The 71,071-nt window shown below is 40.3% G+C and overlaps 4 protein-coding genes and 5 non-coding genes across 11 annotated transcripts in view; 3 read left to right on the top strand and 6 right to left on the bottom strand.

The window, feature by feature from the left end:
- itih3a.1 (inter-alpha-trypsin inhibitor heavy chain 3a, tandem duplicate 1) overlaps positions 1-9,093 on the bottom strand; it is a 10,243-nt gene extending 1,150 nt beyond the window's left edge. Inside the window, exons 1-20 of the mRNA XM_028575591.1 lie at positions 8,988-9,093; positions 8,697-8,726; positions 8,427-8,450; positions 7,664-7,818; positions 7,370-7,474; positions 7,055-7,217; positions 6,807-6,917; positions 6,533-6,661; positions 5,692-5,808; positions 5,443-5,611; positions 5,227-5,352; positions 4,946-5,127; positions 4,569-4,754; positions 4,342-4,481; positions 1,993-2,153; positions 1,705-1,731; positions 1,548-1,607; positions 767-880; positions 413-614; positions 116-288 (exon numbers count right to left, since the gene is read on the bottom strand). Of these exons, the coding sequence (XP_028431392.1) occupies positions 116-288; positions 413-614; positions 767-880; positions 1,548-1,607; positions 1,705-1,731; positions 1,993-2,153; positions 4,342-4,481; positions 4,569-4,754; positions 4,946-5,127; positions 5,227-5,352; positions 5,443-5,611; positions 5,692-5,808; positions 6,533-6,661; positions 6,807-6,917; positions 7,055-7,217; positions 7,370-7,474; positions 7,664-7,803 (2,305 nt within the window). The 5' untranslated portion in view covers positions 7,804-7,818; positions 8,427-8,450; positions 8,697-8,726; positions 8,988-9,093. The remainder of the gene's footprint in view (positions 1-115; positions 289-412; positions 615-766; positions 881-1,547; positions 1,608-1,704; positions 1,732-1,992; positions 2,154-4,341; positions 4,482-4,568; positions 4,755-4,945; positions 5,128-5,226; positions 5,353-5,442; positions 5,612-5,691; positions 5,809-6,532; positions 6,662-6,806; positions 6,918-7,054; positions 7,218-7,369; positions 7,475-7,663; positions 7,819-8,426; positions 8,451-8,696; positions 8,727-8,987) is intronic.
- A 1,608-nt stretch (positions 9,094-10,701) lies between these two features.
- trnae-cuc (transfer RNA glutamic acid (anticodon CUC)) lies at positions 10,702-10,773 on the top strand. Its single transcript has one exon. It is a non-coding gene; the product is annotated as a tRNA-Glu (tRNA).
- Positions 10,774-13,663: 2,890 nt separating this feature from the next.
- On the bottom strand, positions 13,664-38,076 carry stimate (STIM activating enhance). Its single transcript, XM_028575788.1, is given in 10 exon segments — positions 13,664-14,176; positions 16,701-16,824; positions 20,993-21,109; positions 28,650-28,793; positions 29,006-29,083; positions 33,003-33,115; positions 33,346-33,467; positions 33,877-33,972; positions 34,076-34,124; positions 37,051-38,076. Coding segments are annotated over 10 exon segments (1,179 nt in total). The 5' UTR covers positions 37,271-38,076; the 3' UTR covers positions 13,664-14,060.
- Positions 25,243-25,315, bottom strand: trnar-acg (transfer RNA arginine (anticodon ACG)). Its single transcript has one exon. It is a non-coding gene; the product is annotated as a tRNA-Arg (tRNA).
- On the bottom strand, positions 27,304-27,376 carry trnar-acg (transfer RNA arginine (anticodon ACG)). The gene has a single exon. It is a non-coding gene; the product is annotated as a tRNA-Arg (tRNA).
- On the top strand, positions 29,682-29,753 carry trnae-cuc (transfer RNA glutamic acid (anticodon CUC)). Its single transcript has one exon. It is a non-coding gene; the product is annotated as a tRNA-Glu (tRNA).
- A 1,095-nt stretch (positions 38,077-39,171) lies between the features above and the next one.
- On the bottom strand, positions 39,172-58,896 carry sfmbt1 (Scm like with four mbt domains 1). Of its 2 annotated transcripts, none has more exons than XM_028575899.1 (21): positions 58,824-58,896; positions 54,342-54,390; positions 54,150-54,244; positions 53,417-53,660; positions 52,664-52,752; positions 51,633-51,885; positions 50,560-50,657; positions 49,658-49,759; positions 49,175-49,328; positions 48,889-48,971; positions 47,889-48,015; positions 46,455-46,568; positions 46,231-46,273; positions 44,102-44,169; positions 43,850-43,989; positions 43,127-43,236; positions 42,540-42,715; positions 41,625-41,803; positions 41,258-41,479; positions 40,648-40,776; positions 39,172-39,899 (listed from the first exon to the last, which is right to left on the bottom strand). In XM_028575899.1, exons 2-21 carry the CDS (start codon positions 54,355-54,357, stop codon positions 39,759-39,761), a joined length of 2,583 nt encoding a protein of 860 aa, XP_028431700.1. In that variant the 5' UTR covers positions 54,358-54,390; positions 58,824-58,896; the 3' UTR covers positions 39,172-39,758. The 2 variants fall into 2 exon arrangements, with proteins under 2 accessions (XP_028431700.1, XP_028431702.1); XM_028575901.1 differs by having other exon boundaries at positions 54,342-54,448; positions 58,824-58,890.
- Positions 58,897-61,942: 3,046 nt separating this feature from the next.
- LOC114553915 (protein kinase C delta type) overlaps positions 61,943-71,071 on the bottom strand; it is a 27,587-nt gene continuing 18,458 nt past the window's right edge. For both annotated transcript variants that reach the window (XM_028575371.1, XM_028575372.1), the window contains exons 2-17: positions 70,473-70,602; positions 69,977-70,249; positions 67,937-68,105; positions 66,364-66,395; positions 66,179-66,264; positions 65,609-65,738; positions 65,402-65,502; positions 65,167-65,251; positions 64,847-64,956; positions 64,051-64,224; positions 63,727-63,818; positions 63,533-63,595; positions 63,238-63,376; positions 62,717-62,905; positions 62,420-62,548; positions 61,943-62,268 (exon numbers count right to left, since the gene is read on the bottom strand). In XM_028575371.1, coding sequence (XP_028431172.1) covers positions 62,110-62,268; positions 62,420-62,548; positions 62,717-62,905; positions 63,238-63,376; positions 63,533-63,595; positions 63,727-63,818; positions 64,051-64,224; positions 64,847-64,956; positions 65,167-65,251; positions 65,402-65,502; positions 65,609-65,738; positions 66,179-66,264; positions 66,364-66,395; positions 67,937-68,105; positions 69,977-70,249; positions 70,473-70,581 — 2,040 coding nt within the window. In that variant the 5' untranslated portion in view covers positions 70,582-70,602 and the 3' untranslated portion in view covers positions 61,943-62,109. The remainder of the gene's footprint in view (positions 62,269-62,419; positions 62,549-62,716; positions 62,906-63,237; positions 63,377-63,532; positions 63,596-63,726; positions 63,819-64,050; positions 64,225-64,846; positions 64,957-65,166; positions 65,252-65,401; positions 65,503-65,608; positions 65,739-66,178; positions 66,265-66,363; positions 66,396-67,936; positions 68,106-69,976; positions 70,250-70,472; positions 70,603-71,071) is intronic.
- trnae-cuc (transfer RNA glutamic acid (anticodon CUC)) lies at positions 69,477-69,548 on the top strand. The gene has a single exon. It is a non-coding gene; the product is annotated as a tRNA-Glu (tRNA).

Here is a 71,071-nt window from a genome sequence, read left to right as displayed (position 1 = left end):
TCTTTATCTTTTGTCTGAGAAACCCCAGAAGAATTTAGAAATGCAATCAATATCACTTGTTTTGACCTGCTGTTAAATTTTAAACCATGCAATCTACGTGTGTGTCATGTTTTACCTAGCAGGCCATGAACAGAAGGGGACAGGAGGTGGCTATCCAGGGTGTAGAAACCCAAGTAGTCCCGGTGGTATGGGTGATTCACCCACACTTTGTGTAGCAGGACAACAAACTTGACAGAATCCTTTAGAGTTACTGTTAGACTACAATCCTTGGTCAAGAGAAGATCCACACTGGTGAAGAAACAGGGGGAGAGAGATGACAATTATTATTAATTATTATTATTATTATTCATCCTGAACTGGATTTTATATTTCATATTGCTCATGTAGAGAGATAGTTCTCTAGGGTCCTTACTTGAGTCCTTTGACAGAAGCTGTATCAGACCACAGCAGTTTGACCCATTTTCCGTCCTGGAGCACCGAGATGTCCTGAGTGCTCACCTCAAGCCTCACCCCCAGAGTCTGGTGGATGATGCCAAAACGCCAAAAGTAGGATTTAATTTTACCATCAGGGGCAATCTTCTTGTCTCCGATGATCTGGCCATTGACCAAAATACCTAAGGAAACAACAAGGGATTCAGTCACTGGCTGTTTAACTGCATGGTATGATATACTGGCACATATATTAGAAGTGTCCAAAATCCTAGTAGTAGTAGTAAAAAGTCAAGGGGTAAGGAAGTCATGATGATAATCAGGACTCAGGGCTGACCTTGTTCTGGGTCTCTGACCAAGCTGAAAATGGTTCCTGGTATGCCGTTGATATTGAAGCACAGTGCGTCGTCTCTTTCAGGGAGCTCTATAATGAAATGAGGATCTCCATCCACTGCGGGTGACATCAAAGTATAATGACAGTAATAAACAAAGATATGATTTTGTTTTTGGTATGGTGTTGGTTCAACGTGCTAAAGACAACATGTTGACAAGACTAAGAGTCTACAGCAATGGTAACAGCTCTCTGAAGCTGTAGACTACCTTTGCACAGTGGTGGTCTTTGAGCCAAACGCTAATGGCTGCATGTTAACATGGTCACAATGACAATGCTAACATGCTGATGTTAAGTAAGTGTAATGTTTTTCATGTTTACCATTTTAGTTTAGCGTGTTAGCATGCTAACATTAGCTAAAAGCTTCTATACACAAAATATAGCTGTAGATGATGTGAAGGGATGTAATTAGTTTTGCAGGTATTTGGTCATAAACCAAAGTATCGGATAAATGAAAGGACCATGGTATCTGTATAAAAGGTATGCCAATCTATCTAGTAGATGTTGATATAGTAGTTGAGATATTTCAATGCAAAGGTAAAGATTTTGACCTAACCACCAAAGTCATGAGAATTCATCCTCTGAGGACCATTAAGGTATGTATTACATGTATTGGCAATGTATCTAATAGTTGTCAGGATGGACTGACAGACCAACTGACCGAAAGACAGACATTGCCATCACCTGAGCCATACAGCTTAGCTACCATAGCTAAAAATGTACTTACCAAAATATGTGGGTTGTGCTGGTTGCCGGTAAGAATAAGAAGGGGCTGTATATTGATGTGCTAGATACAGGAACAATAAAATTCAAGTTAAAAGCAATACAGTTAATTAACCTAATCCCAGAAGTCTTTTTATGCTTTACGGTAAAAAGTGTCTTACACACTCTTTCTGCTTGTTGCCTCTGGTCTGTCAAAAAACAGATGGACAAAACGATTAGTATAATCCACAGTTCAAACTGGAGCACCACCCTCTGCTGGTATAGTTGAGTAAAAATAAATAATATTTATAAAAACAAAATAATAATAATAATATGAATCTAACAGACAGTGCTGCTTGTCAATGTATTACAGTAAGGTTTTGCTTTTTTAGAGAAAAAAGATTGACAGCAGCCGTGTTCAGGAAAGCCTGCCCAGTATCACTTTTCAGAGCCTCTCTTTCCTCCCTTACCCTCAGTCAGTTTGTCAGCAATGAAAGGGCTGTCTGGTCCGTCCTCAGTTTCAGGCTTGACGACCACCATGGAAGTGAGCGGGGTGACAAAGCTATAATGCAGAGACATTTCCAGTGCCTTGGCTGTGGCATTGGCTTTCTCGTCTTCGGTACCCTTCTTGCTGCAAAAAGGAAAATATACTGAAGTTGCCACATATGACTGGCCTTCAGGAAATCACCATGGGATCTATAAATTAATTTTACAAGATTTATCATGGGCTCTCAGACAATGGCCATTGGCCAAAGAGTATAATTAAGAACTATTTTAAAGGTACAATATGTAACAATTCTGCCACCGAACCACAGCCGTCCCATTATAAATCATACAATTTCACGGAAAGACTAATACTCAGTAACCGTAATACAGCTTGCTTTCTGACACACAGCATCATTTTGTCATTGATTACATGCCACTTACAACACAATGATACAGCAGAGACCTTATTTAATACATTTCAATATTGATCGATCCAGCTTAACGTTATGTGCTACATTGACACGTAGCTCATGCTAATGCTTGGTGGGGAAGGTTCAGCATGCTCATGAAGTTATTTAAGGTTTAATTGTTTTGATCAAGGTAAAGTTAACGTTAAACAGCACTGGGCTAACCTACGATTACGTTCGCCATAGATAGAAGAAAAATCTAATGCTAATTTAGCCAGCTATCCCACCCTGTTTTTTCTGCTTCACTCCCCGCTGCTAAGGGACTTCAGTCGGGATAAGAGCAGACAACAGCCCTGAGGACATGACACATCCATTGTTAGCCAGCAGCCTGCCATTATTATTAACTTACATCAATCCGAACCCAGCCAGCACAAACTCCAGCTCCTGGTTAAAACGATGCTAATGGCAGTAACGGTAACAGAAAGTTTCAGGTTTTGTCAGGGAAACCATAAATAACGGAAACCATATCGCCCAGGTGTTCCAGTCTGGCTGGCTATGGTGTTTTGGGTGGTGGGACGTTTGAAAACAATGGAAGTGCCGCTACTCCGACAATTAGACGTCAATGTTGGAGTGGGGGTATGTCGGAATGGATGGCGGAACCCGGTCTTCTTTACAGTTAAGGTGACTAACAAATGGTGGCTGTCTTGCGGACAAAAGGTGAAGGTGGGGAGAGTCCGGCAGCAACACCCGGCAGCCATCCCATTGATGTAGGCCTATCCTTGGCCGTTACCTCAGGGGCCGCTGCTTGGCCCCGAAGATACTCGGTGGCGAGCCCCAGCCACGAAGTAGCTAAGTCTCTCAATGGTGTTGTAACATTACAACAAACCTTTTCCCCCCAGTGTTGAAAACATCCAAAAAGTGACACTGACGTGAAATACATTGTGATATTGTTGTTTTAGCTGAGTGGTTAATGTTAGCTAACTGGTCAACTAACGTTAGCTAGCTACCAATACAAATCAAATCAAGAAAACGTAATTATGTGGGGAAAACTGCTAACCTGACTCCGCCAGATGGATTGCTTCGCATTTGCTCGGCATATCCATCTGGAAACTTTCCGTTTGAGAACTTTTGGGAAGGGGCGGAAATACTGGTTAGCTGATTGGATGAACCATCTGTTTATCACCTATGTTGGTGATGGACGGGCCAAATCAACCAATCATATCCACGAAGCGTATGAAAATACAACCACAAGCCCCTGCTGCTGCAGGCAAAGCATAGCTCGTTAGCTCAGCAAGCAAGCAACATGTCGGTAAAGGAGATTTGCCATTTGTGTAACGAGAATTTAGGAATAAAAGGCACCATTTCAGGTTCCCGGACCATATTCCAAAAGAAGGATCCAAGAGAAAAAAAGCATTAGCGAGCGGCTAACAGAATTAGGGCTACCGCTGTCTGACAATACTGGTTAGCTGATTGGATAAACCATCTGTCTATCACCACCTAACCCGCCTCAAAACCAACGCTGATTGGCCCGGTCGTTTGGCTAACGGCTCCAAATTTTCTCGCCTCAAGATGCCAGACTGATCTGCGAGTGGAAAACTGGAGCTCGCGAGATCAGGACGGTCTCACGAGGCTAGAAAACTGCAGCTATTTTATCAAAATGACATGAATAAACGTAACGTGAATAAAACTGTAATGGAAAAACACAGAACAGACATATTTTAATCAGCAATTGTGTTAAACAATGAAAACTACAACTCCCATAATGCCACTTCACGACGTTGTCGGTGTTTACATCCATTGTTTTGATTGAGAGACCCCTAGCGGCAGAAAATTACATATTGTACGTTTAATGAGACTAATGGGAAATAAAGATTTCCATGCTAAAGCAATTCAGGTCTCAGCTTGAGTGAAATGACTCAAACAGACCTGTTCTCCAGTAGCTGCTGGATGTTGAGGTAGGCCCACAGACGCTCTGTGAAATCCCCAAAGATGTACTCCTCATTTGGGTATATCTCGTCCCAATCCACAGCAGTGGCCTGGCCCTGCACCTTGAAGTCCTCCTCAAGCTATGACAAAAAGAAAAAAAAGAAAAACTGTAATAAACACGTCTTCTCTCCATTGACTCTAAATTTCTGCCATTTCCTTGTCCTTACCCCCTGTCCGAACACTTCCACCATGAAGTTGTCCAGGTCATTGTTCATCACCCTACCGGCCACCACGATCTCTGAGCCTTTAAAAAACTGGCTGTAGTGATTGGTAGTCAGGGAGTCCACTGCATTGTCAGGATAACGCAGGTCCACTTCTGAAAGCAGAGTGCTGGCCACTTCCTCATAGAAACCCTGGAAAAAATGCATCCCACATTATATTACATCTATTTGTCCATACCATGCTACAGTATATATAGTTATCATTATAATGTTAAAAAAGGTATTTGATTAAATACAGTAATTGTGAAAGAATGTGTCATAGCTGGTATTATTTACATTTAACTTCACCAAAATCCAAGTATTAGCTCAAAAATATATTCCACCTGAAGTTGAACAGCTGCATCTGAACCCTCAAAAATTCTGCGGGCCACTCCCTTGTTTTGTTTGCTCATCCCATCCAGGAAGGAATAATCCACATCATTTCCAAATCCAAGACAGAACAGAGACATTTTTCCTCCAATAGCAGAATGAATGTTCTCCTGAATCTTAGGAAGGCGAATCTCTCCTTCAAAGACACAACATGCAGAAATTGAATGCTAAATAAGAAGTGTATGAATGAAATGTACAGTATATTCTACAGTATATACACACTATGCATGCTCACCACTATTTGGCATTCCATCAGTCAGTAAAATAATCATATCGACGCTCCTCTCTGGGAGCTTCTTCTCTTCCCTGTCTTTGACCAGCATGTTGACACCTTTCAACACTGCATCATTGATATTGGTTGCTAGAAGAAAAACACACAACACATTGTAAACTGTGTAGTCTATTGTAGACAGCGTATTTCTATCATTAAGGGAGTTAAGATGACACTTGCATCCCCTGTCTTGTATCATTCTGACATAGTCCATTCCTGCATCCACATTTTCCTTGGTTGCTTTGGTAAGTGATGTTCTCCAAGAATCAATACTGCTATCAAACTGGATAAGGGCAAAGTAGTCTTCCTCGCTGAGGTCTTTTAGGATGGCCAGCAATGCCTCTCGTGTCTAAAGAGTTACAAAGTCAGAGGTCAAAATGTGTGCTTGTGGGCATTCAATAAATTAGAAACACATTAACACTCTCTCACCTGTTCAATCTTTCTTCCTCTCATTGATCCGCTCCTGTCAATCACAAACACCACATTCTTTGGCACAGCGGGCAAGTCAGGGGGAGCAAAGAAGTGCACAAAGTATCCGTTCACAATCTAAAGGGAAGCCAATCAAAGAGCAGTGATATACACGAAAAAATGACAAGGCAACATGAAAATTGCAAGAAAATGTAGTTGATTTATTTCTGTCACGGGAAGACCATCCACTGCACAGTGCCTTTATAAACAGTAGCATGAGCAATGGCTTCTATTGCCAAAATGAAAGGTTCAGGATGTCTTCTGTTCCTGCAGCTGTTAGACTTTTTACTATTTCACTATTTATTCATTCATTGCATGCAGCAATTTCTTATCTTTTAATTGTCTGAATACTTTACATTGGCACATATACACTTTTTGTTTTCATGATCTTGTTTTTGGATCAAACTTTTGATTGCATACTTGGCTTTTTATAACCTCATTGCTGCTATTGAATTATGTACTTCTCGTCAATGACTCTGCCTGGTGTTATCTTTTGTGTAAATAACTTATTGTGTACATTGTGTCACAATGTCTTTGTCAGCGTGCAGCGTATGTCTTTGTCTATGATAGAAAACCAGCTTTTCCCTTTGAGGGTTGATAAAGTTTATCCTATTCTATTCATGTTGTTGGGCAATCTAAATAATTTTATTTTACAAGCAGCCTCCAGACAAAGAACATTAGAGGGAATCTGTATAGTTTGACATGTGAAGCCTGATTTAATTGTGCATTCAGCAGATACTAGTCTCACATTGCCAGACCAATTTTAAGCAGATACTAAGTACAGTATGTGTTGAAAGCTGACCTGAATGTCTCCGAGGCTCGTTGCTCGGTTCACATCGTACTTGATGATAAAATCTCCGTCAATGAGTGTTCCATCACAACCTGGACACTTCCTCTGCTGCTCCATGGTTGGCGAGAAAGAGATGTGTGCCTGACAATGGAATACAATATGAATGGTTTAGCTTACTCTTAATTCTTGGGTCAGTCATTGTATTAAATGTGAAAAGGAAGTGAGACCAAGATCAGTTTGAAGAATTAGAGACAACTTCTTACAAGGCCTGTTGTATTGTGTATACCTTGTTGCCTGTGACACGTTTCTCCACCAGGGGGAGCAGCTCATTGGAGAAGAAGGTGGCGTTGGCATCCACATAAGAAATGCCCTGAGGCTCATAGATGTTTGTCACAATCTGTTTACACACACACACACACACACCCACACACACACACACACACACACACACACACACACACAAATATCATTTGTAAGGTAAACCACTCATTTTGATGATCTGAAATCACCAAGAGACAGGATTTGAACATGAACCTGAAACTCCTGGACAGGTTGTTTGGGTTTAACTCGAGTCAGAATCTCATACTGGCCCAGTTTCCTCTGAAGGAGCTCCTCGTAGGTCATAATAAATGTCACGTTACTTTCAGCTGCGATGTTGACAGACACTGAAAACTTCTCCATTTTTCTTCCAGAAGCCCTGTAATGAAACAGATCATTGACAGCCTCTATGCTAAAACTATCCATTTAGGATCTTTACAGATCCATCAAAATGTAGATACAGTAGAAGCATGTTTCTTTGAACATGTATTTTAAACTGTGTTTATGTATTTTTCATCTTGACTGACTCACTTGACCAGTCCAGCAGTCTGTCCTGAGGAAACAGCCTTCTCATACTGTTTCTTGGCTTTCTCTTTCCCCTTCACCTCCCCAACATACATCTGACCATCAATTTCCCTGTGGGGCACAAAGATGAAGAACGACATGATGCAACTTAAGGAAGGTAAAGTAACTGCATCAGTAAGAAAAATCATCTTTAGAGCACGACTGGTAAAAGAAAGCAGGGATAAATACTGTGACACGCAAATTGTCACAATGCAAGTAGGAATGCGGACAGAGTGGAAATCAGAATGGAGGTAGACTAACATGCTGAAGTTAGTGATGAAGGCGGTCTTGGGCAGCTCCATTTCAAAGAAGACTTCCTTGGAGAAGTTTGCTTTGTTCAGCGCCTTGGAGGTAATGACAGTGTGGGCGAAACGAGACGTCACAGTGCAGTCCACTTTCATACTGTACACCTCCACCTGAGACAGAAAGAGATGGAGGAAAAGATGGAAAGATTGAAACACAATAAATAGTGAATATGGAAAGCCTACAACACAAGCACTTCACATACAGCATTGGTATACAGTGAATTACTGTATTATCTGCCATTCTTATGTTGTTTCAAACTGAATGTCGTTTTGCAGCTGGGTCCAGTCCCAAGGCATTCTGCCCCGATTGGTGCCAAATAAAATTATATCCGCTTGAAAAATTGCTTAGAAAGACATGATGTCACTGATTCCACCCTGGGAGTGTTGTGTGAGACAGATTGGGTGAGGCAACCTGGGTGCTGTATGCTTGAAGCAGGGAATGTGTGGACATTAGAAAAGAAAACTCCTTTTCATTCAGATTCTCAGTCATGTTATTTTTATTAGTCTTCCGTTATGAGAGACCTTTTATTTTATTTGCTGGTTCCACAGCCTGCCAGTAAAGGACAGACATGGTGATTACTGTACTAGAGTTTTTCCTTTCTTCTCCTATCTATTGTGTGTTTCACTGCCCTTACAGAATACATCAAGTTGTATTTATTAATTGAATATTTCCCATCATCATTATCATCAATAGAGAAACAAACTGATTATTTTCTTACCGTGGCCTCATTTGTACTTCTTTTCTGTAATAAAAACAAACACACAAAGAAAAAGGAGATTTGCAATTGGAAAATCTAAATTTACGACAATTTCAACTGCCACTGTTATATAGCTTTTTGCTATTTAAAATATGAATTATCCATGTACAAAATAGCCATATGCATTTTATTTATAAGAATGATAATGTATAAGCAAAAAAATCCAACTTCAGCACATTTTCACCATAATATGAAAGGACTGTCTGTCGGTAAATAGTTTCTGATAAGTACCTGCAGTGATTTGGCAGCTCCTCTTGTCTCCTGAAATACAAATACAGCAGGGTGAACTAACATGGTGCCAAAATATTAGAAAACAAAACCCACTGGCATAACATGATTTACATTCTGTGTCACATATGAAGATTCAAAGAGTAGGAAATAGCAAACTAGTTCCGAAGGAGTGCAGTTTGTAGAAGAAAACAGACTAGGGGCTAAATCAGGAACCACCAGATAACATTACTATCTGTATAATGTGATTTCAAATTACGATCAGAGTACAAAAAGGTCAGTGTGTGAAGTTACCTGCAGAGCTTCATGGTCCCCGGAGATGACCAGAGCGCCCCGGGCCAGGCCGGGCAGCCAGAGGCAGGCGCTGGCCCACAGCAGCAGCAGTCCAACACCCTGCAGTCCAGACATGACCAAACTTCCACTGAACACAGGCTGACTTCACTGCTGAGAAAAAAGCTCTCTGGCCAGGGGGAGGAACAAAAATTCTGTGTGTGTGTGTGTGTGTGTGTGTGTGTGTGTGTCCAGTGAAGTTGCACTTTGCACACCCAGGTGAGGCCCAGGTGAAGGTGGCAGGGGCGGATCTACAGGGGGTAAGGGGGGGCAGGTGCCCCCCCAGCTGCCCCCCTAACTTTGGTGATCCAAAAACTTGTAACAACAAACCGCCACTATGTCCACAAGCTTCTCAAAACATTGAACTAAACAATACATTTACCAAAAGTGAACAATTCAATTTTTTATTTTAAACGTAATCTTAGCCCCCTGCCCCTCAAATACTTAGCTACGTCCTTGATTCAAACGTGCAGAGCGGCGTTCGCTCAGTCTGGCTACAGTGTAATGTAATACAAGGATAACCAGAGGTTTTCACATATTGACTTTTGCAGGCCAGAGTAGCTGAAGAAATTATCTGGCGCCTAAACATGAAAAGGAAGGCTAAAAGTGGGGATATTGCCAGCTTTTTTGCCTACACAGGAGGAAGAGCGTGAGGGAAATGAAGGAGAAGGCAGTAAACTGGAGAGACCAGGAGAAGGAGAAGAGGAAATAAGTGAGGGAAAAGATGAAAGAAGTCAAGCTTTAAACCCATCATCAATGACTTCTTAAAGGAAGAATTGGTTTTGATAGTGGCTGAGGAATATTGCTCTAAAAAGTATTTAAAGTATTTTAAGTTTGTTTGGTTAAAGCCATTCACATATAGGGATTCCCACGTACCGTATACCCATGCCACCCTGCCAAGACCTCTTGCCCCCCCTTTGCCACCCCATGTAAAATGTTCTAGATCCGCCACTGGAAAGTGGACGTCAGAAACCTAAAAGAAGACATCGGCAAACTCCGATCGGCAAGTCTCAGATTGTGGAGTCAGATGGAGAAGATTTTAGTCCTGTCTGTATGATACGTTTTGGATGGCATTGATTTCAGGAAGAAACCGATGAGCGTGTGGTGGAGCTGCAGAACTTAGTGCAGAGTGTGACTCACACTGAGGCTGAGATTCAGCAGATGTAGGCCTACAACCCGCCGCAGGACCTGGAGAGCACCATGAACAACACAGTGGCAGGAGGAGGTATGAACAAGATTCACATTCCTCTTACAATAAGCACCAATCAATAATGGGAGAGACAGAAGGGAGAGAGCATAAAAGCTAAACGGAAACTGATCTTTTTTGTGTCCTGATTGGGGGTACTTAAATAAAAAATACAAATAGAGAGAGTGTGTGTGTGTGTGTGTGTGTGTGTGTGTGTGTGTGTGTGTGTGTTTGTGTGCGTGTGTGTGTGTGTGGTGAATTGATGGTATGACTATGCTTCCTCCGCCCCCACGCAGGTCCCCTAATTACCGTAAGTGATCAAAAGAAATAGGCCTACCTCTTACAGGCATAAAGAAATAATAAAACTATATGATGCGGGCAAGAGTAAACTTGAAGTTTGCTGCTAAATGGTATTTATATCATGTGGGGAAAACACTATTATTATGAAATGACTTAGTTATTATTTGGTTTCTTCGTCTAACTTCGCATCCGTCCCTGGTGGTCTAGTGGTTAGGATTCGGCGCTCTCACCGCCGCGGCCCGGGTTCGATTCCCGGTCAGGGAACGCTTTTATCACATCGGGGTTGTAGGCTAGGCTACTTATTAAAAAATATATATATAGTGAGGTTGGGAAATTAATCTTACTTTTAAATGTAATGTAACATTGTAAAGGACAAATTATTCAGAATACCCTAGTATATTCTGATAGAAATACATTTGGTGAATTTCTGTAAGAGGAGTTATGTTCACAATCAAAATATAAAGCAAATAAGAGTAATATTATGATTGTCAGAAGTAGGGAAGCCAGAAAAGTAGTATTTTCTGATTTCTCCCATGAGGCTAAATACTTACGCCATATAACCGATGAACTAAACAATAAGGACGATTACAGAAATGTTGAAATTTGTATGGACAAGCAAACATGTTGTCTCTTTCCAAATGTGTTCAATGATTGTGAAGACTTTCTTTCTTTTCTTTTTTTTGCAACCTGTGGCGTTGCTACAAAAAATGCTCACAGTGGTTAATGTTGGTGTACCCACCTCCTCTGCTGTAATACAAAATCTTATATATAGATGTAGACTATGTGTAGGTAATCTGATTCTGTAAACTATATTATATTGCTAACTTAACCAACCCTGAATGTCTAGAATGTGGAAACATTGGCGTTCCACTTTGTATGTAAATGTATCTTCACTGTGGAATGTCTTTTGTGGATTTTTATTTATTTCTTTCATTATATTTTTTCCTCTTTTCTTTTCTTTTTTGTCTTTGTGTTTGTATTTTATTGTGCTATGGATCCCCATGCAATATGCCCTTAAAGTCTGAATTGAATTGTAAAAAATAATAATATTGTCTTTATTAAATTACAACAGGAAATATATAAATAAATGTTGAAATTGATACAGAATTGCTTTACTAAATGCCTAATGGCATGAACAAACAAATAAATAAATACATCAATAAATAATTGTTGGTAATCACTATGGAAATAAAAGTCAAAATCTAAATGAATTTCTTCCTGTATTACTAATTAGTTCCAACATTTATTTGTTCATTTAATTATGCATTTAAGGATCTATATTAATTTCAGAAATCTTGGTGTAGTCATGGACTCAGACCTGAATTTTAAAAGTCACATTAAGACAATAAAAAAATCAGCCTATTATCACCTTAAAAATATATCAAGGGTTAAAGGACTTATGTCTCAGCAGGATTTGGAAAAACTTGTCCATGCTTTTATCTTCAGTAGACTTGACTACTGTAACGGTGTCTTTACAGGTCTCCCTAAAAAATCTATCAGACAGCTGCAGCTGATTCAGAACGCTGCTGCTCGAGTCCTCACTAAAACCAAGAAAGTGGATCACATCACTCCAGTACTGAAGTCTCTACGCTGGCTTCCAGTGCCTCAAAGAATTGATTTTAAAATACTTTTTTGCTGGTTTACAAATCACTAAACGGTTTAGGGCCAAAATACATTTCTGGTCTGTTACTACATTATGACCCACCCAGACCTCTCAGGTGGTCTGGGACAGGTCTACTTGTTGTCCCCAGAGTCAGAACTAAACAGGGGGAAGCAGCGTTCAGTTTTTATGCTCCACATATCTGGAACAAACTCCCAGAAACCTGCAGGTCCGCTCCAACTCTCAGTTCTTTTAAATCCAGGCTGAAGACATATCTTTTTAATGTTGCCTTTCTTTAAATAACCTATTTTTAACTGCTCTTTCTTTAAAATTCTTATACTGCACTATACATTTTATTCTTGTCTTTTAATGATCTTAAATTGTTGTTAATTGTTTTAATGCTTTGAAATTGTTTTTAATTGTTTTCTAAGTGTTTTTAATGTTTCATGTTTCATGTAAAGCACTTTGAATTGCCTAGTTGCTGAAATATGCTATACAAATAAAGCTGCCTTGCCTTGCCTTGCCTTGAGTTTATTTATTCTATTTATTTAGCTCCAGTTAGCATTGCAGCTAGATATCTGTGTTGCTCCCCATAATTCTAGTTTAAAAAGTAAGTATTTTGTATATGTTGTCTATATGTTTAAATGGCTCTGAGCGAATAATCAGCAGATTCATTTGCTTCATTCACCAGTCACTTGGTGTTTTTCAACTCTTTTGCTGGACTCTTTCACTCAGCAGCCTGTGCTGCTTCTCTGAATAAAAAATAATGAAGCCAAGAACCAGGTTGGTCGGGGCCTGCGGCACACGAGCCGGTCCCTGGACCTGAGCCTGCTCTGACTATGTACAAGTATGAATGAAGTGAATTGTGTGTTTATGTCGTCTCCCACTTGCCAGGGTACAAACAGTACTGTAAGCAAATCAAACTGACTCTTGTATGTTTTTCAAAGTAAATATCAAATAAAAAAAAAAAAAAAAATTAGTGCCTGATTTGGCAAGCAGGCATAGTGCATGTAGATGAATTAGACCATTGTGATGTATTACTGGGATAACTAAACTAAACTAAAACTTTTGACTGCATTTTTGTAGTTCTGCCCCTCTGAACCTTGTGAACAAACACTTTTCTTTTTTGGCAATCTGTGTCTTCTTGGTCTGCAACTGAAATTGTATTTAGTACATGCACAATTTATAATAAAACAATAAAGGCCTTAAAAATAGATTTTACTGTGGCCAGAAGGACTGGAGAACGTTACTGTAACAACCAAGAAAGTCCCAAGTCTGGATTTCCTTAAGGTCCCTGTCATTTCAGATGAAGTTACTTAAACCTGCAATAAGAAATCGTTTAGCCATTTGGGTAGAGGTGCTGTGTATGTGAATATGAATGCAAACATAGACACTATGTGCTTTTATGCATTAATGTGCGTTCAAACACAATTTAGCACTTTGTGTTTATCATTATGGCTGTGCTGTTGAAATAGACGTCTTCAAGTTGACAAGTTTATAGAAATGACCTACTCTTTTTGAAGTTTACTACCGATGAAAAAATTGAAATTTCAATACAAGAGGAAAAGATTTATTTAGTAAAAATGGTCAGTTAAAAGATAAAGATCTAATAAGCAAATGTTTCAACAATCTCTTTCAACACTGACAAATAAATGTCACAATTCATTTACAGATCATGAGCCACAAACCTAAGTTGTTTTCCAACTATGATGCACTGTGCAAATTACAAAGTACCATAACCGCTTAGCCCACATAGCAGTAATGTCAACACACTCTACTGGCATAAAACTAGTCCTTTTATCTCTCTAAATTAAATCCCATTTCATTAAGAAAAAAATGCAAACACAAGATATTGCAATCCATATTATGCAGCATCACCCCTGACTCAGAAACAAAAAGACAGCAGTGGGTTTCTTCCGTGCCTTTGTCATGTCCTTTTATGCCTCTGTGTCTACTTGCTGAACACACTGGCTCCAGGAGCTTTGGCAGCAGCCGGCTTGCCCAGGGCCGTCTCTGTCCCCGTCCTCACACCGCTGAACACAGACGGAGCCACTTTGCCCATACGTTCTGAACACAGAGAGAGAAAGACACAGACATGTATCGTCAGAAAAACAGGTGCTTAAACCAGGCAACTGCTCATCCTCAACAAGTAATACGAGTTCCACTTGGGTTGCCTATCATTAAGGGAAGTATGTGAGAACAAAAACATCTGCAACGACTTGTCTTGTGTTTAGGATGCAGCACTCTCGCCAACTGGCTCTTGTCTGATTCCTAGTGGTAACAGTAGCTAAACACTGGCTTCCAAAGCTGACATGATCTTTTAATCCTTCAACTGAGCAATATTTAAACATTTTGCGAAATGTATCTGAGGCTTGACGAAGTATAGGCTACACATGTAAAATCTAATTCTCTCAAGTAGTATTCAAAAAGCACATTTGACTTAGTGAGCTGCAGAAAATCAATGTTGGCTGTTTATTTTGAGTCTGACCACACACTATGTGTGTGGGTGGGTAAAGTTGAAAGGGCATTGTGGGCCACTATCTGAAAATCTATTTTTTTAGCGTTTTTAGAGTAGGGGAATAACTACCTTGCCAGACGCGCTTGCTGATAATGATCAACCCAGTCTCACGGCAGTTCGTGAAATGTTCACCTCATTTAATCTATTGATTCGTGTACACGGACACGTTTGTCTCGTTTTTTGAACCAATGTATTTCAATGGGAAGCATCTTTCGTGATCACAGCACGATGCTTTCTGCCAGTCGGGCTGCACCAGAGAAGCTGCTTACAGCTTTGCTATTATTGGTATTTTTAGCCCAATAACTGCTGTTTTAATCAACATTTATTCACCAGATCTTATCATGCTTTATGTATTTCTTTTTATGTTATTATTTCAGTCTTATTGCCAGGGAAGCTGGATTGCTTTGTTGTTTATTGATATTTTCAAAACTATAACGCTACATCTATCAACATTTATTTACAGGTTATCATGATATTAATTTCTTTATTTTCACAATATTTTTTCGTCCTTATTACCGGTGAAATATTACATTATGCTGTAAGACAGAACACTACAATATGGGCCGAGCAGGGCGCATTCTAAGCCCATATCCCACAATGCAATGCAGCCATTCATATCAGAGAATCTGACAGCGATCAGCGGGTCTTTAATATCAGTATCGCTTCAATGTACATATTTAATCAGTGGTTTTGTCACCAGGATAGGAAAGATACAAATACATAATATTCGTAATATTGATGTTTTTGTCTAACGTTGTATTTGAGGATTTAAACAATAGAGATAACAAAAATAATAAAATACAGTTTATTTGTTTCTCATGTATTTGTCTCATGTACTGTTTGCTCGTCCGGCAATCTGAAATGGAATGAAGCCCCTTCACGGCCAACAGCAGAAACACAGGAGCAGAATATATATTGCAAAATATATATTTAGCAAATATATTGGTATATAAATAGAAGTTGGCAGTGTAGAATTTTGGATACACCCTGGGATTTTTTGGGATGGGGAACACACTGGTGTCATCAGATTTAAAAAATCTAATCGTTAAATAGGTGAAAATAGCTTATTACCATATTTGACAGTGGGTAAACTTTGGAGACCATATCTACATCACAGCTGGCCCTATGTGTGTTTAGCACCTCCTGTTGCTAAATGACAAGCCTTCAAACATGGACTGGGTTCAAGGTTCAGAGGTCAATAGTTCAAAGCAGGAGTAATGTATCCTAATCCTAATGTATCAGACTGACATATGTTACTGTCGAGGTTGAGACCTTTCCAACGATGTGTTTGCTATAGTCCTACGACAACGTTTTCATTTTTACATATCATGGAGACCACTTTGCAGACGATACTTTATTGTCCCCAGAGGGATTACTGCCTTGAGTTCAAAGGCTTCACACATAACACTTGACGTATTGTTTTATCATACAGCTGAGATATATTTACAATAAAAAAAAAAACATAAACAAAGTGATATGTAGCCAGACTGAAGCACATCACACACCCACAATCTATTGCTCATCTTTCACAAACAGTGACAAGAACAACCCAACCCTTTGCATCATATCATGAAGCTATTGCACAACCCCTTCAGCCTCAAGCAACATTATTTAAAGTTATAATTGAGGTAGGTCCAAATTAGGCCTATAGTTTAGAAATATTTAGTTTACATTGTGGTAGCTTAGTAAATTCAAAAATTATTTCAGCATAAATCTGAATAATCTGATGTATCTAGGCCATTCATTTATTGATGAATAAGCAACTCTTTTGGTTCTCCATGGAAGAGGCAAAAATACACAGCATTCTAAAACGGCAACATATCCACAGTATCACATTATTTAATGTTAGCTAGAGCCTCTTCTATTTAGGTTGTAAGTGGGATAGTTGTGTAATATTTACTGGCTAACTAGTATTTGACATCTACAGGCCAAGCAGGATAAAACAAAGAAAGATTACTTTTGTAAGGATAGAGACAAAATGTCTTTACAGAGCGTTATCTGACATGTTACGTCTGTCAGTTGGGTTGTTTTTCAGTGTCAGAAGAAATGACATTAACAAACGGCTTTACTCACCACACTCCACCATGACCTCATAGGTCTTACTCTTGACCTCGCCCTTCAGTCCCAGCTTACTGCGGGCTCCTTTCAGGTCCTCCTCCTTCATCGGGGGACGTTTCTTCTTCTTCACTTCTGCTGGCTGGAGGGAATTGAAGAAAGATGGGAAGATTATGCGTGCTGAAGGCGAAAAGAAGGAACGTAAACGGGGCAAACACTCTGTAGACTCGTCACATGTAAAACGCTGTGTTCAATTTCTGTACATAACCTAAACATCATATTTGACCTAACTCACCTGTGACATGGTGATTGAAGTTGGTGTATTGATTCCACAGACACCTCTTTCCAGTGTGATAGCTCGGCTGCTTGTTTTCTAGTGTGTGTGTCTTTGTCTCCCAGCAAGCCTGACAATATATATAGTCCTTTACCAGACCCAGTGAGTCAGTCAGACCCCCTTCCCTCTCTGCCTGTTGTCAGTGTGTATTATTAGGTGTGACGTGTAGGGTGGTACAGCTGGAATGGGTCTCCCGTCTTTTACGATAAGCTTACAGGCCAACAGCTGATTATTCTGGACACAGGGCTGTCAGCCTCTGCCGACCCTGGCAGAGATATCCTCTTTTCTAAATGTTGCTGTGGGATTTGGCATTAAAAGTGGGATCCAGATTGTCCACCACCTCCCTGCAGCTCTAGTAGTTGGGACTCTGCCTGCCCATTGCTATAACTTGATTCAAGCCTGAGGGAATGTCTTTTTGGATCTTGTAAAAAGCATTTCCGGACAGTTAACATATAATCCATCAAAATGAGGGCTGGACAAAGAAGAGAGCTAAAAAAAAAAAAAAGCTCCAACGGTCTTGTTTAAGTTACAGGAGCGCCATCGGTGCTTTTCTAATGTGAGTAACAGGCACCAAGCAGTCTTCACATCAGATCTGGATTTAGTTTTATCTACAATTCCAACAGAAATAATCAGGGGCTTAACAAACAAAAATAACTATTTATGTGTGTTCATACTTTTAGTCAAGGCAGGTCTACATTTAGATTAAACAGTATTATTTATTTTTTGTGTTTAAATTCCATATATATGACAATTTCATAATGTGTTTCAGCAAATGCTGGACTATCCCAAAACCCATTTCAGGGAAACAAGATACCGCCAGCGATTTGAAAGACAGCAAGTATACAGGACAACTAAGTTTTGGAATTTATGTACATAAATATTTACATTATCATAATATGGCAGATGATACATATACACATTTAGGGGTCAATTATTGTCATCATGTTTTGATCAATTTATAATATTATATTTTCTTTTCATCACTTTTACTTTATAATGTATGAGACAGATTTTATTTGTGGCAGTAGTTGAGTTTTTTCACGTATTGGATTCTTGTGACTTATTTTAATGTGTATTTTAAGATAAAAGAAGTAAGCAGACAGTTAAGGCAAGTCAGAAAATGGCATCATAGTCTGAAATTGAGGTGTTAACGGTTATGATCATGATGGACAAACTGAGTCACTATTATAAAACTGAGCAATGCAGAGAGAATCTGAAAGCCTGCACGCTCATTCAAGTAGCATCATAGTACCAGGATAGTCTTTGAGAGTATAGTATCTGTCCTAAGATGTATAAACTTAGAGGAATGAAAAAGGCTTAAGGTAACTAGCATCTCTGACCGGTTGGTTAGGCGATCTCTCTCAACCTCTTCTAGCACCTTAAACTATGCTACTACAACCTGTACTTGGAGCTACGCTAGTGGCTTTTAAAATCGTGATACTGTTACTGGTTATGTTGGAAAAACAACTAACGCAACAACAAATGATATGCTTATGTCAGCGGAAATTGGCGTCTGTGTGTTAACTGATACGAAAGAGGATTAGGGCCACGTGAAAAATTTAAGCTATTTCAGTACTGAGTTTAAAGTCGAAATTCTGAGTTTAATTCTAAATTCAAAGTCATAATTCTAATTTTGACTTTAAACACAGAACTCAAATACATTTTTCACATGTGGCTCGAATCCTCTAATGTATATTTTAAGAGGTTCTGAAGGAAAATATGACGCCTGACGATAAATGTGTGTCTTACCTTAGGTATTTGAAAGAAGCTATAAGTACTAGCTGGATCTAATTTTTTTATACACATAACTCATGACTAAAGTTCGGGTGGCTCTAGTGGCGACTGCTGCTCTCCCCAAATCTGCGGTGAGTACGCCAGTAGGCCTACTAGGTGTAAGGTCAAAGCCAAAGCGCAGCCTCTAGTGGTAAAGAATAAGCACTGCATACACAATGCTTTGAACTCACATGATCCGCCTCAATAAATGACGCTTCAGGTCAGGTCAATGGGTCAGGTCCGTCATGTCCAGCACGGGGAAGAGGCTCCTTACTACGCCTGGTGGTCTAGTGGTTCGGATTCAGAGCTCTTAGCGCCGCGGCCCGGCTTTGATTCCTGATCAGCGATCATGTTTTTATTTTTAAATCCCTTCACAATACTGAAACTATAAAACAAACTGTAGTAGAACATACTCAGCTATCAAGATAGTGTATCACATCCTTTATTGGAAAGCTTTTAGAATGATAATATACCTCCATTCCCTTTGCAAAATACTAAGAGCCTTCTTTGTCCTGGCTGAGATGAGTTACCATAACTGCTGGAAGATGCTGTACTTTCTTCCTTCAAAATGCACAATGTTATTTATTCCTTTCCAACATGCCAAAAACATTATAATGAAATCATTACCATCACCAGGCTTGTCACAGTATATGTCACTCTCCATTTACTTTAAAGAGGACCAGCAGTCACACCAATGCACACTTGAACACATCCATCCAGCACATGCCAGTACATGCAGTTACACTGTATATATACACTGGCACGCACGCACGCACGCACACGCGCACACACACACACACACACACACACACTTTATCCCGACTGTCTGGTCCACAGTCACTTAACAGTTTAGAGGTCTATGCATGTCACATTCTTAACATCAGAGCCCGCTGAATGCTGCTTCATGCCTGAACATCTGGAGCTCTAGTTAAAACAGTCAAAAAAACTAAATCAAAACAACAAAAAATAAACAAACAAATACACCTGCTGGTAATTTCACTCAGGCACATTATAGTAACAAAAAACAAACACAAAAGGATAGGTGAAAGCTGTGATAAATGGGAAATTGTGCGAGAAATGGTTCCCATATCTACTCTCCCTGTTGGAGTTAAAGAATAAAGAACACTTTTGGAACAAGCATAGTCACCTTTTTGGCCCGAAAAAACAACAACACTTAAAACTATATAAAAAAAAAACAGACAACTTAAAACGAAAGACATTCAAAGACAAAGAACACAGTCAGAGCACACCAGTTAAACAGCCACAAACAAACAGGGACTGCAGTATTGTGTCTACAGACAGACAACACATGCTAAGCTGATATCAGAGGGATGTTGCAGTGTGGTACTTGCAGTCATACAGGTTTAACAGTTGAAAGGACTAAAAATGAAAGCTTGCTGCAAGCATTTATGTGCTCCCTTTGACAAGAGTAACATTACATACAAGATATGCAGTAGTTAAGTGTGCAACTGTGCTGGAAAGAGTTAAGAGTTGCATCAATACAGTGATTCAAACACTGATGTAATGCTTCTCTAAATAAGAGCTGTGTCCAACTGTACACACCCTCACACACACGCATCACAGGCCATGGTGGTACATCTATATGAGAAAACAAAGGACAAAGTTTAAATAGAATCTACATCAGGAATACAATCACTTTAGCAGACATGTTAGACTATAAAATGTAACAAACTCACTTTTGTTTGCTTCTGTTGTGTCCAACCAACCTGATCCTGGACCACTACACCCATATTACACACTGCCACTGAAGTCCAAACTGTATCAAACCAGTGTTAACGTTTTCCTAGTGTAAGTACATAAAGGATTTAATGATATAGATGTTCATGATGGGATTCTGTTTTTCCAAAAAAGTCTTTAAACACAACACTGTTCCCAGGAGTGCCATGTCCAAATGCAACAGTGATCCGAAGTACCTGCATACATATTTCCCAGTGGGTTAAATTATATCCCAAGTTAGACAGTTTATGCAGAAGTCCTCTAGGAGTCAACAGTGAAGGGAATTCAATTACAGTAGAGTCTTCTGTCATCAAAGAGCATCCTATGTTTGAAAAGATTGTGTCAACTCCTAAGGCTGACAGAGTCTGTGGAGGTTCGGGGGGTGGGGGGGGGGGTGTAATTGTGAGCCTGCTCAGGAGAACAGCTACCAGATTTAATCTGATCCTAACAGTTTAGCTATGCACACAGCTCAAACAGGGATCCCCATGCGAAGCTTCTTCTTCTTAACCGTCTTCAGGCCAGTAAGCCGGCGAACATCGTCTTCATCCGAATCATCCATTTCATCGTCTGCCGAGAAAAGGATCTACAAAAGGGGAAAGAGAGACCGACAAATATTAGGTCAAAATGGCAGAGTGCGAGACAGGTTCATGGTACCACTCTAAAGGCATACTGCATACTGATTTTAAAGATAATTTTTTGGGCATTTTTAGGCCTTTATTTCCACAGGACAGATGAAGACATGAAAGAGTAGAACGACATGCAGCCAAAGGTCAGCGTCGAACCTGCGACCGTTGCGCCAAGGAGTAAACCCTCCTCTATATATATGTGCACCTGCTCTACCAACTGAGCTAACCCAGCCACTTGCATACTGATTTTAAAAAGAATGTTACAAAGAACTTGAGTTTTAAATTTGAATAAATAATTAGATATTTTCATTCTGTTAATGTCTTTTCATTTATGGATGTATTACAGTTGAGGAAGGCTGTGTTAAGTTGCGTTAAATTGTCTTTTCTGTTTTGTTTTTATAAGTATACATTTGGACCACCAAAAATTTACTTTGGCCACCAAATGTAGCCCCCTACATTTGGTAGGCCCAAGGGGCCAGTGTTTAAAAATATGAGCGTCTATCCCTGAGGATTAAATCTGACGTCAGAGGCACAGTGGACGACCTCATTAGAATAAGTATGGAGGGACCTAGCTTGGAAGAGTTTGACGCCAAGGAGGCTGTACAGATGTGGTTCAGTCAGGGTAAAAGATCAAGGAGGTCCAACTACAAGGTTGGCCGTCAGAGCCTTCCAGTGTCCCACAGGGAGATGTGTAAGGAGTGAGTAAGTAAGGAGAGGCACAAGCTGTTTACTTGTTCTGATGCTGTAATGACAGAAAAGTGACCAGTGACCACTTCAGGGCTCCAGACTGTGACCGATTTTTGGAGACAGTGAGAGTATTTTTTTTACAACTACCTGCACATGTGCGACCTGATGACTTTGAGCCTGCTAGAGTTGGCCAATTAGTGTGAGAGGGGGAGGATCCGTGAGTGATTAGTCAACTGCGTGGGTTACGTCATCTACACTCGTGTGTCTTGCTTTCGTAGCACCACACTCATTGTCCGCACAGCTCTGTTGTCGCATGTTTTTGGGAAAATCATGATATTGTAGTCCATAATACATTTACGAGTGGTGATCATCAGCCGAAGATCATCCATTTTGTTTGTTTCTATTTTGCAGCTGCACCAAGGCTCTGTCCGGCGCTTAGCCCCGCCCATGACGATTGTGACTGGTTTAAAGAAATGCCAATAAACCGCTGAACTCTTTGTTAAGACGTAGAGCAGAGTTTTTGATGCACAGGACCAGAAAAACATATTATTTTAATGGAGCCAGAACAAGCCATCTTTTAGCTTTAAGACAGAAAACATGAAAAATATTCGAATATTATGGCCATTAAAACACCTCGGCGTACTTTGAGTGACCCCCGGGATATCAACACAGAATTCAAGATGTTTTACCCTACCCTTTATAAGTCTGAAATCTCATTCGACACCAGTACACGTGCACATTTTTTTCAGGGACTCAATTTACCTTCTTTGTCTGACAATGACTCTGAATTGCTCAATGTGGTAATTACAGACCTCTTTCCCTTCTTAATAGAGTTATTAATTGATACGCTAAAGTGCTTGCAGCGCGATTAGAGGTACATCTAACAAAACTTATACATAATGATTGAACCGGTTTTATTAAAACTCGACTAGCATCGTATAACGTGCGTCACCTGCTGCACATTATTCATGCGGCAAGTAGCATTGACACGCCCTGCGCAGCTCTATCACTGGATGCAAAGAAAGCGTTTGATATCTAATCTTTGGGCTACTTTGGATACATTTGGGCTAGATGCACAATTCATTAGTATGATAAAAATTGTATATGCAAATCCCTCGGCAATGGTCAACACTGGCAATTTTTGCTCTACCCAGTTCCAGTATCTAGGGGAACTTGTCAGGGCTGCACTCTTTCGCCACTAATATTTGCCCTCTCCCTCGAACCACTGGCCCAGAAAATCCGACAACATCCGTCAGTGCATACTATCACATTTTGTAATACAAATCATCGGATATCATTGTACGCTGATGATATCCTTCTCTACGTAGACGTTTGATTCATTTAGCTTGTTTTCTGGTTAAAAAATCAACTGGACGTTAACTACACATTCGAGTTAATTGATAAAATCGATTTATCGCCCAGCCCTACTCTTCAACGAGACAAGGCACAGGCTCTCCCAGATTTTAAGATTTAGTTTTGGTCCTTTGTGTTACGCCCTCTATCTATTTGGTTCAATCATGGTTCTTCAGTCTCTTGGAGACCAATTGAGGAGAATTTGTCACTGCCTCACAGACTGCAGGATCTAGTGTATTCCAACATACCATTGAAAAAAGCCAAATTACGTTTAGGCCCTAGGATTTCATTTCTACTCACAACTTTCCATACTGTAATGAAACATCTGCGCACAGATCCTAAATGGCACAATCACTCCCCAATTTTCAATAATTCTTCACTTCTTAAGGGCAATATACCTTTTTCATTCCCACATTGGAAGAACAGGGGAGTTTTAAAAGACATGTATTGTGACCATGGCTTAAGAGCCTTTAACGATTTACAGGCTGATTATGATCTTCCGGGATCCTCCTTTTTCTTCTACCTGCAGTTAAGGACAGCCATAAAGGCATATGTTGTCCCATGGGGATCAGCACTCCCCACACATCCTCTTCATATAATATTAGCCTCAGTGGGATACGTTTTCTGGTTTTAGTTTTGGATTGTCTTACATTGTATGTGTGTGTGTTAAGGGATAGGGGGGCTGAAGAAAATAAAAGGGCTGTGATGTGTAATGTTGTTAATCTTGTGCCTTTCTAAAAAAAAAAGAAAAGCCAATAAACCAGAGCGCGTTTTTCTCCCATCCTGGAATTCTGTGTAGACTAGCCTGATCCTCCTCCGCAGCGTAACTACTTTGCATTCACGGATTTATTTTTACATCAGAGACAGCAGAGAGCGCTTCTATGAAGGCTGCTAAATATATAAATATAAATATATATAAATATAACTATTTACCTCATAAAAACAAATAGTGCTTGTGTGAGTGTTGTGAGCTCCTCTCTTTGGCTCCTTCATCACTCAATATTTCCCACACTGGGTGTTAGATACTTAGTTAGATACTCCCCTTTCTATGGAAGTAAAATCACCTTAGATATAATTCTTATTTCAGTGTGACAAAAAAGAGACAGGGAGGAGGGAGGGAGAACCTGTAACGCCACTGATGATGATGATGCACCTTACTGTTGATAGCCCATTGGTGCTAACGACACTGCACTTTGCTATTTTTTATTTATGATGTGGAGATAATCGGGATTGTGTATTGTGGTTGTGCGGGGGGGAAGGGAGGGGTTGGTGGTCTTGTTGTTGTCCGTTGTCTATGGTCTGTTGTCTGTCTATTTGATGAGCTGTATGGTGCAAGATGAATTTCCAAAAGGATCAATAAACGTCTATCTATCTATCTGTATGAGGCAGAGGCAATAATACAGTGCATTGACAATAAAAATTCTTTATTTACATTTCTGAATGTGCATTTGTTAAGCACCACTCAATTAAAATGTGACTGTGAACTAAAATAAAACAGCATATTGTAGATTCTGTATTTATCCCCAAAGCATTTATCAGTAAAACAGTTAAAATGGGGGAAATGACTTGGTAGGGAGCTTGTGAATTTTACCACAGGATCAATTAAGTTTCATCTTTATCCAATTCAATACGTCATAATTTATTTATTCATAATATTTTGTAAAATTAATCTTAATCTGCAAAGTAAGATATTAAATAAATATTTTTTTGTGATCAAATGTTTTTATTCCTATTAAATAAATATTGAAGTAAAATGTACAATCGGCCTACTTGACTCTGAATTATGGTAGTAGAAGTAGCCTATAAAATAGGAGAAAATGAAAATTCTCAATTAAAAGTAGGCCTTACAATTATTGAAGTACGGTATACCTACTTTCCACCACTGATAAAATGTAATGCTAAAATGTATGTGTAGCAAACATAAACTAACTTGACTGTAAGACTCTTCTCCTCTCACCAAAACCTGATAGACTGATTATTTTATTTTGATAATCAACATCAACTAATGCTGCATTTCAGCCAAATGAAAGCCCCTAGAAAAAAAAACACACGAGCCAGCCAGGAGTCGAACCTAGAATCTTCTGATCCGTAGTCAGACGCGTTATCCATTGCGCCACTGGCCCGCTGTGCATGCATACCACTGCTGAAACCAATACATGTGTTTAGGCACATCTTAGCCCATCCCCCACTGCTCAGCACTCTGCTGAAAGCATGCTCTCAGAGGCCAGCTGCAGAACGCAAGCAGGAAGTGAAACAAACCATGAAGCTGGCTTTAGTTTGCACTGCTTTAACCATTCAAATGTTAAAATACCTTGAAAAGCAGCTTCACATTTTCTTTTTAGTGATCTAAAACTCTTAAATGAATGTGGCCCACTGACAAGAAATGCCACTATTTATAACAGAGAAAACAATGTGTTGCTCAAATCCTTTTGCACAAATAACTGATTTCACAAATAAAGTCTAATCAGCAGTTAGATTTGTATTGTTCGTTAGCAAAATGAAAATTAAACATGGGTTTCCACTTTCCCCAATCTGATACTGTATTTAATAAGTGAATGATTTAATGAATAAGAAAGTAGGTCAGTTCTGTTCTTTTGTTCCCTCTGGGACCCGGGAGTCACGGCATTTACAGTAATACACAAATTGGATTTGATGTTTGACCTAAAAGCTGAATGTGCTCAAAACAGGAGGACAAATCCACTATATAAGGATGGACTGACCAAAGTGTATAATCTGGCCTTGATTGTGGCAATCATTTGACCACTGTAACTCCTACAAATAAAATGATTTTGGATAAATCTGGTCATAGACAGTGTCTGCTATACACTCTTAAGAATAGTGATGCAGGTCAATTGAATGGGTTGATGGATGGATACAATGTCAAAACGAGCCAGCTAGGAGTCAAAGCTAGGATCTTCTGATTTATAGGTAGATGCGTTATCCATTGCACTACTAGCCGCTGTGTTGTGCCACCCTCAGAAAACACAGATCAGCAGCCAAAACCCAAACCTGCATACCTGATTACTTCCTCTTGACTTCTGTCTGACCTTCTCATCTCTGCCTCATTATCTGACCACAGGAATGACAATGTCACATGTTTAACAGCCCCTTCAACAGCAGTTAGAAGGGAAGTGAAACATTTTTGATTTATATATCAACATTAACTATAACAAATGGGTAGACAATTCATTAGCAGCTGTTGTCAACTTTAAAAAGTAGGCAATGGCTGTTTTTTTTTTTTAAATGAATTTATGTGTTTTTAACCTTTTTTAGTAACTTCTAATTATTATTTTACCCCATTGAAGACTATCTTACGTTTTGTTATTAATTTGCCTTATACTATTCACAGTTATATTCTACTCATAAGCAGGGTTTTCACAGCGCTTAGGTACATATGACATCATACACTCATTTGCATATTAGTGACGCCATCGAGCAATTATTTGCATAAAGCTTGGTGGTTGTCGGTTGCAGCGAGGAAGAGAGTACTAAAGCAAAACTTGGAGGAGCTGTTTTGTCACTTAAAATGATAATAGCTGGTCCACCTTACGGTCAGCTCACTAACTTAAGGTGAGCCTATGCTGAAGTTGTTTGCTAGCTCTGTGACTAACCCCCTTCACTTTAACCAGCAGGTAGCAAGCAAGACACGGGAACTTGGCTTGGGTCTTCAGGAGTTGTAGCAGATGGTTTCCACATTGTTTTTACGTTCATACGCTTAGGCGGTACGCAAAAATGCTTAGGTGCTGCGCCCAAGCGAATAATTGCAGGGAAAACCCTGCTTTTAAGTATTTTGTGAAATGCTGTACAAATTAGTATTGTCAACATATTGCACTACATTAGAAAGAAACAATAACAAGCAAGTAAAAAGCTTAAATATCAAATTTTGGGGTTTTGCCCCTTGGTTAGATTTTTTAATAAAAGGTACTTTCAAGCCTTTAAATCAAGTTTCATCAACCTTTGAAAACCACTAATTAATCATTTACTAACTAAGTCAGTATGTTGAACTAACTTGACTGTAAGACCAAAGTTTGATAGAGTGGTTATTTTATTTTTGTAATCAACATCAGCTAACACTGCATTTTGGCCAAATCAAAGCCACTAGAAAAAGACACGAGCCAGCCAGGAGTCGAACCTAGAATCTTCTGATCCGTAGTCAGACGCGTTATCCATTGCGCCACTGGCCCGCTGTGCATGCATACCACTGCTGAAACCAATACATGTGTTTAGGCACAGCTTAGCCCATCCCCCACAGTTCAGCACTGCTGAAAGCGTGCTCTCTGAAGCCAGCTGCAGAACGCAAGCAGGTAGTGAAACAAACCATAAAGTTGGATTCTGTTTGCACTGCTTTGACCATTCAAATGTTGAGTACGGAATCTAAGAATCAATTTCTTAAATTGAAGATTTAATAAGGTAGTGTAACAGTAAAACTACTGTGTTGGTTAGACACATCAGACTTCTTTACTGTTGTTGGCAGTATGTGTTAATACTTTTACCAGACTGGTGTTATGACTTCATGTGTTGTGGGCGTATGAATGGTTGGTTGTGTGTCTGGAGCTCTGCGTTGGGCTCACCTGCTTTACAAGCTTTTAAAGTAACTGGGAACCATGATCTAGGCAACCATAAAGGCTGCGTTCTTAGGCGGTCCAGCAAGAATGCAAGTCTTTCCATTAATTTTGAATGGGGCTAGTGCGTGGGAGCTGCAGTGGGGTGCCGGAAAAAAAACACAGCGGCATGCAGCGAAAAGTTGAGACAGATTCATAGATATCCAGCTATCAGACTTCAGCAGTCCGTTTTAAGTCAGGCAGTGTGAGAGTCCCATAACAGTAAACGGGAAACATCACTGCCTCAAGAAAAAACACTTTTAAAACACTATGACGGTAAAAAAAAAACTTAAACTAAACACAAGCACTTAACTGCACAGGAGTCTATGTAACAGCTGTTTTCTGCAACAAACTCCAGGACAAAGTACAGTCCCTCCGTCTCCTTTCTTTCTTTCTTTCTTTCTTTCTCCATGAAATGAAGCTGCCTTCAAGGGCGGTTGGAAATGCTGATATCTATAAACGATCCGACGTAAAACGATAAAGTCTACTTGTGATTTATTGGGGGAAACTCCCACTGCCACACAGCCCTGAGGTTGAATCACCGAACCGACTGATCTGGTCTGTAGGACATGTTCCTCTTCAGACGAAGGGTGAGCAAAACTAGTACCAAGTAAGTTTGTCCATAACGCAGTGCCAATCAGTACTGGAGACAAAGAACAGCTGACAGTCACAGTTTCAGAAACGCTGTGTGCTGATTGCAATTCACTCTGTCTCCTTCAATGGTCAACTCTGAGGTATTGATTGCTGGTCAACTTCAACTATGTCTGTTTTATTAATAAAAACTGACACTGTTCAGCTAGTGATGTTTTCTTATCCCTGGTGTGCCCCACGGCTGTATTACTACAGTGAGACTTACCTCCGACTCTGAGTCATCATGGGACAGAGCTCGTCTGTAGCGCACCTTGCCGTTCCCTCGTGAATCCTCCTCTCTCTCCTCCAGTTTTGCTTTTGTCCTGTGCTTCTTCATTAGGAAATTATCTACCACCCAGAACATGAGGGCCTAAAGGAAACAGAAAATACTGTGGTGAATGATATTTCCCCACTGGAAATTAACAGAAGTGATTTTTATATTTGACACCAAAAAGATATTTTTACATTCATACGCACAAGAAAATGGCCATGTTATGATCTCACTAGACACCTGTAGTATTGGTGTAGCAGGAGTTGTAATATCGGGGTGCAAAGAATAACACACAGTAACAGCAGACTTACGTTGATGAAGAACGGAACGATGAGCATGACAATAGCCAGTTCCAGGTCAGGATTCTCTATGGGGTTGAGGAGAGCCAGCTGTGACACACAAACATATACAACACATACACAAGCACAGACCTAAGCATATACAGTCCAACACAGACAGCACACCTAGCCTTACGACTAGAAAGTTTATAGCTCAGTAGGGGCAAAAATAAAGTAGGATAGTCCACTGGAGCCCACAGCCCAACCTGGAATCTGAAAGAGTATACCTGGTCTGCAAACGGAAAGTAAATTTAAAGGAGTGTTTACCATACTTGATAATTTGCTGAACAAATTTGTAGAAAAGATTGTGAAGGTTTAAAATCACCCCTTTTCTATTTGTTGCAAAATGAGCTGCTTTATTCTGACTGAGATGTTTACCTGTTGCATTTTGACTCTCGCTCAATTAATATTCTGATTACCAGAGTGAAAAAAACAAACAATTCTGCATTAGCATTGTAGGTGCTACATGGGACTGATTATGAAGTTCAAAATAACTACAGTGATATTGCATTTATAGTTATTGGTAAAGTTTCTAGTAGTGTTTCTGCAAACCATTACTAGAAACAGGTTGAGACACTTCAACAGCTGTCCTCTGCACAGCAAAGCCCACACATTCCAGACAGGACCCCCCGCCTGACATCTACAGATGTCCCTGGTGGTCTAGTGGTTAGGATTCGGCGCTCTCACCGCCGCGGCCCGGGTTCGATTCCCGGTCAGGGAACACCTTCTTATGTCATGTCCGTGTCACCTTTCGCATGAGTTATGTGATAAAAATGTAGTTTAGAGTAGGGCTGCACAATAAGAGGAAAATATATGATATCTGATAACGTTGTTGAATATCGCGATAATGATTACTTGCGATAAATAAGATTGAAACATTTTGTTGAATTTAAAACAAATAAAAGGAACTAATTTCCGTTATTTTATGAACAAATTGAACATTGAATTGAACATAAAAGGCACTGTTAAAAAAAGAACGACAGTAACATTTTAAAGTGCAGTTTCTGCTGATAATCTCGTTCAACTAACTAAATTGCACAAAACCAGGATAAGGGATTAAGTCGGGATATTCCAGTTATCCTGGATGAATTTAGCCTGGACTTGGTTGCACAAAAGCAGAGGCACCTAAATTACCAAGGAGATTTATTATGTGCAGCTAGCCTGCTCCTAACCAGGCTAACAGCCAGGATGTATTAATCCTGGAACCTTTTCTGTTCACTCAGCAGTGGTTTTTACCTTATTTTTATTAGCCTGCATTAAAATACAACAAGTGCATATTGCTGTTCAGTTAAGCACTGTTATTATTTAAGGTTGTGACCATTATTTTTATAATTATTCATGTGACAGTTGTTACTGTTATATTGCTGTATGAAAACAGCTGTTCATATAGTTGTTAGAAGTTTGGTGAATATATTACGGCAGATGTTGAGATAATTAGAAAAGGCTGATACAATTGCAAATGTGTTTTAAATGAAGTCAGTGATGAAGGATAATAATTAAAGTGCTATACACGTGTTAGTGGTTCTAACAATGGCATTATTATTTTAGTTGATTTATTTATTTTCGTATTCTTTAACAGAAGATCTCTTCCATGTGCATTTTATTTGCCATTCTTCAATTTGTGTTCTCTCCAGTAAACTGGGACTATAATTTGAATTTACATACGGAAGCCTACGTTCATGAAACAACAAGGAGAGGACACCTCAATGGTTTTTGACTTTATGAATACACTGTGTTACAGTCAGTGTGCATTAAAGGTATCACTTAATTATCTTTATAGTTTCTAGATTTCAGAGTCTAATTTCTTTAGTCTTTTCTATGTCCATTTATAGGCCTACGAGGAAGCAAAGCATATCATATTTAAAGAAGCAAACTCTGCCTCTGTAAAAAAAAAAAAAAAATGAGAAAAAGCATGGCCGACAATAGCGGACCGACCGAATGATATCTAAAAACATACATTTACGAACTACTGCTCTTAAATGAAACCATTCAAGGAGTTAGACTAATTATTTTCACAAACAAACTGTTGTAAACTTTGCCTGAAAAGCGAGCAATGGAAGTTAGGTAATTTATATTTAGCCCATACGAGAGAGAGGCAGCCGTATACTGACGTCCAGGTTCAGGGTTCAAATCTGACCTGTGGTGATTTCTTGCATGTCTTTCCCCTCTCTCTCCCTAGCTGTCCTGTCAAATTAAAGGTGGAAAAGCCACCCCCCCCAAAAAAAAACTGCGTAACATTAGGCTGTATTCTGCTCGCTTTTAAGGCAAAGAGTAAAACTGCTCATATGTGCAAATACTTAGCCTAACTACTTGAATGGTATGATTATGATGGTTTCAATTCAGAGCAGTTGTCAGTAAATGTCAATGTGATATCATGATTTGCGTAAACATACACGCCCACTTTCTTAAGCCAAGTGGCGTGTTATCTGTACGCACTTTGAGCTATCCGGGTGTATGTCTATGTATATTCTCCATTTTAGCATCAGGAAATCTGTGATCGACCTCGCGGTCTGTTAAAGTGCTCATATTATGTTCATTTTCAGGTTCATAAACAGAATACCAGTACCAGAATAGGTTTGCATGTGTGTTGAGCTCTCTGTTTTAGCTACTGAGTGAGGCATGACACTTCTGTTCCATCTTTGTTACATGTGCAGTAGCGAGGTAAGGACTACTAGCCATTAAGAAGCAGAGTATGAGGGCGTGCCACGCTAGCAGCTAGGCGAGCATCAAAACATGTGTTACAAAGTGACGTTTGTCTCTGAAGTAAAGGCTGGACTACAATAGAGCTGTTTGGAGCAGTTTGTGAACAGTGTTTTTTGTTGGAGATGCTAAGTCCATTTGGGGTGTGGAGAGAGAAACGCGAGACGAGAAAAAGGCGTTCAGGTAGTCTGTTGTTACTGGGTAGGCTACAGATATTATAGGCTCCTGTTATCTCAAATATTTTCAATGTAATGGCTCGATATTTAAATAATTTCTGTAGTCTACTCCGTAACAACAGACTACCTGAACGCCTTTATCTCATCTTGTGTTTCACTCTCCACACCGCTGTCTTCAGACAAAAAGTCACATCATGCATGGGGAAATGCCCATGTTGGAAAAAAAAACAGTAGTTACCCTTTAACACACACACAAAGCATTTATAATGACGTTACAGTATTTATTTAATCCTACGAAAGGACAAGAAATAATTTAAGACCCTTGTAAACAAAATTGAATACTTTGTGAATGAAATGTAAGACTTTTAAAGGCCTTATTTTTAGAATATTGAATTTAAGACTGTACATAATGTCAATTCAGATGCAACAAGTTTTGCTAAATACATCAGTGTTTTAATTATTAGTCGTTGTGGACCTTAGGACTCTAAATCAATGAGCATGCTCTACAGTATTTAGAGAAGCACTCCTGCCGTTTTCTTTGACTAAACCTACCAAAAAACTCTGCATCTTAAGCAGTCTAATACAAACCCAGCCAATTATTTTCAAATTAAGCTAACAACACAAGAGACGTGAGCTGACTGAGCGGCACAGTGAGTGAGAGGCAGGGCTGCTCCATTTAACTCATATGTATAGTTTGTGTGTTGTCGTGGTATGAAAGACAAAGGTTATTTTTCCTTGACTAATCCACCAGATGGGGTCAAAATCCGGTTAATAATGGCTCTGGAAAGTGTTGCAACACATATTGAGAATTTGTCTTGAATTGAAACTGCTGACGGCGACAACATCATATCTGTTTCCAGCAAAACAGACTTTTTAGAAATGTCTCGTGATATATTGTCGCCAAAAGTGTATTATTCAACTTTTGTTTTTGTTAAAAAAGGAATAGGAAATCGCAATACTCAATACTATCGAATCGCAATAAATGAAAATCGTAATACAAATAGAATCGCCCCCCCATGTATCGTGAAAGAATCGAATCGGGACAAAAGCACATTGTCCCAGCCCTATCAATTCAGTTCAACTTTTTTTCTGACCTTCTTCCACTGGGGGATGAGGAGGACCAGCATGATAAGGACTTTCTCAAACATCATGATGAGGATGTAGAGGATACACTGGCCCAACCACGCTGTGCACTGCACTGGCTCACCTACACACACACACACACACACACACACACACACACACACACAAAATTATTACATTTCACTGCTTCAGTGATACACAAACTGTTTCAGGGACAAAAGAAGGCACGGACAATGTAAGAAATGACATTGCAGCACTGCAGTACTGAGGGCAGCTACTGCCCTCCTTTGGGCATAACTGGCATTTTAGGATTGTACTGGTGCTCCCACTTTACTACTCACACACGGTGCTCACCATATTCTCCAAAACGCAGAGAGTCCCACTGCCTCCACTCTACAATAGCACTGACAGCTCTCACCCCAGCATAGATCAGCAACATGCCCAGAGAAGCATCCAACAGGAAGTTGATGAGATATCTGGGAGAGACAGAAAAATGAATGTAATTTGAATCTGCAATTTGCTTTCCTACTGTACAGCATAGTGATTTTCTGGTTAGAATTCAACACTTGATGTCTACTTATGGTGGTGTGGTGATGGTGCAGTGGATATGACCCATGGCTTTGGTGTGGGAGATCTGGGTTCAATTGCAACATTGGTTGATGTATACACAATGTGTCCCTGAGCAAGACACTTAACCCTTAGTTGCTCCAGAGGTGTGCAACCTCTGATATATAGCAATTGTAAGTCGTTTTGGATAAAAGTGTCAGCTAAATGTAATGCAACTTATACAAATATCATTTATTTTAACAGTTTCTTGGAAATATATCTGTAACATGCAGAATGAGGGAGATCTGAGGAGAACAGTCAAATACAGGATTGACTCACAGTGAACAAGGATCCTCCTCTGTGAGGTCAGACAAGTAGACATTAGCAAAGTGGATAAACAGCATCCCAATGGCCTGTTTTGAGGTGTCCAGAAACCTGCACAGAGACAGGACATTCGATATGTTTCTGAGGCACTCCAGCAGGTATTCATTTAATACCTATGCAGAGAAATGAATTTAAGCTGGCTCAGCTGCCATACCAGATCCTCCAGGGTCTCCTCTCATGTTTTGGCTCCCTGAAGCGTTTTACTGTGGAGGAAAGAGCGCACAACAAAGATAGTGGGATTTTAATACAGATCACTCTTACAAACAAAGAGGAACACAGAATCAATCAACCAGAATCTATATTCTTGTCATTAAACTGAGTTACAGCCCTCCTGTAAGATGGCAAGGTTCCAATGAGGATTTTGTTGGTTTTATAGAAGTTTATCTGTTTAGTTCAACTGAAAAGTTTGCCTTGTACTGACAAATTTATGATTAGGAAATGAGGGCTGACATCCACTTTTGTGCAGTTAAACCAACTTACGAGTAGGCTCACAAGCGAGACATCAGTTTCTCATCGTGCCTACAGGAAACTGTATGGAAACTATTTGAGTTAAGGTGTGACAAACTGAACAATGGCTAAATCTAGGCTACAGTATATGGAGGAACTGAGAAAGGGCAATATGTTGTTGGTCACAGAGGAGGCAGAACTAGCAGCCCAGACCAGAACCTAAAACATGACATACTAATGACGTGCAGCAGCTGGTAAATGATTTATCGGATACCCTTATTGTCAGGTCACTGTGAAGTTAACAGGAAACAGAAAAATCCTTCTTTCACAGATGGCCAAAAAGGAGAAGTGGATCAGACTCCAAATACTTCAGTGTTTAGTAATTGAAAATAACCCTTTGACAAAATGTGGCAAACATTTTTGTCTTAACTTTAAAATATAATATACTAAATGTGTATATATATATATATATATATATATATATATATATATATATATATATATGTGTGTGTGAGAACACATCAAACAATGTCACCTCTCAAAACTTGCACTAAATACTGTGTTGCCCAGTGCCAAACCATTTAGTTAGGGCTTTTTGTGTTTTCATGCTGGCAAGCTATACTGCGAGCTGTGACCTCAGTTTCTGTTCTGAGCACAAGCATGACTTCAGACTAAACACACCCTGTATGCAGCTGGGTGTGATGTGAACACAGGCAAAGGCCTCAGCCTACTCCTCCTGCTCAGAGAGCTGCCACAAGGAAAAAAAAGGTCTGAAATGCTGAACATTCCTCATGGCTGTGACACACACAAACTGAGGCTGCTCTCATTAGGTCACACAGCTGTCGGTGCTGTGCCAGACACTGACTGAACGGAACCATGGCTAAAGCCCAAGTGTGTTTTTTCTTTGTACGCAAATGTTTCCCTATCTATTTAAATAGAAAATAGATCGACAGATAAATAAATGATGGCTTTTACGGTGAAGCAGCTGCAGGGTATATTGTCAGTCACTTGAGGGTAGTGTACTTTAACTTTGCAAAAGTTATTCTACATCTACAATGGGATGGTTTTTTTTGTCTGCAAATCAGTATTACACAAATGAATTGGACCTGCAGGCAGGCACCTATTTATCACAGTTTGAGTGAACCTCCAACACATAATCAAGATAAATAAGGTAAGGTTTCTCCTGCAATTGCTCCCTTAACTTAATTATGTTTTTGACTGCCAACTCTGACTGCCACCAGCAAAACAAAATCCCAATGATGAAAACCATAGCAGTTTCCTGTTTGGAATTATTGTGTAGCAGTTACGGGTGCAAGATATATCGACTCAATATCGTTATCGAAATATATCAAAAAGTGTCGCAATAAGTATTAGAGATGTTCCGATACCGATACTGCCTAAAACGCTGGTATCGGTAAGTACTGGAGTTTATGCACCGATCCAATACCACGTAATAAAGCCCTAAAGAAAATCTACGTTAAAGTAGTTTATTTATTTTCTTTTTCCGTTATAACTGACTGTCAAACTGGAGAATAAAAGAAAGTTCTGTGGCGTTCATTGTTTGCATTTGTTCATGTTTCACAAAGAGTTTAACCTGAGCCAGACTGACAACAAAGATAGAAACCATATCACATCTATACGGGGATAGTAGTATACAGTTGTTAAAACATAATAAAATATATGACACACTGGTATCGGATCGGTACTCGGTATCAGCCGATACGCAAGTTCAGGTATCAGAATCGGTATCGGGAAGCAAAAAATGGTATCGGGCCATCTCTAATAAGTATGCAATATTTTGTTTATCTTGTGGAGCGCTGGTCCCGCTGGTACCGTCCGTTGGCTGTGTGGCTTAGTTGTGTTCGATTTAGAGCCCGCTTTAAACGCTATAATGATCATGTTTCATTGGCCAGTTACTGTGCCACTTGCACACATTAGCGCACTTCAGCGCAAGGGCCTACTACGTGACAAACTCTATGAAGCGTACCACGTGTGTGCATTATTTTGACAGACTGACAGTGTAAGTGAAGAAATAGAGACAACAAAACGGAACGAATCAGAGAAGCGAAAGAAAAGTTGTGTCCTGTTCTCTTTATTTATTTATTTGATACTGTACAACCAGTAAAACATGTCCTGTTAGACATGGTCGTTATTTATTTATTCATGTTGTACCGGTCCAATATGACCGTCAGTTGAAATAAACCTTGCGTTGTAAGAATACTTGTTTAATTTGTTATTAATCTATTTTGATGCGTTTTCCCGTAAATTTTGTAATTTCACATAGGTTTAAAAATATCGAAATGAATATCAATATCGCAATATTCATAATCAATATCGCATTTTGTCAATATCGTGCAACCCCAGTAGCAGTAAAGGTCAAACATGTGCCAGGAAGTGTAGAGAGCAAGCTGCTTTTATTACAACCACGGCCATAGCTTCAACAAGAGAAGAAGTCGTAGGGTTACACTTTGAAACCCCTGCATTTAGCTTTCAAAAAAGAGACAGAAAGCATGTCTATCTTACTGTTGTTTGCCTTTTCCTGTTATAGACTCGGGCATGAGCCTCCCAGCTGAGGTCAATATCGCATTTGATTACCCGAGTGATGCTATTGGATAATTGCCCCATCACATCAGCAGCTGGTGTCAGATATCTGACACACAGCAGAACACTAACAATACTCACACATCAGCGTGCTGAAAGCCACTACAGCCAGAAGTCCTTGCAGGAAAATCCCAAACGAGTCCATCAAGGCGCCATTCTCGCACCCCCGGTTATCAGTACCTGGCGTCGGGCTGGCCGACGTGTTGGTAAAGGACACAGCAGGCAGTCCTGCCATTCCTGGACCTGACAGTGACACGTCTCCGACCTGAGACAACATGTTAATACCACTAACGGCAGCCATGGACCAAAAGAGCTGGACGAGACAATAAAGCCGAGATCAAACCTTCTCGCTAACGAACTCCGTGTGCTTCCCAGTCGTCTCCAGCAATTGTTGGTCAGCTAATCGATAGGTTAAGCTGGGCAGTCTTCGGTGAAAGATGGTGGCATCCTCTCCTTTCCAAGCGCCCACTCATTCTCCTGCTTCAGACAATCATGCAGTCATTGCTGTTTTGTCATAAGAGAAGTAAAGTCGTCGCTCCAAAAGGTTACTATAAGTTGCAATGACTTCCAACTGTAACTGACTTGTCTACACACTGCAACACTAAAAAGCAATACCGTTAGCTAGTTTTAAAAGGTCCGTGCAACAGTAAAAACGACTCCTGGCTCGACCTGGAATCTGCGAGCTAACATTAGTATCAGACACGACCGCTACACCTGTCGTGTAGCCAATGAAACAGACAAAGCCAGTGTCTTATTTGGAATATGTTGTACAGTGCAGGTCAACCAGGTGTGACATTTTGCCGATAGCCAAGCGTCCATAGTAAAATAGGAGATGCTATCATAACCTAGCTAACGTTAGCTAGCTAGCCCCCAAGCTAACTACTCATTTCCATTAAGGTAACGCCAGGCTAGCAAACTTATATTTTCTCTTAGACGTTGAAAACAGCAGGTACACCGGTTCCTCGTGACTTTCACGCATGCATTAAATCTCGTATGTATAAGTTAAAAAATATGAATAATTGCACGTCACGGCTCGCGTACATACATCCAGCTGCTTCCCTGCCTGGCAGTGCCCATTCGATCATGTTGACAGACGTAATGCTACGTGACGTGCGTAGCCGCGAACGAACTGCATGCTGGAAAATGTATGACAAAAACCAGGAGCCGTCGTTGTTCATCGTTTTAATTGCAGTCTTCTCTTTAAATAGCAGTTACAATCTTCAAATGTGAATAAAAAGCTGCTCCATTGATTTGAGTACAGCTGAAACTACAAGCAAATAGGTCAACCAAGAACCTACGGAGGTTTTTCTCACACAAAAAGAAAGCACATTACAGTTAATCACACTATAAGAACTGGTAAAAGGAGGAAAAACGATTTACAAAAGCATTTTGAGAATATCTAAACTGCCCATGTATTATTAAGGTAACGGTTAATGACTATTCAATGATATGAAATGGCTCAAATAATCAACTTTGTTTTAACCATACACCCCATATGAGAAAATGTAGGCGTATTCTGTGCAAATACACTGTATATTTAGGGGGATTTATACATTGCTTACACAAAAAGTTAATTGCTCAATATGTTTTTCTTTCTAATCACCCTGTTGCACTAGAATATATTATATACACTATATAAAAACATGCAGGGTCATATTTGCATACCACCATACAGTACATGGTTTTGCTTGTGCTTGCATTAGAGTCCTTACAATGTAAACGGCTCTTACATACTGTAGAAGCTTGAACCAAAAAGCAATTTGATCTCTTGAGATGAAAGTCCCCTTTACATTTGTTGTTGAGCAGATTGTATCTTAACTCAGCTGGATAACATTTGCAAATGGTATTAGTACAGTATACACACATGTCCGGTGTTCACATTAAAATCGAATTCCTTACCTTGCAACAGCACACTATGACTGTTCTTTTGAATCTATCAGTATATCCAGTTTAATATTACCTCTGGCTTTCAAAAAACTTGCAAACAGTGTTCACTGGATGCAACTTGTAGTTTTATCTGTATGCTAACAGTTATTTTATCTATAAGTGAGTCTCTTAAGAACTAGAAAGCATAACACGAAGACTCCAAGTTGCAGCTTGAGGCTATTGCAGTGAAATGGATTTTGTGTCTTGTTTTTAAATGCTTGAATGTAAGTGGGCTGAGATAGAGATAGAGATAGAGATATATATATATATATATATATATATATATATACACACTGCATTTAGTCTTATTTGGACCAACATTTTTTAACATCTTTTCGAAATTAGACTTCAGTGTGAAATCACCAGATTTGAGGCAAGACCACCTGATTTCTGACTCCAGCAGTTAATAGCAAATGTTGACGAGCAGATACCAAATATTCTAGTGCTGAGTATGACAAGTAAAAGCTGTGATTCAGTGGTATTCCCTTTAAGAGACAGCAGGGGAGGCTGGAAATCATGAATGAAAACAACAGACCAATGGAGTTGTGGCACTGGCACTCGGTCATCCTCATAAAGAAAGAGGAAATAAAAGAAGAATCTGAGACATTCTGAAGACACATAAGTTAAGAAGTGTGTGTGTGTGTGTGTGTTTGTGTCTTTCCTAAAGAGCACATGTTTATTCTTATGCAGCGCTTCTTTGTTCACATGATTCATGTCCACGGTTTTGTCTAACACAATGTGGTATATGCCGGATTCTAAAGGATGTCCAGTGCTGGAAAAGTCAAAATGGGGAAATAGAGTGTTTTTCACAGAATTAATACACAGAACAGTATGTAGTCGTGTCCATGTTCATTCCCCGTCAGCTATGTAGCAAACTGCTGATAAAATGCCAGCTTGACCCTCTCAATGTGGTGACACAGCTTGATGGCCGGTCCCAGCTTCAGGTCCATGCACTCCTGCACTGTTGGGAGGTTCAGCAGCAGCAGTGCCTGTCCGTCAATCTCCTATAAAAACATAAATTCATATCAGTTGCATTTTCTAAAATTAGTTTTGGCTTAAATGTCCCATGGCATGAAAATGTCACTATGAGTTTTTTTTAACATTAATATGCGTTCCCCCAGAAATGGTGATAGGTGTAAACCGAGCCCTGGGTATCCTGCTCTGCCTTTGAGAAAATGAAAGCTCAGATGGGCCGATCTGGAATCTTCTCCTTATGAGGTCATAAGGAGCAAGGTTACCTCCCCTTTCTCTGCTTTGCCCACCCAGAGAATTTAGCCCACCCATGAGAGAGAGAGAGACATCATGGCTTTCAAACGAGCAAAGTGGCAGTTGGTCAAGGACACAACCCCCTCTCTCCACATTGCCCCCCACCCCCCCCCCCCTCTCCTCCTCAATAGCTACAGACACAGAAATGGCACATCCTAAGGAAAGATCATTATGTGACTGGCTCTAGTGGCTGTAATTCTGCACAAAGGCTGAATTTCGGGAAAGAGACTTCAGATACAGTATTAGGGGACCACTAAGGTCTATATAAAAGAGACTTCAGATACAGTATTAGGGGACCACTAAGGTCTATATAAAAGCATCCAAAGAGCACCATGTCATGGGACCTTTAACTATCTAGGGCTGGTAAAGTGATGTTTTTTATTTGTGACCATGGATACAATACAAGCGTATAACGCACTTATTGCAAAAGAGTGGAGTGAGCTCTCATCCTGAGTGGCCATTAAGTCTTTCTGTAGTATTTCTTACCTGATCCAAGAAAATCCGTGCAAGAGGTGCACAGTCAGTGGTCTTGATGAAGCGAACCACATCAGTAACGCTCCACTCTAGCGGACTGGTGTCCAAACACAACTTCGGAGGAGGCTCAACCTTTGACGTCTATAAACACACAGATAGGGTGAGTCAGACAGAGACTCTAAGAGAACTCCCAGTGGAGGAAGAAAGGCTCACAGCTCATGCTGAGGAGAAGGGTATCAGACCCAAACATTTCATAAAAGAAACACTGGCTGTTTCAGTTTTGTTGATTTCCTTTAAGCTGTTTAGAGCTCAGGTCCAGTCCAAATTCAGGTCCTGGTGAAAACATCATTCAAAACTTTATTGATATGGATTAGTTTGGCAGAAAAAGGCAGTTGGATTTGCTGGAAGGGGCAGAGAGGTGGGATTGTGCATTAAATCTTTAATTTTATACTAGCAGGAAGTTTTATTTTACGCTTAGGGGTACAATAGAGTATTACTTAAAGACACACTAACTGGAAAGTAAACTATGATAAAGAAATACGAGAAAATAAATATATTAAAAAAAATATTTCAGTATTTATTGCTACCTAGCCCTTTTAAAACTCTTCATGACTTTCATTACCTTTGGTGAAGGAGGTCGGTTCTCATCATCAGAGAATGAGGGGGAGTGGGGTCTCCGGCGCCGGCGTGTGGGCCTAGGTGTCGCTGGTGGGGAGGGGGACGGCGTGGTGGGCTGAGACTTCCCAATCGATTGTTCAGAATCATCCTGGAGATCGTCCTGCAGCTCAGACCCAGAGTCACTCAGGGAGTCATCTTCATCCAGATCTTCTTCCTCTCCGCTGCCCTGTGAGCCAAAGACAAGGACAACAAACAGTCCATTAGCACACACTCTAATGTGAGGAAGAATCAAAGTTAGTGTTGGTTTAACAATGATGCAACGTATGCATCCTTTAATATATTGCTTAATGGAGAAAATATGAGTGTGTTACCTGTGGAGACCCAGCAGGGGTGTTGTCCACTGAGGCTGAGGAGCGTCTCTTCTTATGTACAAACAGCTGTTTCCTTCTCTTCCTCCTCCTCCCTCTTCTCTTCACTCCACCTTCCAGGTTGGAGTGGCCCCCAGGTGGACGGCCAACACGTTTACTCTTCTTCTTTCCATAGTAATATGCTGGTGACAAGACAACAGGCGTATTTGTGAAATGTTGCATTTGACATGTCAGAAAGATTTTAATACGCCACTGATATAGATGGAAATATATCAATCAAACTAATACTTTTGGTTGTACATTTGTATGTATTCTCTAAATGTAAAGGATTGATAAATAGGCTGTAAAAGCATATCTATGGATGATATGGGCTAAGTAACTGTAATCATTTGTCTGTTGCTATCAAATTGCATCCGTTTCTTAACCCCAACACTGCAGTGCAGCAGCAAGTAAACCTATCAACAAATCTGGGACCTTGAGCTGTCAAAATAGTTCAGCAGAAGATGAAAGAGGCCAATTCCGACACATATTTTCAGCATACCATACATTCATTAGCTGTGGATAATTATTGCAATTTCTGAATAATTTTTTCTAATTATATCCTATGCTTCACAGAATGTCTGTATTTATTAAGGGAGCATTTATGTACACGATCACTATTATGTACACGATCACTATTCATTAGAAAAGCACAAATGAAAAAAAACTAAAGGTTTCTGGAAAAGGAGAAATGAATGAGCTTTGTGTTACAATAAAAAAAGGATTGTATAAGGTTTAGAATCAAGGTCACAACTGACAAGCAAGTATAGAGGTTTCTAATTAGAGGTTGTGTTCATCATCTGCTTTGATAAGAAAGCAGCCAGCCCAGATCATCGGATTAATCATTTGAAGTCTCTTCTAGTTCTGTAAACCACCTACTGTATTTGGTCTTTGTGAGGACGGAGCAGTTCTCCGAGCAGCGCTCCAGAACCATGCAAGGTCCAAACAGGTTCGGGCAGCACTCTAGCTTGATGCAGGTCTTCCTGCAGAAGTCTGCCACACGGTCTGCAGTGCGGACTATTTCCACAGTGGCCCGGTAACTCTTTCCCTTGTATCTGATATCAAAAGAAAAGCAAGCTTAATAAATAGTGATACATCTTTCTTATTTCCACACAGTATTAGGTTGGAAAAGAAAAAAAAAAAGATATAGAAAACAATAGATTCTTTGCACTTACTTAAGCTCCTATTATGTTCATGTTTGATCTAACAAGGTTGCTACGGCCTGCAAGTTCTCTTAAAAGTAACTCAGATGCTGTCGGCTAAATCATTGCTTTAATGAAGTATCAGGAGCTTGTGCTTGTTCTGGCGTGCAGTTTTTTTATTTCCATTTGTGCATTTAAGTACGTGTTTAATCCAGCATGTGTCCTAAAATAGGCCGTCTGTGAACACTCCTACTGTACTATTCCTGCAGGTTTTCTACAGGGCAGAGTATTTTGAGCTGAGGATTAAATGGTGCGTCCCCTTACTTGGCTTTAAGCGTCTCTCCATGGCCTTGCCAGCGGCTCTCCTGGTCCAGCTGCAGCTCTCTCAGCACACGACTGGGCTTGTATGCCGAGTTTATCAGCAAAGTCAATACCTGGATACAAGAAAAAAGAATAAGAAAGAAGAAGAAAAGAAACAAGAATCGCTAAACACTGGTTATCTGCAGGTAGGAGGGTTATGTCTTTTATTCTTTAATGGGTGCTATGATTAGCATTTCAAAATCAAACAATTACAATATTAATTTTGAGACTTTCATTACCATTACCGTGTGATTTTCAATGCAACTGAAACTAAATCTATCTGTGATTCTCGCAATATCACATGGTAGAATGAAAGAAAATTAATTTACTGAGAAGGGGGGGAGGAGCACAAGTAGAAACTTCCTCTTTCTGTCAAATGGCAGTAGGCTTTCTGGGAAATGTGCTTTCAACACCATGGTGTGAGATGGAGGATATCAGTCGTCTCCAACATGATTTCATTTGTTTCGAGTAAAACATTACTCGAAATGGAATATTAAATGTCTGTACACAAATAATAGTGGCAGATCCAGCAAAGGAAATTGCCATCCAATGGAGTCACGCCGCCAGCGTAGCTATAAAAAAGCTGAATACATCACAATCAACCTCTAAATATTATACAAGGATTAAGGAATGACACCCGTTTTTTGGGTTATTCTTACAGTAAACAGCTGGACTAGCCTCTCTCACCTCTTTGAGCACAAGGACACAGTTTCCAGGGCCAATGAACTGAGGAAGCTCTGCAATGCGTCCCTTGTTAAGGTAAGGCCCAGAGAAACAGCGGTGGTTGAAGTAGATCTTGGGACAGCAGTATTTCCCATTCCCCTGCCCTGCACGTGGACACAACATGATATACAAATGATGAAACAACCACAGGCAGTCAGTAGACGGGACACATCACAGTTTGGAATCCTTCAATGGGACCTGAGACATACCACTCACCTGTCTCTGACTGGTTGGCCATCTGCTGCTTGACAGCGTCAGGTGACGATGACTTAGGTGGAATTCGGCTGTAAAGTGATTATTTTGAGTCAGAAGTTGAAAGGCCATGGTACTCGATCCATTCAATTTAATTCAATTAAATTTTATTCATAGTGTTAATTCATAACATGAGTTATCTCAGGACACTTTACAGATATAGAAAGTCACCCTATCCAAAAAGTATTAAAAACACTGCTATTCAGTTGTGCTACGTTTGTGCTTTAAAAAAATATTGTGCTGTTAAGGGTTTTAAGTACAGTAATTCAACTTTACATTTTCTGGCCAGTGACATCACCCAGCCCCCCGTCACCCAGCCCCCCATTAATGTCCAAATCTCCCCAAAATGGTCTCAATCGTTTGTGCTGATTTGTGCCATTAAAAGAAACATTTGTGCTACTTTGGTTTTTACATTATCAGACTTTATTTGTTACACAGCTACTATTTGTGCTGCAAAGGCTTCTGACACCAGCCATCACTCCCATGAACGGGACATTCTAAAACGCTTAATGTGAAAAAGCTTCGATTGATCGTTGTTTAGGTACATTAAACCACGTAAGCTTTTTCACGTTAAGCTTTTTCCTTACAATAGCTGTAATGTAGCAGAAACACTTAATGTCAGATAACGCCCATAATAATTGGACTTTGGGTTCAATCTTTTGACAGTTTTCAGTGGTTATGAGGAGCAATATGAGAGAGAAATTTCGTGATGATTGATTGTTGTTTAGGTACATTAAACAATATTCAGCTTTTTCATGTTAGGACTTAAGTAAAGCCCATGATAACCGTAGAGAGTCAACCCACAGCCGCTCGGCTGCCCTGCTGAAAATGTGAAGCAGAAACGCTTAATGTCAGATAATGTCCATAATAATTGGACTTTGGGTTCGATTTTTTGACAGTTTTCAGTGGTTATGATGAGCAATATGAGAGAGAAATTTGGTAATCATTGATCATTGTTTAGGTATATTAAACCACGTTAAGCTTTTTCCTCGCCATAGGCGCCAATGAAGAAGAAAACATTAACGTGAGATAACTTCTAATCCAACTAATCGTTGGATTTTGCTTTAGTTTTTTGACAGGCTTAAGTGTACATGACAATATATGGTGTAGAAATATATTGGGTTTAGAATAAGAATGTCCTGTAGCCTGTGATGGCCTCGCTGTCTCCTCCGGTCTGGCATGTGTAAGATAAGACGGGTTCAAATTTAGTGGAGCAAAAGTGCTCCTCATTTGTTTAATAAACAATTGGAACAGAATGCACCTAATAAAATCTCTTAAAGGAACAAACAATCTCTAGCGCGCAACTTCTCTATCTTCTCGGAGACAGAAAGTCTGAGTGATATCCAACCAATTGGCGGCCCACACGCAATGGCGGAAGGAGGAACCTGAAGATGAATAAAAGAATAGGGAAAAGGAAGGTCCGGGGTCAGACCCGGAAAGACTTTGTTGGTGGTTAGGAAGAGAAAGTCTTGAAGGAGCGGCTGATCCATATGCATATGAAAGATATGTTTGCAATATAATTTTACTAAAGATTGTTATGGTTTAACTGAACGAATCCTGAAGATTCATTTCTTGGTCTGCCTTTCAACGAACACGATAAGTAAAGGGGAAACTTTGAGAAGTGACCGGTGGTTCTTAAAAGACTCTGGCTTTTTGAGCCAGAGTAGAATCGGTCGCATTTTTTTCCTACAATGGCCATGAGAAATTTGTAGATGATTGATTGTTGTTTAGGTACATTAAACCATGTTAAGCTTTTTCACATTAAGCGTTTTAGAATGTACCGTAAAAACGTGGCTCAAATGTTTCTTTTAATGGCACAAATCAGCACAAACGTAGCACAAACGATTGAGACCATTTTGGGGAAATTTGGACATTAATGGGGGGCTGGGTGACGTCACTGACCAGAAAATGTAAAGTTTAATTATTTAAAACCCTTAACAGCACAAACGAATAGCAGTGTTTTTAATAATTTTTGGATGACATGGGGGGCTAGCTTCACGCAGGTGAGTAAGTCTAGACCATACTCTATTATTTACAACGACCCAAAAAAACAATAAACCAGTCAACACCACTACCCTTCCTCTTTTACTCACTGTTTCTCAGGCTGTACCACAGCAATCTTCCTCTCCTTTTCAACTGAAAAACAAGGACAGGCTAATGTATTCTCAGTCACACTATAACATTATACCACTTATTTGGAGGTCAGGTTAAAAAACTGATAGCATTATGTTTGTAACAGCATTGGTAACAGTCTCGTTACGGCAGATGTGTGAAGATCATGAGAGTCCACTATGATGATTACTATGATGTTGTATACCTGAGGGTTTGATGGGGTAGACGAGTGGATAGCCGTTTGTCTCACACCAGCTGACAGGGAAGATGTCGAGGGAGTCCACATGAACTATCAGCTCTGGCATGGGCTGCTTGAGTCCTGTACAAACATACACACACAGCTGTCAGACAATCACTGACAGTGAACAGCAATAAAGATATCACAGACTACATCTTACCCTGGCGTGGATGCCAAATTCAGCTAGAGCCACTGGAAATGACAAACTTTACTTGTACTTACACCTCCATATTATGTTGTGTTTTCAAAAGAAATGTAACTTGATTTGAGCTATAATATATACATTTATAATCAAACAAATGTCACACAATAGTAAAACTTACTTTTAGGTTCTCCATCTACTTGTTTGCATGAATGCAAGTATACGTACACACATATTACATATCATATCACATATCTTTTCATGGTGCAAAGACAACACACACTCATTTTATAATAAAAGAAAGTTGTATCTGCAGTGTATCAACATACATAATATTGAGAAGTTGTGTCTGAAGTGCGGAACACCAACTTCTGCTTCTCTAGGAGATTGTATAATCTCAGATGCTGTGATCTAGTGTATGAATTGGTGTAAAATACTACAATATATGTCTCTCACATTACTGCGTTCTCCATGCAAAATGCATAGGTAGCTACTCAACTAGGGAGCCAGGAATTCTGATTAGATCCACATAGGTTAATGCTCTACATGATATGTAGCTGTGGGACTGCACAAAAATTAAACATGTTAAAGTGGCCATATTATGCTCATTTTCAGGGTCATAATTGTATTTTGAGGTTGTACCAGAATAGGTTTACATGGTTTAATTTTCAAAAAACACCGTATTTTTGTTGTACTGCACATTGCTGCAGATCCTCTTTTCACCCTGTGTTCAGGTCTCTGTTTTAGCTACAGAGTGAGGCATCACACTTCTATCCCATCTTTGTTGGGAGGCGCACAGGTAAGGATCACATCATTTAGCTGTTTGTTTCTACAACTTCAGTTAGCACAAGGCAGGATTAGCTGGGAGACTTCTTCTAAACGAGGGCGCACTTCCAACTTTCCGTGGAATACCTGCAGAACAGGGACATGTAAGTAGTTCTTTTGTAGATTATGGTGAACTAGTGTGTGCTGTAGCAGTGTTTTGCCATTCAGAACGAGCTAGCATGCTAGCGCTAGCGTGCTACGGTTAGTCACCTCGTTTCGGGTAGTGATGTAGAAAGCCATGCAGATTTTGAACAGCTCACCCGGAGACTGAAGACAGGACACATTCAGAAACCATATCTCACTCAAAACAGCATGTTTGTATGAGTGTGGAAGCACCCGAGACACAAAATAACACCCCAAATCCCAGATTCATAATATGGGCACTTTAATGTTCTACTTTCATCCTTACACATTCTTTCAGTACCCCGTCTCACCTTCCAGGCTGAGCCAAATGTATTGCCCTTTGACCCTGGTGACAGTTGCCACATGAATGTTCTCAGGTGACAGCAGGTTAACAGCCTCCAGTTTCATGGCCTCTTTGAAGCTGTGGTCACACTGCTCCTGGCAGGTAAACAGAGAGGGGAAAAAAGTATTTGAGAGGGTTATGCTAGGCTAGACTATTATGCTGTCTGTCAAATCGGTAAAATCTAATATCCTACATTCTGTTATATTCTGACTGCGTGGGAAAGTAAAATATAAAATCTATTTCCTCCAAAGTACAATAGTTACAGGGTTGCAAAAGGAACTGACGATACTTTCACTTGTCTACTGTAAAGTACTGTAGCATTGATTTGAGCAGTGTTCAACCTCCGTTCCCTAAGAGACTCTTTCTTCACCAAACCCATCCAGGTGACAAGCAGTTTACACAAGAAATGGGCACGAGATACAGTAGGTATCACACTTTACAGGCTGCCAATAGTACAATGCTTTCAGAGGAATACTGTCAGTTTCAGTCTTTTTTTTTTTAACCACATACAAAACGGAACTAAAGAGCTTATTTTGTTTCAATCAAAAAAAGATCTCTTCAATAGCCTGAATTGCTGCTTGAATAGTACAACCCAACTAATAAGAAGGAGGATTTAGCTCTAACAGCTTGCTAGTGGTGATTTAAACTGTAATCATTCATGCAGGCGCACTGCATGATAGCACAGATGTCACATGACGCCTTCATATCACAGCAATATAGTAATAGTAACCTACAATTCCCCATTTAAAAAGGTCATTTGGACAATGACCAATGGGAGGACAAAATGCGCTAGGAGCCGATTAATAGCTCATCTCAGACTCTTTCACTGAACGACCAATGTTACAAGTCGGACCAGCATCTGGTGGTGGGTTTGTACACGAGTCGTTGGACATGACGCAGCCTTTTACACTGAAGCCTGACCAGTGTGATTTTGGTGTAAAAAGGGGTAAAAACGGAGGTTGACTTACAGTTGGGAAGCAATGTTGAGGAGCTGCCTCAGCCTCGCACTGTTTCAGGTAATCCGCCCAGTCAAAGTCTGGACCCTGGTATCCTGTACATGATAAAATGAAGAAAGCAGGGAGAAAGAATGGACAGAAAGAAAGAAGCAAGGGCAGATAAAGGAAACAAATAAAGAAATGGAGAGAGAAAGAAAGCATGAGTGATCGAATCAATGCCATTCCTAATTGTCTGATATTACCAATAACCAATTAAGTGAGTGGTTATAAAAAAGGAACAACATTTGACAGCACAGACCTGGTGGGGGGCTGAGAGAGATTCCGTTTTTGAGGCTCCACTGAGTAGGGAAGATTCCTGGACTGTCTCTGTGACACAGAAAGGACCTCCCAGCACCCTCCTCAATACCACAAAGGTCGTCCATCTTCACAAGGAAGTACTGCTCGTTGAACACCTGAAAAGAAGAGGAGGTCATTTTAGGACACTTCCAAACATTTTTCATTTACAGCTGTAAAGTTTTTTTCCCACTGAGTCACACTAAAGACTGTATCAAGCTAAGGAGATCTACTGGATTGTACGATTAACTAGTTCAAAAAGATGTAGTTTCAGCCATCTTTGTGGTCTTTTTAAGACTCTGGGGTGATCATTAGCATTTTAGCCAGTACAGACAGTGTGGTAATGAAGATAGAAAGCATAAACAAGTTCAACTAATGCCAATAAAACAGCAAACAAGAAAAACATTGCAACATAGGAGAGACAGATTTGATAGGAAAGTCTTGTTACCTTGGTCACAGTGGCAGGCCTGATGGAAATAGGAGCACCAGGGTCAACAGCCTCCAGTTTCATTCCTTCCTTGAAACAATGAGCAGCAATGGCAGGCTGATCCTGAGAGAGACAATACACAGACAAACACACATGCAGATTCACTTTCAAAAAGCTCAGCTCTTAGTTAGTTAGTCTAAGTTTCAGTATAGAGAACTTCACAACTATTTTCTTAGTGAATAATTATCAAATCTTAACTGGCGGATCAGCAGTAAGCAGTGATAGGGCTGGGTACCGAATGTTGATACTTTTATGGCATTTCGGTGCCAAATTTCGGTTCCAAAGCGCAAGCAATCTGTCCTTTCTGCATATTGACACAGAGCGGAGCTCCGACCCACACACACACACACACACACAGTCTGCAGTTTTGTTGAAGTCACAGAGAGTCACGGTTGGTTTCAAGTGTAGTTACAGTTTTTCAAAACTTCACGCAGACAGCGGTTGATATTAATGGCGAGCCGAAAGCGGTCGCGGTGCTGTTGACGTTACACTTCCTCTTACTAGACAAGCAGACACAACGGTGGTTTCTCTGCCCTGATGACTGACTGACAGGCTGAGCTTGCAAGGCAAGGCACTTGTAATAATGTTACTCTGAGTGAGCAGTTTTACCAGAATTTTTTAATTTTGATAACTGTTTTGATTCACAATTAAGGTGGAAAATAAAAGCTTTGTGTTTAATGTGTTTTTGTTGATGTTGAAATGGATTTTAAAATATATGGTATCAAAAAAAAGTATTGTAGGAACCGGCATCGAAACTGAGGTATCGAAATTGGCACCGGATCGAAAGATTTGGAACGATAACCAGACCTAAGCAGTGATATTTTTGGGCCAGTAAGACCAAATAAGAGCACGGTTGGCAGTACCTTACTGAACTCTGTAGTCAGTGCTTCATCCTGGGGCAGGTCACTGATCCTCTGTCTCACCTCCTCCCACTCTCCCTCTGTCCGCAGGGCCAACAGGTCTGAAACACACAAATACACACAGATCAGCTGCTGAAGAACTTAACCTGACTTCCTGATGACTAGGGTATAATTTGATTATCAAGAGATATTTAATAAAAAAGGCAAAACATACATCTGATTGGATTTTACACTGTGCACTCTCTTGGAACGTTTATAACTGAAGCTATGTGAGTTGCTTTTTCTTTGTTCTGGACCTCCAATTAGGTCGCCACAATTAAATAAACAAGCAAACAAAAAACAGTGTTGTCCTCCACATTTTTGCAACCACAAAAGACATTACATTTTTATCACGTGGCACTACAGTAGGTTTTAGAAGGCCTTATAAACATGATGAGGATGAACTTCGGTTGGTACCTTGTATTACATATTTAAAGAAAGCATTATATCTCCCCTATTCTTTTATGAAACATGAAATACCAGTAATACAAAAGACTATGATTACTTTTAACACAATAACACAATTTTAGCAATAAAAGCCTGGCATTGCATATCAGTAAGACTTTACCAAAAGGTAGATCAGCTGTGTCAGGAAAGATATATAGCCTTCTGGGCTCTTATATCTTGCATAATAAACTTTATTTACTTGAAGAGCATTAGCAGATCGTGGTCCTGAAAACAATGCGATATCTCACCCTGCATGGGAAATCAGTTTCAAGATCTACTGTCTGATACCATCACATTATGAATATTGGTGCTTTGTATTTCAGCACTATGCACTTGTGAAAGTATTTTGAAAAGGTTATTATAACTCACAAAATTATTAGTAGTAATCTGATGTATTGATTCTTTAGAAATGACTATTGACCTATGTAATAGGTAATCATAGTACTGTATAATTGCACATGCATCCAGACAGTCCATAATTGCCATTCTTCTTGTGTCCTTCAATCAGAAACTATTACTCATGCTATCTAGACATCCTTTTTTCCTTTTGTTTCTAAATATAAAATCTGACCCGTGCCACTGCCACTGACCCAAGGGAGGCCTGAGGGTGCAGCCATGCTCTTTGGCCCAGCCAGGTGGGTGGAGGCGTGGGTGGAGGTAAAAGAGCCAAAGGGTTGCAGGCGTGTCTGGGAGGCCCTCGGTGCCTACCAGGCGCAGCTTCAGCCTTCCTCCGACGTTCTCCTCCACCTCAGCAGCCCAGGCAAGCCCCAGGTCAACACTGTCCTGGAGCTCCACGTAGCAGCCTGCACACAGGAGCTCCACTGGGTCTCTACCACGCTGGGGCTGTGGGGTAGTAAATGAGAAGCTGATAGCACACACACTTACACAAACACAAATGAACACACGCCTAGGCAAGGCGAGGAATTTGTATTGGGAGAGAATGCACTACATGACTAAGTGACAAAACTGAGGCACAGTCACTGAAAGCTAACTAATGGCTCTAAAGAATTTCACAGGCTGTTCCTACAGCCATTTTGCTTTCAGCAGCACAACCTTGGTGCTGTAAACAAAAGCTCACAGCCTTGCTTTTTGTAGACTTGGGACTTGACGCAGGGAACGCATGCAGGACTTCATAATAGCTACAAAATCGTATTCAATTCAGCTTCACATTTATTCCAATGGGGATTTTGAGTATGACGTTTTAGCCATTTCAAAGTGGGCATAACAAACATACCAACTGTTTGGAGATTTATATCTACAATATAAACTAGCAAACAACAGTAAAACAAAACATAACAGTGTGTGTGTGTGTGTGTGTATGTGTGTGTGTGTGCCAAGACTACAGAGTCACACGTATAAACTGTCAACTTGGTGATTTTCTATGTCGGTTGTATTTACTGGACTTGCCACGCCACTTGAACAGTAAAGGTGAAAGTCTGAATGTATTATATATTACGTATGTATGAATTCATTATATTATCATGTGTTTTTAAAGTCGTCAGATTAATGAAGTCAGTACTGATAGAGGTGATTGTTATTGGCACAGACAGAGACTTGAGAGAAATACGAAAGCTAACATGCAGTTTCTAAGAAGGACAGCTGCTCCTTTCCCCTGCCTTACCAATTCCAGCAGGTTGGCAGGCGCGCTGCACTCCTCAGCCAGGGCCTTTTCCAACAGAGCCTCCCAGTCCTGGTGCTTCTCACGCACACCTGAGGTGGATCATACACATGCAGTCTGTTTATTGTATAAACCAAACAAGCAGGTGGACTCAGGATCACACATACACTCCTCTGCCTGGTCTCTCTTAGTCACCCTGAATCCCAGCATCAGCCATAAATTAAGAATAAACACAATCATTAATTCAAAGACAACAGAATATTACATCTAATACGACTTTTTCATCATACTGTGAACAACTCTCACCATAAGTTACTCCTTGCTATGCTGAACAAAAGTGTAATTACTTAGTTCCACCATTAAAATAGCATTTTGACATGTACACAGTACAAAAAACGGTTTGCTCTCTCCACTGCTCACCTTTCCCTAAAGCACTCGCATAAAAACTAAAAAAGAAGGAAAATAAATCATAAAGTGGGCGGACTAAAGTTACACTAAATATGGAAAAACTTAGCATTTCCAATTTATCATTGTACATACATTTTTTATACAAAATGAAATGATTATTTGACACCTGCAGACAACTTTTCATGGCTGATGGGTGTTAATCTTCTGCACATCAGTCATGTTTTATATGATCACTCAGCTCTACAGGAAAGACAGACACCATGCAAATTTTTGAGTGGCCATAGGTAGATTACTACTTTTGCTACACCTCTCAAAACAACAACAAACATAACACCAGCCATGCCTCACCCTCGGGGGCCCTCATTGTCTTCCCATGCTGGCGGCTCCAGCCCAGCGGGTGGAGGTCTGCCGTCATTAGGTCACACCAGAAGTCGGCACGCCGGTCATCCTGGTAGCCCTCGTAGCGTAGCAGCAGCAGCTGGCCACATGTGGTGATGATGTTGGCCACCCAGTATGGACTGCCGGCCTCTGAGCGCACACACACCTCCAGCTTCATGCCTGGAGTCAGTCCTGTCTGCAGGCCCTGGTCCACCTGACACAAGGACGGAGATACATCGAATCATTATCTTGATTGGCCCCCTCGCAGTTAAACCACAATTTGTGTTTGGCAGCTGGTTACACAAAAAACAACCTACAAATGTGCACAAAGAAAAGAAAAGGTGACTTTTATTCTATGCTGCCAATGGCTTTTATTTCAATTACACCTACCTGCCAGCATACAGCTAAGTATTATGTGTTAAAACTGCTATTTATAGAAGCTCTGTTACTACTGGTGATGCTACAGTGACTTCTGTGTCCCTGCTGTTGATTGCTTTATGACTGGATGCTTCTACAGCTGTTTCTAGGGGCTTTACTGGCGGACACATTCCATACATGTGAGTCATGCTTTCAGATTTAATACATAGTTTAAAACTAACTTGCGGTTCCTTGAGAACTTTACACAGATGTTTAGTAACTGATTAATAGCTGGCACAAGCTTATCCTGTGATGTGTGTTAGCTGTGAAGGTTGTCAGCACCCACATGTTTGAAGGCCTGATGGGGCACGGACACGGCTCCATTCTCCTCCAGGTATTCATCCCAGTTAAAGTCAGACGCATCCTGAGCAGAGTCTCTGTCTGTAACACACACACAGCACATTTCTCTTTTCCAACCATCTTTTTTGAAGATATTATCTTACTCATTTCACACAGCTGTTAACAGTGTAGTTCTTACCAGACTCCTGACTCATGCTGGTGCCCTCTCAAGGCCGAGACTAGGAGCTCTGAGAAGGAAAACAGGAGAAGGATAATTATCCAGCGAATGAGCACTGGTCCAAAGCTCTGGAGACAGAAAAAAACAAACAAACACAGAATTGCAGCAATCGCAGTCATCTGCAGCACACTATGCTGTGACTATGCTTAATCAAATCACTATCCACAGATCTCAACATCACTAAATAATCTGTGAACTCGCTTCTGTTTTCAACAACTATAAGATTAATGAGACAGGTGATACCCATGGATTGCAACAGCCCGCTCAGCGATTCACAAGCCAAACTGTATCAGCAAAAAGTCACAAAAAAAGAGCTCAAAACAGAGATCAAGACTTACTCCAGCTGGCTACCATATTTACAACACACTGCCTAAAACACACGACATTAATCAGCATAATGTGTCAGCCAACAACTACAGAAAACATTTTAAACAGCCATTAACTAGCAGGCAGAGCAACCTGCAACAATAAATCAAGTCAAGAAAGACACAATTCAACAGACGTGATTTACAAACCCTGCTTCAATGCCAAAATTTAATTAATTTGGAGAAGTTGTGAATAAAATCCCAAACTTAACATGCTGCACCTTTGTCATTCATTAGGCAGGCACAAGCTACAACCTAAGTAACGCGGCAGATGGTACGTAACCGCCGGGAAATATATTAAACTATGCTAATCTTATCCAGCGCCACTTCTACTTGTGAAACTCATTTGGGCTCATCTTTTTTAAAACAGCAATTGTATACCTTTTCCTGCCCCGATGTGAAGATTTCAAACAGTGCCTTGACATGAATGCGGACACACACATCAAGCTTTGACTCATCAAACTGACACACAACGTTGTGAAAAGCAGATGAAATAAGTTAATACAACAAGAGAGGTGGCATGAATGAGAAAGGAGGGAGCGCTGGGCGAGGATAGCTGCTCTGTCCCGGCAGCTCCATTCAGCCGGCCTGTCAGGCCTGTCTTTGTCATGTCTGACGTCTCTATTAAAACTAGGGCCGCAATCAGAAACCACCCCCTCCCCACGACCGGACTGCCACTGCGACCCCCGTGCTCCACCGGGATCAGCGCCACCTTTCACCCGCGACCCTGCCCCAGACTCCCTCTGTCTTTCTCCCCCTCCCTCTGACAAACACACCAGAGGGCCTTATTGTCCCTGGGGGTCACACTCCTGACATAAGAGTGGGGAAAAAAAAGAGCAGTGGAGAGGAGACAGGAGAAGGAATACATGCCTAAAAAGTTAAGAAGCTTAGAGGAGAGTGACTAGGCAAGGTGTGATTTTTGTTTTCTTGTATTTTGGTTTTGTTTTCCTCGAGACCGCAGAGGGTGAGGGTTTTGGTTCCTGTTCAATTGTATTTGTTTGTTCTGTATGTTGTGTGTTCAAAAATATAAAAAATAATAAAAAATGCTGCATCGATAATCGGCCAGGCCATAATGGATTATTTCTGTTTACATATTCTGGTATGTTTTGCACATTGAGGAAGTGCCATGTGCTCAGTGCTGTATAGTTTTATGTATCCAGTTTATTTAGTATTAGAGCACTGCAGAATGTTTTGTTTTTGAAGCTTGAAAAGCTATGAATTAGCCTAAATATCATATATGGCTTTAATAGTAAAAATGTATTTGACGCATCGTGATGCATCAAGATATCGAATCGAATTGAATCGTTGACATGATAATCGTATGTCAGTGAAGATTCACACCTCTAATGTCTATCATGGGCAGCATCCTCGCTCTGACATCTTTCCATTTAATGCATGTTTATAGGTCCTGTTTGAATGTGTGTTTATTTTGGTTCTGTGTGTGTGTGTGTAATGTCTATAATAAAGTATGTCTTCTTCTAACTACAAACTCCTGGGACCTTCCTCTACAATTGATTTCATGGCTTTTTTTTTTTTTTTTTGCTTTTTTTTTTAAACAAAGGTGAACATTTTTTTAAGCAGTTTAAACAACATGCAACTGAATCAGTCATTCTCAAAAGAATTGAATTGCATCTGTATACACAGTTTCAGAGGTATATTGATTACAACACCTCTGAGAACTATCACTTTCAAAAACGAGCTTTCGATATAAACTTGCTCGGCTGCCTTAGCTGTAGGTTTCTGCAGCACTTAACTTTATAGAACAGCACAACCTTGGCTTGTACGTGCAAACAGGAAGAAAAGCAACTTCCCCTGTTTCATATACAGCAAGTGGTCTGTGTAGACAACAGCTAGCAGCAGTCTGCCTCAATCTTTTTTTGCACCACCCACCAAGACTCTGACTGAACCTGAAAAAGAAAGGGCCAAATGTGCGCACACACACACACACACACACACACACACACACACACACACACACACACACACACACACACACACACACACACACACACACACACACACACACACACACACACACACACACACTCCTCTTTACAAGCACTTACTGAATCATATTCTAATCAGCACTTGCAACTAAACATTTCTAAACCAGTCTTCCTAAACCTCGGAGGTCCCTGGGCTGTAAATGCAATGTGACAAAATACATTTGATAAAAGGAAATTAGCTGCTGAAAAATGTCCCCCAACACTATTTAATGGCATCGGCTGATCACCAGTATGACTGAGATTATAGGCAGTAATGTAGCAGAAAATTAGTATGCCCTCCTGTTGGTGTCCATAGTCAATAACATAAACAAAACCTATTTTCAAAAGAGAACTTCATTGTGTTCTAATTGTGTTATGAAATTGCATCACTCACTCTCTCTCTCTCTCTCTCTCTCTCTCCCCCCTGTAGTGCTAGTGAGCAGTGCAGTTAGTTTTGGTTTTATTGTGCCAGGTTTTGACATTATCAGTCTCTGAAATGTCTGCCCTAATAAAATGGAAGGGACAGGAATTTTGTTCGTGGTGCTCAACACACTGAAAAGTTAGATTTTAAAATTCAACGGCAGCATCTCTTTCCAGAAACTCTGTCCACCAAACTCTAAATAATTAACACTGAGCAGAAGGTAGTTGCAATGGAAACTGTTTACAATGAAGTCTGTGAAATAACTAGCTGTCAATACTGTGAGCACCACAAATAAAAATTCAGCTCACCCCCTCTTTTGTATTGGGAGGGTAGCAGAAATCTCAGACTGAAGACATGGCACCATAAAACCAAACCATCTGGCGGATGATGGCTCAATAGTACTACAGTGAAGTAAAACATATGGGGCTTTTTTGTAATCTAGGTGAAATGACCCTTTAAAAAGGCTGGTAAATAAAGTTGATGCAGGTTTACACACCATGCGCACTCCTGATTATAGGTGTGATAAAATGGAGAACCAGATCATTGTGCTGCCCAGTGTAGGTTCCTATCAGGTAGCTATGATGACTTGACACCCGCCAATGCTTTTTAAATTACTTTAAATACCCCAAACGTCGTTAATATGAACGCTGTGGTTGCCAACAAAGGGTTGCTCTGAAGACGAACCAATACGAGCTGGCCTGCTCAGTGGATGGTAATCCACGAGCTATGTCAAACTGAAACTGACCTCGAAATCTGCCAACTGGCCGACCTGCTATAACTTCACACCAAATAGGATGCTGAAATGAAGAAGCCACATTAGCTCAACACACTACGTATAAATAACAAAGCGGTTCCATTCAGTTACAATCATGCTGCTCGTTGCGTAGCGGCACGTCAACCGGAGCAGCGATGCCAGCGGATCACTCAAGTTGCACAATAGGGAAGTTATAAGCGCCAGAAGAAAAAATAGGTTGCCGTAAGTCAACGTGGATTAGATGACAACCCTCATCAGCTGTTAAAACCAGAATGAACGAAATAGCATTCATAACACATGAGTTTATTTAGCTGCTTTGGTGAGAGCTAACGTTCCATTGAAACGCAAATCGGCTGGGATCGTACAACCGTCATTATGTAAGGCTTCAACATTATAAATATACGGAGTTATTCAAGGGCAAATCACTGGACATTTCCACACAATCCTTGAATTGAAACTAGCTTAATATTGCACTAGTACGGACTAACCGCAGCGTTCAGAAACAGAGATGAGCCATTAACGCAATGGCTTTGCAAAGAGAGACTAACGTTACACTACAGCACCAACGGTCTAACTTTCACACCGAGGAGAACATATGGCTATCCTACCGATTGAGAGAATTATGAAATTGCTCTCTAATAAACAAACACGCGGTCCTAAATGTATAATGACCGTGTGGGACTCATTGGACACATGGTACCACCGCCTGTGTCCGAGTCAAGTTACTGAACGTCACAGCTTGAGCAATAAGAGCAGGCTGACGAGCAATAAGGGCGCTTACACTCGACCGAACCCGACTCATCTTTTTGAGAGACGGGAAAAAAGACGAATGCGCCACCCCAATACAAAACACCGTCAGGAATTTGTAACTAACAACACAGAGTACGTGAATATTTAGTCGCAAAATTCGCCCCTTACCGCTAAGTAGTTTTTCCAAGTCGGTTTTTAGATGCAGTTCCTCTCCGCCTGCTCGCTCGCAGCAATGACAAACTAACGCGAATAAAAACCGAGAGCCCCGGTTACACGTTTCAAAATAAAATGGTCGTAAGAGCGGAAGTTACAACCGCCGCTCGTGCTACAGTGATTCTTTTTGTGTTGAGGATCAAATCGCGATACTTCCGGCGTCGCTGTGGCAGCGTCTCGCTATCTTGACGCAGTTCTCGTTCGTTCACGACCTCATTCCAATATGGCACAAATGGCCACTGCGCATGTTCTGCCGCCTATATGCCTCTGAGCCCGGCAACATCCATCTTCACACACACAATAAAACATCACACAATCAGAACCAAGACCAAAATCTACAAAACCTCACGCAAAAAAAAAAAAAAAAAAAATTAAGCAAAATGCTTTCCGTTTGCTTTAATTCGTACAAATAGGCTACACGAGGGTTAACCTGACCAGTCGTTAAAGGATTTTATCCCCAGCGGAATTAACACTTAATGTTTGAGCTGGAATTAATTGCACATTTAAATGACCCACTTTCGATAAGTGGGGTGTTTTTTGCCACGAAAAAGCAATTCGTTCTGTACGAAGTACTGAAGGTGACCTCGAGTTGCTTATTTCCTTTCAATACAATATTTAAGTAAATACAAAAAATATAGCCCCACAATGCGCAATAAAAGGCTAAATGGGCAAATACTTTTTTAATAAATCACAATAACGCCCTATCATAATGACTGAATACAATCCTGTCATTGCTGGTATACGGTACTTTCTGATGCACAGGGATATGAAGTCGGGTTTTTGGAGGAGAGGGCGGAAGAAACTGCTGGAAATAATGCCTTGACACTGTGAGCGTAATGCTCAAAGTCCATCTATTTTGTATTATAAATGTGACTTCCTTATTAAATAAGCGTATTTCTCGTTTTGGGAAGCGTTTCTAGGAGCCAGAAAGAGCCTGATACAGGTCTTGGCTCTCACTTGGACCATATATATGCCACACTGCTTCAGATAATCCTCAACAATAGACCATTCGGATGCCTATTATAACAAAAGAGGAAATAAATGCACGCGTTGAGGTGGAAATAGTACAATAAACGTGGGCTACAGAAAAGCGATTGGATCTTGCCTGAACAGTCGAAACAAATCGGACAGCCATGTATAAATCAAAAGGGGGCAGGCACTTACTCCCAAATTGATTCAGTTATTAAAGTGCGGTGCTCTCAATATAAGCTTTCAAACAGAAGACCATGCGACTAATAATATTAGAAAATTAGGTTTAGTAAATAAACAGAAAAAAAAACATATTTGTTTCTTTTGTTATTTCGCTTTTTGGATCATGCTTTATAATCTGCCAATTGTGTGGGGTCATTTTTATTTTTAAAAGGGTCTACAACTTTAATGCTGCATTGGTCTGCATAAAGGCAAAGGTCTCAACAACTTGAACAGCAGCTCTGTCGCTCAGTGCAGGTCGCTGTTATTTGTCTCGTGTTAGTTATTTGTTCACTGTCCACATCCTGCAGCAGGCAGAGGATTACGGCTGGGGACAGAGGACGAAGACAGGTCATAAACCGTGCGCACTGCAGGAATGTCTCCTCGCCTTTGGGCCACACGTTCCACGCGGAGGTGCACCTGACCGCTAGATGGCAATAAAGCCTACAGGTCTTGCTCTCATACTGACTTAATCCCTTTGGCTCCTGAACATGTTTTGGTGCCCTTCCAAAGGACTTCACATTTTCGGAGGTGAGGTACTGCAGAAACTATGCCAGTGTCCAATAGGCCCCATAAAATACAGCAAACACTTACTGGTAACCAGCAGTGGCCAGAGGACCACACCATAACAGCAGTATAACAGAGAGGAATGGAATTTCTATGGTATGTCAGTCTTTACAATAGGATTATTGTTTTTGTAAGAGCTTCAACATATGAAGCCTTGTGATATGCAAATCTCCAACACGTGTAAAAATAATTCAAAATGTAATCAAGTGACATTGGCTTACAGGGATTCATGAATTTACAATGTATTTATTCATAATCAGATGTAAAAGATGAAGAGATTAAAAAAGTACACCCATAACTCACAGGCAGCTCATTGTAATGTACATATTAATTTTCCATACATAGCACTATTATTTTCATGTTAAAACTCCTACATTCAAGTAACACATTTCAAGAGGCCCAATGCTTACAGTATAATGACCGTCTCTCTCTCTCTCTCTCTCTCACACACACACACACACACACACATCCTTCAACAAAAATAGATGTACAGGTATAGTACCATACCGTTGTGACAGCCCAGAAAATTAATGTGTGGAACAATTGCTTTGCACTATGCTTCTGTTGATGTACAGAAAGATGTCTGACACCAGTGGCACACAAAAGACTTACTAGACATGCCATGTAAAAATCCTGCGCTGAATTTAAACAGATTAACACTTTTGGAATATGTGAGATTTTGGGATGTCCTCCAATTTCTCAAGACAGTTTAGTCAGCGATGAAGGAAACTATTCAGTTCTGCAATAACATTATTTCAATTCAGAGGGATTTAAATTCCCCCCCAACTTTATAGTACGGTTATTTCTATGATGCCAGAACGACTCATTCAACAACTGATGATGTTCCCAACTACAGTGGCACAATTGGCATCTAAAAAATACCTGCACATACCCACACGTTTGTATGCACATGGTCACACACACACACACACACACACACACAGGTAGGGGGCTGTATGAGGCATATAGTAGGTAAAGCACACAGGGTGAGAGGGAATACAGTGTGTAGCACAGAACGCTCTTGACTTGGGTGTGTATATTTTTTTATAACTAAATAAGGATGTCATGCTTGTGCACATGAATTAAAATTTTCAGTACAGTACATTTGATGATTCGTATAGATTCAAAGTGTCAACACAATAATGACAAAATTAAAGAAAAGATATAAAGCATCATTGAGTACCCCCCCCTCCCAGCATTGATTATAGTAACCATTGTTTCATAAGAATGTCCCTTACTTTCCTGGAGCTTTATATTATTTTACACACCTATACAGTTTGATATCTGAGACAAGATTATGGTTTCCTGGTTTCCTTTTGTCCCTCATCCTCTGATAGAGGAACTGAAGAAGTCACAGCCAAATCTTTTTAGGTTCTTGTTATCCATTCAGTTGAACTTAGACCATATGAAGATAAAAGGAACATGATAAGAGCTATTTCAAAATGCTGGGCTAAGTGTGTGTTTCCAGAGAAGCCATTTTCTTTTTTCATTTGCTTATCATGTTTTCCAGTTTGGGGTTGATGAAGGAAAAGCCAGCGAATGCTGCCTGGTCCATGGAATCAATGAGGTTCTTGTCGGCGTGGGAGAGCCGCGGCTTCTCGCTCAGGAACTCTCGGTCAAAGTTGCTGCAGTCACTGGGGGATTTCTGTGGGTGGCAGTTCAGGGATTTCGGTTAGGTTAATGCAACGAAGCACAGGTAAGTAATCGGTATCCTGGATGCACGCAATCCTATTTACACAAAATGGATTTTAGGACCTACATATATTGTTCAGGAAAAAAAAAAGATAGGCTCATACCACTTTGGGCTTAAAAGGAGGGTCCAGTTCTCTTTTCTCCAGTACTGTCCAGTTGATGGTTTTGAAGAATGGATGGGCACGGACGTCTCCCACCACACCCAACCTGCGACTGGGCTCTCGCTCAAACAACTGGAATAATGATGGAGAGAAAGGAGACAGACATGTTGTATTACAGAAAGAACACAAAACAACTCCCTATAATACTATGTTGTGATATGGAGGAATGTCTGCAGTGAAATCAATTCTCTGCCTATGTGGGACAGAGTGTGCCAGTAACATATGTATCCTGTTAGGTACCAGTTCAATTAGGTTCTTGGCCTCCTTGGTTAACCACCGAGGGTAGTGAGGGGTGTCGTGCCTGATGGACTCAAACAGCTCATCCTCATCGTCACCTTGGAAAGGTGACTGACCGATCAGCATCTCGTACACCAGCACACCAAAAGACCACCAGTCCACTGAGAAGGTGTACTTCTGTCCTAGCAGGATCTGAGATGAGAGAAAGTTTCGAGTTTGTAAGGAGAACAAGGACACACACTGTCTAGATGGAAGCACTATGCTGTTCACCAGGATTGCAGAAGCCAAGTAAACATATGTAGAGCCTGTCATGCCTTCTAAATGAAGACTAGGAGGCTATAAACTAAATGAATGAAGAGATGAATGTCAAGGTGAGTAAGGGGCTTCACATTAATAATTATATATATCTATAAATATAGATATACAGTATATTCTAAACAAAATTGCAGAATTAATAGGTTTTAAGGATTTCTATGGTAAAGTGGTGGTATGAAATGTGACATCAGTCAGGCCCTGAAGCTTACCTCTGGTGCGATATAGTCTGGTGTCCCACAAAATGTGGTGGCTCTGGCGTCCCCAAACATACGCTCTTTGCACATGCCAAAGTCTGCTATCTTTATGTGTCCGTCCTTGTCCAGCATCACGTTGTCCAGCTTCAGGTCTCTGAGGAAAGACACAGGAATGTACAACCAGTTCCACTACAGTATATTCTGTCTGAAGTACTGTAGTAGAAAATCCAAAAAGACATTCAGTTCAATCCTCAATGGAAGTAACAGGTTAAATATAGAGATTGCAGACACCAGTACAGAGGGATCTTACCTGTAGACAACTCCTTTTGAGTGGAGGAACTGCAGTCCTACGATTATCTCAGCAGCATAGAATCTGAAGATTGAAATGTGCAAAACAACCATTAAACACATTATTTACTGGTTCAAGTTACATATCCTCCATTGTGGAAAATGGCAGTTGCTGTATTACTCATAGTTCTTTAAGTGGTGTCCCAGTGTACTTACGTGGCTCTGTTGAGATCGAAGCGGCCTTTGTCTTGGATGTGGAACATCAAGTCGCCTCCATTCAGGTACTCCATTACAAAGAAGAGGTGCTCCTGTGCAAACGACACATTATTGTCAGCTCACTGTCGCAGACAAATGAGACATGCAGTGTGTGTGTGTGTGTGTGTGAGAGAAGGGATTCAGATAAGAGGGGACTAGGAGTGTGGGTCTTTATCAACAACTGGGAATTGTCACTCTTATCGCTGCTGCCCGGGTTGATTCCCTAACAGATAACATGCTTTTATATGTTTTACTAGTAGAAATGTGCAGGATATGTATCCTTACTCTAGACTGGAATGTGGAGTAGAGGTGTGTGAGGAAGGGGTTCTCCCAGGCGAGGGCCAAGACTCTCTTCTCCACCATGGTGCACTCCACATCGTCTTCCATGAGAACGACATCCTTCTTCAGAACCTTCACAGCAAAGTACTGGCCCTGCCCTTTCAGCTCTGCCAGCAGCACCTGGGGTGTCAAAGCCACTTAGAGTGAGTACTTCATCAGTGTGCTCACATCAGTTTCATGGAGTGCAATCATAGCAAAATCAAATCAAAACAAGGTTATTTATATCTCCCTTTGTTTCGGTGTTCCTACATGCTTAATCTCAATGTACCTCCGGGAGGACACTAGATGTTTGATCTCACTGAAATGCACTGCCACCAGGCTACATTGGATAATAAATGAACATTCAATCCCCTGCTTCTGTTTTTCTCAAACAGGTTGTACTTGATTTGGGTGGGTCATGTCTTTGTCAAATGTTGCCTGGCATCTATAGTGATGGATGAATAATTAGGCTCGCTTCTCATCTGAAAACCATCTCCCACTCTAACATCGATGTGAGGGAACATTGTACAGTAACAGTCAGTGAGTGGTTGTATTGATCTAGTAAACCTAGTTTATCAAAAATGAAGTAAACTACAGATGAGGTGGTAATTAATTTATTATAAAATAAAATAAATAAAATATGGTTTAAGGAAAGGATGGTGATTACTAAGACATGATAGCATGATAAGAATCTTCCTCTTGATGATGATCATTTCATGCTAAATTTGGAAAAGGATTTAAAGATGGGGACCGTAGGGCCTACCTTGCCAAAGCTGCCTTTTCCCAGCACCTTGTGGAATACCAGGTGGTTCATGCTGAGGCGTACCTGGGGAACTGTAGCTGCAGCTGGGGTTGGGCTCACGCCCTCATCTGCTATAAATACACATTTACACACAGAGTAAATACATATGGAAACCTGAATGCAAAGATACATGCAAACTCATTCAAAGAGTTACGATTTGAGAACGTGAATAAAGTTAAACAGACTATCAGCAACATTACTGTTTCTATTTTACCTTTAATGATAAAGCTTGATTTAAATCAAACAACTCTGTACTATGGTGTGCACTACAAAGATCTTACCACTAGGGTCTGCTGTTGCATTACTGATTTCTTGATAGATCCCAATATCTGCTTTATTGGAGTCATCAGACTTCTTCATAGATTTCTAGGGATAAAAAAAAGTTTGCTAAAATATTCTTGACATTGTACATCGACAATAACTTTCTTCTTTATTTATTTTAACACTGACAGGCATAAAATGTACACACAGTCTACATAAACTAAAATAAACATTACAGTTTGTTAAAGTACAAACCTGGCTGATTTGAGACAGAGCCTCTGCCAGTAGTTTCTGGTTAATTCCACACAGATTGGCCACTTTCTTCTGACAGTAACTGTGTACGTTCATGGCACAGTCTGGTCAGAGGTGTGAAATTAGATTGGTCAAGTGAAAAAAAGGGAATACAATGAAAGAGAAAAATGTCAGCGGTATGGAAGGAGGCAGGAGAAAGGCAGACCTTACCTTCACATTTAAGGCCCTGTTTGTAGAGACCCCAGAGCAGACTGCCACAGTGGTCACAGAAAGTGGGGCTCTTATAGTTATGTTGTTTGAAGCGATGCGGCATATCAATCTTGAAGCGCTCTTTCTGGAACTAAAAAGACAGAGAGATCCATTAAACCCACAGAAAGCTGCCATATGATAATTAAAATAGAATAATGTGGGACTATATGTTTTGCCAGTTTTAGTTGCTTTTGAGACGCAAGTAAAAATCTAAATGAAGTTCCACAGCCAATACTTAAATATGGAAACTTATATCAATGTTGTGTGTAAAGTTAAATGTGTATTAAGTTGTACTGAAGAATTGACTCATGATTTACATTGTTTTGAGTAAGTAAAAATATATTGACCAAATTAACGATTAATGGACTACTTCCTACAAGTGCATAAGTCACATGCCATAAAGTAAAGCTGGAGAGAAGTCATTATTGAACTATAGCTGGGGAAAGTAATAAAAATGTATTCAGTTCATCATCAGTATCAGATCTGAGGTGAGGTTTGGCACTGATGTTGGAGAACATTAACTTTGCTTACCACAGTTTCACGACTGTTGGTCGCTGACCCAGTGCACCTGCCGATGATTTTGTCGATACATTTCTTGTGGATTGCCGCATTGCATTCTGGGTAAAATAAATAAATACTGTGTTAACTGTAAAGAATACAAAAGGATAAATACTGTATGTGATAAAAATGCAGAGACCAGTTAATGAGACACTTACGTCTGCACTTGTAACCTTGCTTGTTCAGGCCCCTGTATGGGAGAAAAGGAATGTCATTAAATCCCTGTAATGGGTGAGATGAAGCAAAACAAAGGATTTTCCTCAGTCATAACTAAGAATAATATGACTGCCGATATTAGAGCAATATATCCAGGATGATTGTCAACACTAGGATTGTGGTTATGACAGTGATACACTGTAGCTGGCATGCAGATACTTTGCAGCAGTAAAGCAAACATTTACTGTTTTCTTTATGCAACAGCTACTGTACCAAACTATATCTGTACTGTCCGCAAACCCCTCCAAAGTATTATGCAAGTACAAAAACAAGCATGTGAAAAGCATGCAAGACCTGCTACTAGAGTTGACAGCTCAATGACTCATGGCTTTAATTTGTTATCAGCATAACTGGAAAATATCTTTCACATGTTCAATCATAAGATTGAAACTTGACCACAGAATCACACACTTATGCACCTACTAAAGAAAACATTAGATTTCCTCCTGGCTGTCTCTAAAGTGGATAGACAATAGGGACAGACCAATAATCGGCCCGTTTTTTTGGCAGTTTGCAGATTATCTGTTTCAGCATTTTATATGCCTGATAACCAATAAAGTTAATTCATTAAAAAGTGTGCTACTTTGGCTACAGCTCTGAGTCTGTCCCTTTGCTTTGGTTTCACTCACCACTAAGTCTGATTTAAAGTCCCGCCCACTACACTATCTGACTTACTATCGTTTACTGGGTATTCTAATTTATTAAATTTTTGCTTAAAGCATTTAAACAGTTTTGTGTTGGAGTTTGTAACATTCCAAAATCTTAATTTTGACTTAAAGATTTACCTTTTCACTGTAAATGCATATCAGTTCCAAATATCGTTTGTCAGTTTCATTAACTACTAATAATCAGTATTGGTCCTAAAAAAAAAAAAAAACAGTATCAGCCGATCCCTAATAGACAATACTGGAGTTTGGGCAATAGGAGGAGGAGGCTCCCATGTTAGTGCTGCTGACATAGTTGGAACATAACATGGCAGCTTTGTGGGATTTCCCCAGACAGTGACTCATTCCTACAAAAGCAGTCCTACTGTTGATGTTACCATTACATGTTCCCAGACTGCTCCATTTAGAAAACCTAGAACCGCTACTAATTGGTCTTTTATTAAGCACCCATGGGGGGCTGGACCTTGCTTATTGGACAACTGATGTTTTTGTCTCATTTGGTACGCAAAGAACATACAGTGGGTTACAGCATAAATGGTCTGGAATTATCAAAGCTGTGTCAGTGGCATCTTAATAAAAACACAATGCTGATAATAATATTAATAATAATAATAATAATAATAATAATAATAATAATAATAATAATAATAATAATAATAATAGCTGCTTCTGGATAAGTCATGCCCAGACAGAGTAGCATTGGCAATTACTAATATTTCTCCCTGGAATGCAGCAGATACTCAAAACATATTAAAGGGTCAAAGTAAAACAAGTAATTGATGTGCTAACCATCTTACAAAAACATAATAGTGACAGCTGTTATGTAACCAAGGGCAGATTGGCATCTCACCAGACGAACTCTCTGCAGACAGAGCAGAAAGTGGGCGTGCCGAAGAAGGTGGCGGTGAACTCATGGTTCTTGATAAAGTGAACCTTGGGCTGCTTAAAAGCTCCTCTCCTCCTGTTGAGGGTCGTGACTCCATCCTCAGGAGAAACCTTCACTGATGGCTGACACGACGCTGAGTGGAGAGATCAATATACAAATCAGACTACTGTATTTCTATTCTATTCAAAATGTGTCTGTCAAGCAGCTTTAAAGTGCAGTACTATCCAAATAAACTTTTATTGATTTCCAAAGAAAAAGAAAAATGGTTTTAGGGGGCAGTTCAAAAAAGGAGTAGCCTTAAAGAGACAATTGATAGACAGGGAAAAGTGGGAAGAGTGATGAGGTGGGCGAGATAAACTAATTTCCTCTCTGCCATTCTACTGACAGATGTTTATGTTTGGACAGCGCTTCAGTGAGTTGAGCCAAGAGAGTGGGAGTGGGAGAGAGGCCAAGGGAAAGAAGATAGACAGGGGAGGCAGACAAAGTTGAGGGCTGTTCACACATGCCTAAAAATACTCCGGGCTGCTTTTCAGGAAACCTGTAGAGTTTGTAGGAGGGAGCTGATGGAGTATGGAGCACTTTCATAACGAGCAGACACACCCTCTCATGACCCTCTCCAACCCTGAACAGTGAACCCCTGACTGTGCTACTCCCACACAGAAATTCCCCCTGAACAGAACCAGTTTGTTAATCTCACTCGATCCCACTCCATGTTGGCAGACAGAAGTGACTACCATAGACTGGGTTCCCTGTCTGGGGTGGTGAGCCAACAGCTGTACATATAGTACTAACCGCCAGTACAGCTCTGCTTAAATTCTGCTGTTTTTGAAAGCAGATAATGATAGTAATAGGATTTTGAAGTTACCAATGGTGGATCAGTTGTGCTGCTATTCAATATCTTTAAGTGTCCTTGTCATACCCAATGACTCAATGTTTCCCCTTTATTCCTGACAGGACAGACCATTAAGATCTGAAACTCTTCTTTGAAACACATAACAAAAAGCATAACATAAAAAATAAGAATGTTTTCTTATCATAAATATCAATATAGGCCTAATATACTGTATGTACTTGTTTAACCCTAGTCCAAATAAACACATTTGTACACTGTATCAAGACAAATTGACATTAACACTTCTTGTTACATGTGCTATGCCATATAAATATATATTCATTGTTGTGTTCAGTATCTTAGCTACTTATTCAAAGTATCGCCAGCCCTGAGGCTAAATTCCTACATGGCCTTGGAGGATCGTTACAATGCATTGGCTATATTGCCAATGCTGTAGTCAGCTGACAAACTTCCTTCTTTTAGTCCACAATAACGAACGTTTAATTTTTGTGTGTAGAAAGTGCAAAGAACACAGATGCACACACCAGATGAGGAATCCTTTCCGCCAGTAGAGGGCATTACATCCACACTGAAGGAGAGGAAAATAGAGGGGGCAGGGGATATTTCCTCAGCTATGGGCAGCTAACTATCTTCTTTCATACACTTCACCAGTCCCTGGTGGTCTAGTGGTTAGGATTCGGCGCTCTCACCGCCGCGGCCCGGGTTCGATTCCCGGTCAGGGAACGCTGTTTTATAGGCCATGTAAACATGTTTACACTTCACTGAGTGATGGGTTCCTACAATGACCATCTGTGCTGTTCTTACTAGTTTGAACTGGATTGGGCTCAGTTAGAAAAAGGTAATGTGATGTCACATATTTCCAATCAGGATTTAGCTATATTTAAATCTAAATGGGATGACATTTGTGGGGTTGCTTGTTTAATTTGCTAGGCCGATTTATCGATTGTTAGGTTCGGTTGTTATTCTGATCCAACCACACACACACGGTCCTGATAATGCAGATTATACTTTTGAGTGATAAACTCTTAACAAATAATATCTAAAAATTTTTTTTTTTTTTATTTAGTGTCATGGATATGACAAAAAAAAAAAAATACCAAAGGTTTAAAACCAGATTTCCAGGCAGGGACATTAAGATGCAGCAGTTTTACCTGCATCAGTGTCCTCCAGGAAGAACTGTACAGCCATCTGGACCTTCCCTGAAGGATGCATGTCCAACCAGAACTCAGCACGGTTGCTGGTCTTGGACTTCTTACAGCGTTCTGCCAGTACAGACACTCCCACTGTGGCCTTGGCCAATGGCTCCTCAGCGCTCTGCATGAGGACCACTTCTATGACACGTCCCTCGTAAATGTGAGCATCAAAAGTGGACTTCCAGGCTGGATACATGGTGGGCTTCCTCTGGACCAAGGTCTTTCCTCGCTCTGTTAAAGAAGATTTGGATCATTATTGGGAACACAATGCAGAGCAAAGGAGTGACTAGTGCCTGGAGTTGGTAGAGAGTTTAGTGGTGGATTTTTGAGCCCAGCAGATGGTGGATGTTAAGACATTATAAAAAGTCTGGTCTCCTTACTAACTGCGCCACTCCCCTATCTAGATAAAATGATGACTGCATATATGTGTGTGTCTATGTGTGTGTGTACATACCTGTGTTGACAGACTCCTTCATCTTGATGGCGCAGATGGGAGGATCAGACAGAGGAGGCAGAACGCCAATGTCATAAGCATTGAAGGTGATACGCAGGAAGGGTGCCATGGTGACCACTCACCTAAGCCTCTAAAAACAAAGACATAGACTCACAGTTAGAACATCTCACACAAACACACAGTAGGGTCAAAGGACAGAGGGTGTCATTGGCTGAACAAATTGTAAAGCCTCTTGAGGCATATTTGTGATTTCGGGCCATATAAAAAAATTGACTTAACACGCACGCACAAACCCACACACGCATGCATGCATGCCTACTTATTCATCTTGTACTTGGATTGCTTAAGTTCTGCACTTAAAACAAGAAGGAAGAGAGCCTGTGGCTAACAGTGTCATCAGAACTACAGAGGAAGTAGAAGTTTCAACTCACGACCTAACTTTGAAAACTAACTGCCAGTAATGAGGGCCAAAGAAAAAGAAGAGTGTATCATTCCCTTATCCTGCTCTCATGTGCACAGTTTGGTATAAACAGAGAGAAAGAGAAAATCAAAACGATCACATTTCCAAGACAAAAAGATAGTCCCAGTGTTGGGGGAAA

Source organism: Perca flavescens, chromosome 4, assembly GCF_004354835.1.
Source record: "Perca flavescens isolate YP-PL-M2 chromosome 4, PFLA_1.0, whole genome shotgun sequence".
NCBI lineage: Eukaryota > Metazoa > Chordata > Actinopteri > Perciformes > Percidae > Perca > Perca flavescens.
The sequence above is the reverse complement of the archived record's forward strand: the minus strand, read 5'-3'. Positions and strand labels throughout refer to the sequence as shown.

Excerpts from the sequence above, each read along its gene's own strand:
- sfmbt1 (XM_028575899.1), bottom strand. Across the intron at positions 49,760-50,559 it reads TGACTACAGAGTTCAGTAAG|GATCAGCCTGCCATTGCTGC; the intron begins GTACTGCCAACC and ends TGTCTCTCTCAG. Across the intron at positions 48,972-49,174 it reads CTCTCTCAGCCCCCCACCAG|GATACCAGGGTCCAGACTTT; the intron begins GTCTGTGCTGTC and ends TATCATGTACAG.